Source organism: Aquarana catesbeiana, linkage group LG02 (genome assembly GCF_042186555.1).
Source record: "Aquarana catesbeiana isolate 2022-GZ linkage group LG02, ASM4218655v1, whole genome shotgun sequence".
NCBI classification, from domain to species: Eukaryota; Metazoa; Chordata; class Amphibia; order Anura; family Ranidae; genus Aquarana; species Aquarana catesbeiana.
The window spans coordinates 120,296,955-120,369,043 of NC_133325.1; the positions used below are offsets into that span (position 1 = coordinate 120,296,955).

The window sequence follows — 72,089 nt, forward strand, 5'->3', positions numbered from 1 at the left end:
TCAGGGTCCCCAGAGAGCCTCCTCCTTACATCAGAGTCCTCAGAGAGCCTCCCCCTTACATTAGGGTCCCCAGAGAGCCCCCCCTTACATCAGGGTCCCCAGAGAGCCCCCCCTTACATCAGGGTCCCCAGAGAGCCCCCCCCTTACATCAGGGTCCCCAGAGAGCCTTCCCCTTACATCAGGGTCCCCAGAGAGCCTCCTCCTTACATCAGAGTCCTCAGAGAGCCTCCCCCTTACATTAGGGTCCCCAGAGAGCCTCCCCCTTAAAATCAGGGTCCCGAGAGAGCCTCCCCCTTAAAATCAGGGTCCCGAGAGCCTCCCCCTTAAAATCAGGGTCCCGTGAGAGCCTCCCCTTAAAATCAGGGTCCCCAGAGAGCCTCCCCCTTAAAATTAGGGTCCCCAGAGAGCCCCCCCTTAAAATCAGGGTCCCCAGAGAGCCCCCCCTTACATTAGGGTCCCCAATGAGCCTCCCCCTTGCATCAGGGTCCCCAGAGAGCTCCCCCACTTACATCAGGGTCCCCAGAGAGCCTCCCCTCCCCTTGGGGACCCCTGCAGAGATTCGGGGCTATGGGCCCCAGATTTGGGGCTATAGCCCCAAAAGCCACCCCCTAGAGACGCCACTGCCACTAATACTGCTAAAAATCGTAGATCACCGCCATTACTAGTAAAAAACAAAAATGCCATAAACCTTTCCCATAGTTTGTAGACGCTATAACTTTTGCGCAAACCAATCAATATACGATTATTGCAATTTTTTTAACCAAAAATATGTAGAAGAATATATATTGGCCTAAACTGATGAAGAAATTTGTATTTTAAAAACATTTTTGGGGATATTATAGCAAAAAGTAAAACATTGTTTTTTTCAAAATTGTCGCCCTTTTTTGTGTATAGCGCAAAAAATTAAAAAAAACTGCAGAGGTGATCAAAAAGCACCAAAAGAAAGCTCTATTTGTGGGGAAAAAAGGACACAAATTTTGTTTGGGTACAGCATTGCATGACCGCGCAAATACCAGTTAAAGTGTTGCAGTGCCAAATTGTAAAAAGTGCTCTGGTCAGGAAGGGGGTAAAACCTTCAGGGGCTGAAGTGGTTAAGATCTATCTGACATGCTGGACTTAAGATTTCTTTAAAACAAAGTAACTGATGCCAGCTTGCAGTTGTTTTTCTTTTTTTTCTTCTTTAACTGTTTACCTTTCTTTAATAGTACATTAAACGTAAGGTATTATGCAATGTCTATTCCACTTATGATAGGCTTGTTGGCTATGCAGTCATTGCAGATCATTTTGCGACATGATTACATCTCCTGTTTTTTTTTTTTATGGACTGTATATGCCTACATGTTTGTACCATGTAATTGTGTTCTACTCAATAGAATTCTACTTTGTTGATTTAAAAAAAAAATACCCTGCTGATAGCACATCAGTGTTTTTAAGTTGGAAATCAGCAATTCCACCATATAGCACCCTGTACATGTTTCAATTATGAAACGAATGGCAGGCAGCATCTTTAGCACACAGTACTGAACAGGAGGTAACTGGGTGAGAGTGTTGATAGGGATTCCTGCACCTAACCTCACTTTCTACAAAGTTGTTTGCAATGGGAACCTCATAAACTGCTGTTGTAACAATGCCAACATTATATGGAGGAGATGATAAAAATATGAATGTTTATGCTATTTCGTTCAGTTGACAAACTGGCCCATCTACACCAGCACAAGCAGGTCCTCTAGTCATTCTTTTTCTGAAAACTGTATTAGCATGAATTTTTCCTGTAAAGTTTCAGTGATTGTTCAGACCATGTTGGAGACAGTATAGCTAGTATACACTTAGCCTGCCCTAGAGCTTCCTCCCAGCTGAGGGTATCTGGTATAGCTCCAGAATTCGCCTTCTGCACAAATAAACCTGGAACCTTGGTTCGAATTCTGGACAGGACATCTTCATGGAGATTGCATGTTCTCCCTTTGTAGTGAGGGAGGAAACCCACACAAGCAAAGACATGCAGGACGTTATTTGGCTCCTGTCTGAGCTGGCCCTAGTGTGTGTATGTATGCATATGACATAGGGACAATAGATTGTAAGCTCCTTGAGGGCAGGGACTAATGTGAACTAACAGTATAATAAATATTCTTGATTACACTAGGAACAAATACACACAAAGTAACCTTTTCTTTTATGAAAAATAAATTTATTACTTAACACCTTGCTTTAACAATGTTGAATTAATTTGTAATCAGAATACTTGTCATTCATGTAAAATAGTTTGATACAGTACATTTTATGTTACAGCTTCTGTCTTTCCTTGAAAATCCTAAGGCTTTCCTACCCCTTATTCTCCACTGTAACAGGAGCCACCCTAAAATAAGGTGCCGACCAAATAAAAACAAATAGTTACTGATTTGAAATCCACTACACCAAGCCAGCTTTATAAGAATATCTGAACAGATGCTTTTTCTGGTGAGCAGCAGCTATCATGCTGGTTATTTCGGCATTGATACAACTCCATAGCATGCTCACAATTCAGCAACACCAAAAAGAAAAAAAAAAAATTCAATCAGTTTTACGGGTTTGCTGCAGCAAACGGATTCAAATCAGTTTCAGATTTATTAACTATCAAATAGCAGCTTTAATACCAGTCAAGTTAAGAATAGAAGCAAAATTAATATTTAAAGAAGGTTTGGATAAAGGAACATGGCAGTAATAGTTACAGGTTTGCTGCACAGTGGTTGCATCCGCATGGTTCCCCATGGTGTGTGCATGGTTTAGTATATATTAAAGCTTCTGATAACACACACCAACATCTGTAATGTATAACTTGACCTGTTAAAAGCTTTGATAGATATCCCCCTTTTGCCTGTGAAAATAATACACACCCGACTCTTATAATAATGTCATTCTGAGATGTTGGTGCATGTGTGTTAAAATGGCAAAAAAATTGGACACTTCCCTAAAATATTTAAAGTGTAAGTTAGGCTTAAAAGGTTTTTCCAGTTTTGGATAGAGCACAGAAGGATTACAAACCCTTTGTGTTGTGTTTTCTACTGCTGTCTGGGGCTCCGTATTGCTGAAATGTACCAAAGAGGAAAAGGAGAGTAAAATCTGCAACAGGGACTCTGACAGGGGTTCTAGCATTCATGCTGCTGTCAAAGTGTTATTAAACCCAGGACCCTGCATTTACAATATCTGGTCTCCCACAGTACACAGAACATGGAAATGCAATTATTTTAGTAAATATAAACTGCTAAATACCTTTTCTCAGCAGTATATAGCAGTCTTGTGACTTCTATCAGTGTGTGGCCGAGCACTGGTTAAAGCTTGTAGGAGGAGTTTTCATTCTACTCTAACTGTCCTATGAGGCTGCAGGACCCCTGATCTGTCTGGACAGTGCTAATTGGCCCTGTGCTGATCACAAGCACCCTCTCAAGAAAAAAAAAAAAACAAAACTCTAGCAATACACACCAGAGTTTCTCCAAATGCTCTGTCTTATGAGGAGATGGATTGGGGACAGTGAAAGGAGGGTGGATCAAAGACAGGATCAAACAGCATTTTTACACAATGCTGAGGATTAACCCCATAGGTTTATACAGTGAGTATAACAAGCATGCTTTACTGCATATATACAGACTGATTTTACAATTGTGGGTTTAGTGACACTTTAAGAGTTCCCTTCTCACTTTGGTAAATTGTCAGTAGGACAGAAAGTGAGGGCTAAATCTTACAGAACACTGGACAGCATAAAACCATGTCAAGGGTTCTAACCTTTCCCCACTTTATCCAAAACTAAATAAAAAAAAACGGTCCGAATAAACACTTTAAATGTGAATTTTTAAATATATAAAAAGCTTGCCAAGATTTCTAGTTTGCATACATGGACACCAATGTTAGGAGCCAACCACTGATTTTATTAGACTACCTGAGGACTCTTTTTTTTTTTTTTATAAAAAAAAAAAAAAAATAATAATAATAATTTTAATGTATGTGGTTAACATATGTAATATTTGGAATATAAATTACTTTTTATATTTCCACATTTGTCCCTTTTTTTTTGTGTCTACATTCAGACCAGCCTGTTCAGCAAAATTGTGAGCAACAGGGGTGAGGGAAAATGACCCACTGTCTGGGGGCTTACAACTGTCACCTGTAATTCACATGGTATAAACCAGGGATATGCAATTAGCGGACCTCCAGCTGTTGCAGAACTACAAGTCCCATGAGGCATAGCAAGACTAACAGCCACAAGCATGACAGCCAGAGGCAGAGGCATGATGGGACTAGTAGTTTTGCAACAGCTGGAGGTCCACTAATTGCATATCCCTGGTATAAACTATCATTTAAAAAAAAAAACAAAAAAAAAAACATAAGAAAATCTGTTTCTGCAGCTGCTTAAGCACCCCAGCAATGTTTGGCCTCATGCACAGACGTTTGCAGGCATTTTATATGAAAATTTCTGGCACTTTCCCGCACCCAGGGAATTGCAGCTAGTGCGTACAGACTGCCATACAAGTGAACAGCTGTATGCGGCCATAGTCTTGTAAACGCTGATGCTTCTGTACATCAGGGGTTTACCTGCGCATGCTTGTGCAATGCATTTCCAAAACGTGAAAAATTCGCTTTTCTGAACACAGCCTTGTATTCACTTGTATGAAAGCTGTATGCACCAGATGTGGCTCCCTGGGTGAGGGAACATGCCAAAAAATTACTCTAAGCATATAAAATGCCTCCAAACATCTGTGTGCATGATTGTCCCAAACCCCGTCACTTTTACTGGACAGCTTGGTTTGTATGTAAAAAGGAGAATAAAAATATAAATCAAGACATGTGACAAACAAGCAATTCATGTGCTGAATAACAAACACATGCAATAACCACATACTTTTCTAAGAATACAATATTCATTTGAGATTTTTTTTAACGCAGTACCCAACAAAATTTTTATTTTTTTTTTTAAGGACAAGAGCTCCCACTCAACCATCTTTATTTTTTTGTAAAACATAATTCCATTGAAGATATTGAGGTCCCTTTGTGACAGCTATGACAACTTGGCGGAGCAGCCATTACTGCCAGAGGACTAGAAAAAGTTTAGGATGGTAGGTAAATCATCTTGCCAGCTTCCACTTAAAACTGCAATGGCACTGTTGAGCAGACTAAAGCTCTTAACAGCTCAAATTTTGGACAAACAGTGCCTGCATCCCATCAGCTTGCAATGAAGATTCTTCCATCCATACCCTAAGCAAGGATGGGGAAATTGATGCGGACTAAAAAGAGAAAGTCATGTATGGTCAGCTTCTTTCATACACACTAAAAAAAAAAAATGCACTCACCGGGAGATTACCTGAATGTAGCTCATCGTGCAGCTATCGCATCCAATTATCAACTGAATGGCAGACTCTGTGTCCATCTATATTAACCCTTAAAATCTTTGGGAGGACCATACAAGAAAGGTTTTATAACAGGGATAAAATGTAACAAATTTTCTGGTCAACAAAAATACGGATCGTGATATTTCTTTGCTATCACCTAAGCATTAAAATGAAAGAAGTAAAAAAAAAAGCTTATCTGACTAGGATTAGCCTTGAGCTTTGTGCAATGTTTATGAGCCATTACTTGAACATAGGGAAAAAAAAAAAAAATATCAAGGTATTATTGGTCAGATAATATGCTAATAGTCACCACATACAATAACGAAAAACAGTTTGTTCCAAGCATACTTCACAGCTTTAACTGTTAGCATCACTGAAAGAAATGCATTGGTCGCATTGAACCATTTTCAAGTATACTATGGAAGTAGCAAATTCACAATATGGACTGTGCTAGAACTTGCGCTCTCTTGAAACCTCCCCGTGGGATTCTACATTCTGAGAAATGTGTGACTTGGCTGCTGGACATTGTCAAGGTGTGGTTGTACAGTACATTCCAAAGCCAGGCTCCAGGCAGGCGGCTACAAGCTCAGTCCTGCAGCCCAAGCAACAGTGCATTTACGTTTTTCCTGGTACACACTCTAGTACCGATGTGTCTGATGGGAGTACTGTGGAGGCTGCTGGGAGGTAGTCGAATATCCCATGCTGCTCTGAGGTTGTGATGTGCTTGGTCCAGGGTTTGGATAGGCAGCATGTGGATTGGAACGCTGGAAAAAAAGAGAAAGAAAGAAAGAAAAAGATAAAACCGTGTTTGGTACTGAATATATGAAAAAAAAAATACACAAAAAGGTTCAATTTACAAGGTTTACACTATTCTGTTCAGCCAGGTGACCAACTTTGATAATTATCACACTTGTGTAGAAAAAAAAAAAAAAAAAAAATCAGCAATAATTGAGTGCTTGTTTAATACATAAAAATTTAGAGTCCAGAAAAAAAAAATCCACTGAATGTGAAAATGAAATGTTTTGAAACAGATTACAGCAAACATACATTTTATTGGCCAACCAATGGTTTTGTCAAGAATTTTATGTCATGGAGAGCCCTGACAAAGCAGTGATGGGAGTAAGTCACACATGTGCAAGTCACAAGCAAGTCTCAAGTCTTAACCTTCAAATCACAAGCAAGTCCCAAGTTACTGTGGCGAAAAGCAAGCAAGTCAAGTCGAGTCCCTGCTAGAAGTCAAGCAAGTCAAGTCAAGTCATTTATTTTGGTCAAGTCACAAATTAAGTCAAAATACTGATCTACCCCGAAGCCAGGACTCGGGGGAGCTTTCTTTTGTGGGGGGGGGCGGCTTTTGCCTAGGCCAAGACACAGAACTGGTGGTGCCAAGTCATTGCAAGTCATTGCAAGTCAAATAGCCCAAGTCAAAGTCAAGTCGCAAGTCATTAGTGACAAGTCAAAGTCAAGTCGAGTCATTTATTTAATTTTGTCAAGCAAGTCGCAAGTCCTCAAACAGGTGACTCGAGTCTGACTCGAGTCAAGTCATGTGACTCGAGTCCCCCACCTCTGTGACAAAGCATAGAGTTGGAATTTGAAGGCTCCTACCCCTGTGAATAATGAAAGCTACAATGAGAGCATGTAAAGACCACAGATCCATTTCTTTTTCAGTTGCCAGGTAAAGCATTGCAGTGCCATATCGCAAAAAATGCTCTGGACAGGAGGGGGTGAAACCTTTTAGGGCTGAAAAAGTTAATAGTCCCAAAAGACTTTATTTTGCACCGACATGCATTTTTACAACAATTTTTGAGCATTGTCACTTTTGTGCCTTAAAGTGATACTAAAGTCAGTTTTTCATGTAAAAATAACAAACGTGTCATACTTACCTGCTGTGTGCAGTGGTTTTGCACAGAGCAGCCCAGATCTTCCTCTTCTCGGGTCTGAAAGGTGAAGGCTTCTACCCCTCTGAATAATGAAAGCCACAATGAGAGCATGTAAGGACCATGGATCCCTTTCTTTTTGGATCCCTGACATAATCTGCATTTACACAACACTGGAAACACTGGAGCATTTCATCTTTTTGCCTGAGGGTTTTTTTTTGTCATGTAGTCATAATTCACCTGTCATGATAGGCATATCCTTGAAAACGGTTTTTAGGGTCTGGGCTCCACAGGGATGGACCATGGTGCTGGACCTGTAGAACACAACGCTGCTAGCTACAGATGTTGCACCAAGTGGGATGGACGCCCACATAGGATCTAGTTCACAAACCAACATTAACCACTTCAATACCAGGCACTTATACACCTTCCTGCCCAAGACAATATTCAGCTTTCAGCGCTGTCACAAATTGAATGACAATTGCGCGGTCATGCTACACTGTACCCAAACAAATTTTTTATCATTTTGTTCCCACAAGTAGAGCTTTCTTTAGGTGGTATTTGATCACCTCTGTTATTTTTTTTTTTAAGAGAGAATTTTTATTGTGCACAGAAAAAAGGAAACATACATTACATCAGATAGGGGTTACATCATTAATTTTAGAGCAGAAATCACACACCCATTACAACAGTGCAGATATCCATTTATCTTAAATGAGCCATTTGGGTCTCTGACCCTACTCTACTTTGCAATATATGTGCCTTTTTTCTTTTTTTTTTTATTAAAACAGTAAAGTGATAAAAATAGATATCTCATAACAATAAGATAACCCACCCCCCCAACCAGGCAGGGGTGTCCAACCAGTGGACACCCCCACCTGGTGCCCCGGAATATAGGGAAGGGGTCTGAAATAATGCCATTAACCCTCAGTCTAATCAGCGGATCTGTGTACAAGAGCCGTACCCAGGAAATGAAAACAGGGCCAAAGCCATAGGACTCCAATAGGTGGAACAAATATGACCACTCCACGAAGTCAAAGGCCTTCTTTGTATCTAAGGAGGCTACTATTCTAGTCCAGGAGTTGTCATGGGCAGTTTGAAGATTCACAAAGAGTCTCCTGATGTTCATCTGTGCGCACCTTCCCTGAATAAATCCCGTTAGATCCGTATCTACCAATTTTGGGATAACTGTTTGTAACCTGCCTGCAAGTATTTTGGCCAGGATTTTTGTGTCAACGTTCATCAGCGAGATCGGATGATAGGAGTCACATTCTCGGGGGTCCTTCCCCCCCTTAGGGATCAGGACAACCAAGGCCTCCCTCATAGATGGAGGCAATCTACCGTCCGATCTAGCCGCATTGAACACCTTAAGCAAGCGAGAAGCCAGACCATACCGAAAAGTGCAATACCATTCCGAGGGGAGGCCATCTAGACCAGGGGACTTCCTAGGGGGAAAAGAGGCAATCGCCTCCTCCACCTCCCCCACCCTAATTCCAGATTCCAAAGCAGTACTGTCGTCTTTCGTCAACTTAGGTAGATCAATGTCTCTCATGTAAGTCAGCAATTCCTCCGTCCCCAGAGGAGCACAAGACTTATATAGTTCTTCATAGAATTGAACAAAAGTTTTTAAGATATCGGCTGAGTCGCAGACTTCCAGGCTGTCACCTCTGCGATTTTTATTTTTTGCGCAACAAATAAAAAAAGCCAGAAAATTTTTTAAAAAAAAGGTTTTGTTTCTGTTAAAATTTTTTGTAAATAAGTACGTTTTCTTCAATGACAGGCACTGATATGGCTGCACTGACGGGCACTGATATGGCTGCACTGACGGGCGCTGATATGGCTGCACTGACGGGCGCTGATATGGCTACACTGACGGGCACTGATGGGTGGCACGGATGGGCACTGATTGGTGGCATTGCTGGGCATCACTGTTTTCATTGTGCCACAGAGGTGCCAGTCAGTGTCCATTTGTGGGCACTGATTGGCATATGATGGGCATCAATTTTCACATGTGGATGGCCATGGAGGATGTACCTGGCCATCCACATGTTAGGTGCTTCCCTGGTGGTCCTGGTGGCTTCCCTGGTGGTCCAGTGTGGGCATCCGAGGGGGGGCTGCGCTGATAAACAATCAGCGCAGCCGATTGGCTCTCCTCTACTCGTGTATGTCAGACGCGAGTGAGGAAAAGCCGATCAAAGGCTCTTTCTATTTACATCGTGATCAGCCGTGATTGGACATGGCTGATCACGTGGTAAAGAGCCTCCGTCGGAGGCTCTTTACCGAGATCGGTGTAGCGGTGTGTCAGACTGACGGCATATGACGCCCAGTCAGGATAACTGAACCACCGCCTGCCCGTCATTGTGCTATAGGCCGGGTGGGAAGTGGTTAAAAGGCTTTCCCTGCAGTGGGGTAAGGTACAGCACCCAAGGCTTTACGGATGTTGTGCGGATCCAGATGCAAAGCTTCTATTGTGGCTCTAAGACACAGTGAAGAGTTTATTGATAAACTGATTTAAAGTGGAACTTCGCATTCTCAATCAGCATTGACTATTTTTAATCCTCATGCTGCTAGCATTAGTAAATAGGAAAGTATCTCATATTTACTTGTTTTAAACTTTTTTCTCTTTACATTTCTTCAGTTACTTGGTTTCCAGACCTAGGTAAATGATGTCATACATCCCAGGAGTCTTCCAGAGGGGAGGAGGGGTTTTCTCAGCTAAAACACACCCTTCTGCCTACATGCCTGAGCTAAAGGCAGACGGATTCCTGGAAGTAAATGCTACATAAATCATCTGCCCTTTCTCAAGATAGCCATGGCCAAAAATGCTAGGGGAGTGGTTTTTCAAAGTGATTTCTCAGCAAAATAAAGCATGGAGGCATGGATGGATGGGAGAGTATGCTTTGTATGTTAAAAATAAATTAAATCGCATTTTTGGTTGGTGGCGCTCAGATGCAGTGTAGTTCTGCTTTCACAATCCGAAGTAAAATAATAAACTAGTCAAGAGCCATTTCTTCATAAGGGAGAAGAGGTCCCTCACCTTAGAACACTACCAAAAAAGTGAATGGGATAAGGTTATAGAGATGGTGCTTAGTGGGTGTGACCAGAAAGGTTTGCCAGTGCCCAAACACCCAAACAGGTACCAGGTCTGTAAATTATCAAGCCTTCTACTGTTCTTTGCGAATAAGATATTTTTTTAATTAGGACACATAGAAACAGAAATCTTCAAACACATGGAAGGTGGTTCCCTGGTCATATGAGACTAAAAATTAACTTTTTTGGCCACCTTGGGAAATGCTATGTTTTTTTTTTTCATATTTCAAAAATGAAGTACAACATTAACGGTAATCAGTCATAGCCTTGTAGCATATGACCAGAATATGTGCATCATGTCATATATCTGCATCATCTTATTAACAGCTCTCAAAAACTGCACTCGCCTGCTCACATTTTGCAAGTGGAATTTAGTGCATGTCGAGTGAGGAGCAGGAGCGGACCAGGCTGACAGTTTCCTGGCTGATCGCTTCTGGTAGAAGTGGTGCGGCCATCAGAGCAGCCCGGAGGAGGGGGGTGGGCTTGTAAAAAAGCCTGCACCACTTCTGCCAGAAGGTTTTAGCTGGGAAACTGTCAGCGAGGCTGGACCGGACTGCCCTGGGGCCGCTTTAAGCTAAGCTGAGGCTGCAGCGCTCCCCCCACTCTCTCTCTCCTCCTGCTCTTGTGTATCGCACACACAGCGGGCATCTCCCGCTGTGTGTCATGGAGCTGGGTCTGTTCGGCGGCACTGTGATAGTAGATGGAACACTGATTGAATCGGTGTTCCGCCTATCACACGAGCTGGTCCAGGGGGGGCGGGCCCTTGTTACAGCGCCGCCGAACACAGACCCAGCTCCGTGACACACAGCGGGAGATGCCCGCTGTGTGTGTGTGATCCGTCATCCATGGCAAGTCAGTATTCATGGGCACAGTGTGGCTGCATTCATGAGCACCGTAAGGCTGCATTGATGGGCATGAAAGGCTAGAAAAACAAAAAAAACAAAAAGAACTTTGATCCAGAAGAAAGGATCCCAAAACCCAGCCCCCCCCCTCACCCTGCCCGTAGCCCCAAACATTCCATAAGCTTTCACCCCGAACATTGAATAACAGTCACCCTAGAGGGGGGAAGTCTTCCTAGTCCAGCTGGACAGGAAGATTAAGGGTGAGTATGTGGTTTTCAGCAGAGCATTAAATGAACCGCATTGCTTGAAGATCAATCTATAGTAGCTCGACAGTACTTAAACAGTTAAGGATTTCTTAATCTGAAATAGCAGGAACTCCTCAGGACGTTTGCCTTCTGATCCTTCCGGGAATCCCAGGAATCTGAGATTATTCCGGCGGAGCCGGTCCTCAATATCTCCCAGTTTAGCCTCCTGGGACTTGTGGTCCGCCGCCACGTCCCTCACCTGCACCATCGGTGGATTGAGGTCATCCTTTACCTCTCTAATGCGCTGTTCAGCATTAGTGACCCCGTGTCTAATTTTGTGCACATCATCCTTCAGGAGAGCAAAGTCCACCCTTATGGTTTCAATCTGTGCGGATAGCGAAGCGTGGTAGCTCTTAATATTGTCCATTATCTGCGTTAGTGTCGGATCTCTTACCTGTGCACCGGAGCCACCCTCCCCTGGTTCAGGAGAGGGAGAGGGCAGGGGAATCGCCAATGAATCAGATGGGTCCAACCATTCCGTTTCCCACGCGGTCCACAGGCGGCCATCAGGGGCTGGTGAGCTACATTGTTCTTCTGCTGATCGTGCGCAATCTTGGCTTGCCTTGTGGGTGAACCGAGCGAGCCTCTAGCCGTATTTTACCATTTTCAGGTGCTTGACGTGTTCCCAAGTCAGGTCTGGTAGATGGGTAGCAAAATATCAAGCCTGGGGCTTAGCAGGATAGTTGAAGGATCTTAGCGTGGTCCGGAGCTCTAAGAAAAGGCTCCACACGCCCCCCCCCATGGAAATGCTATATGTAGTGGAACCCTATAACCTCCCATTACCCTAACAACACAGTTTCCATAATGAAGCATGGTGGTTACAGAATCGTGCTGTGGTAATACTTTTCATCGACAGAGACTGAAAAAATGCTTAGGATTAAAAGAGATGGAAAAGAGACTGGGACTGGGATGGAGGTTCACCTTTCAGCAGTAGAATGACCCCAAATATATTGCTAAAGCTAAACTGGGGTGGTTAAATAGGAAACACTTAATTATTTACATTGGCTCAGTGAAAGCCCAGTCCTCAATTTAACTGAGAACCTATGGCATAACTTGAAGATTGCTGTACAGCAACACAACCCATCTAACTTGGAGATGGAGCAGTTTTACCCTTAAGAATGAGCATTGGCTAGATGTGGCAAGCCAATAGTAATATACTGTACCCAGTGGCGTAATTAAAACCTTCAGGGCCCTACTGACAGGTCCCTTTCCTCTAAACCCTGTGGCGGAACAACGGGGTCCGGTCGCAAGTGGGTGGCTGCATATAAAGAAACCGATTTCTCCATTTCCCCCTGCTTCTCCTCCTCTCCCTCCCACAGGCATTCAGCGGCTGCAGGAGGAAAATGGAGGGATTGGTTCCTCTATGCCAGAGTTTCTCAATCTTTTTGCATTCAGGCACCCTTGAAGTATACCCCTAAGTGAATGGGGCTGCACTGCAACCACTCTGCAACTGTGCATGCAGTTGCAGCATAGTAATGCATTTAAGGGGTTAAAACAGGCGGTCAGGAGGCAGTGTTCAGGCAGTGTAAAATTCGGCAGTGCTTTACCTTACCTCTTCCTGCCGGGTACTACATTGTAGGGGGAGACGGATCGGGGAGCTAGGTTTCAGCCGCCCCTGTCGCTCCTCTTATCGAGGTATACAGGGGGCCCACTAGCGACCACTATACTTCCGCCACTGACTGTACTCCAAGAGACTTGCGGCTGTAATTGCAGCAAATGGTTGGTCTACAAAATGTAGATTTTTGGGGGAGGGGTGAATACTTATGCATGATAAAGATTCTTCTTCTGTTTTTTTTTTTTTTCTGGGCTTTACGATTTTTTTTAAAAGGTTATTGGTTATAGATTATGGTAACACAAAATCATAGGAATGCTGTATACATCACATGGTACAAACCCCGAAAAAAAAAAACATTTTAAGTCCAGATATTAATGCAATAAAACAGAGAAAAAAAATGGGGGTGGGGGATGGAGTTCTGCTGAATACTTTGGCAAGCCACTATATATGTGTTTCTGTATCTTGAAGGGTTGGGGTAACCACCACACGACCTCTCTGTGATTGATGCCCTAGATTATTGCGCCCTCGAGTTTTCAAAAAAGTATTAAATGCAAATTATAACTTTAATGGCAAACACACACTGCCATAACTCCCCTATGCACCCGCAGCATGTATGAAAAGCGAGTGAATGAATCTTCGGTCATTAAAAACGTGGTGTAACAGATTTGCTGTTCAGTGTCAGTTCAAAGTAGAGATATACTATTCATGCTGTTACTCCAATGTGATGTAAAGAATTAGATTGCAGTCCCAGTTTGCTAACTTGTACCTGATAATCTGAGGTCATGATGAGTCCACCTGAGGTAGTGGTAGGGGGGACAACTCTCTTCAGCGGCGGTCCTTGTGCGTGGCTGTTGTCTTGGTTTCCTGGGTGCCGGTCCCATTGGTATGATTATTGCCTTGCTGCTGCTGTTGTTTTTTCTTTATGGAGTAAAAAAAAACAAAAAAAACAATGTTATGAATGGAATAATGCAATATCGATAGTCTGCAGCTGTACAGCATTTGCAGAACTGCAAAACATTGACTGCAGCAGCTGACAAAAAGGGTAAGAAAGCTTTAAGAAGGTGGTGTGAAGGAAAGACAAATTATAAAAAAACAAGTCCCCTTTTTTTCAATTTGAACCAGCAAACGGACAAGGGAAATCTGGATTCTATAGACAATACTTTAACCCTCCCACATTTTTTTAAAATATGGATGATGGCTTAAAGTGTTACTAGACCCAGAACCCTGAATTCACTATATCTAGTCTCCCACAGTAACCATGGAAAATGCAATTATTTTAGTAAATATAAACTGCTAAACACCTTTTCTCAACACCAGTTAGAGCAGTCTTGTGAATGCTATCAGTATCTGGTTAAAGCTTGTAGCAGGAGTTTTCATTCTACTCTGACCATCCTATGAGGCTGCAGGACCACTGAGCCTCTGTCTGGACAGTGCTGATTGGCCCTGTGCTGATCACATGCACTCTCCCAAGAAAAAAAAAAAACTCAAGCGATACACACACCAAACTGAGCATGTGCAGAGTAACTCCAAAGGCTCGGTCTTATCAGGAGATGGATTGGGGACAGTGGAAGGGGAGGATCAGAGAAGACAGGATCACACAGCCTTTTTACACAATGTGGAGGATTAACCCCTTAGATTCCACATTGAGCATAGCAAGCATGTTTTACTACATCTACAGACCAATATTACTGTTGTGGGTTTAGTAACACTTTAAGCCTATCTCAATACAATGCAAAAAAGAGGCATACCTTGCTCATGCTGGGCCAGCTATGAGCCAAGGGAGAGTATTGGTAGGTTTCATTATAGACATGTAAATATTACAAGTATAGCCCCTGGACAAAAAGTTTAGCTAACAGATTCAGTTCCGCCTGATGTTAATGGATTGTGAATATTCTGTTTATAAACCCCAGGAGAGTAAAAAGTGTGAATTTTCTAATGAAGATTGCCCAAAAACACATGCAAGAAGGACTGTTTCATTATTATGATAAACTATTTACATATAAAAAGTAATCTGAAGCCACTGACTGGCACTGAGGAATACGCCACTTAATTTTAAGAATGCAATGCAAATATCTGGGATTTGTATACATGTAATGTATAAAAAAAGAAAAGAAAAAAAAAAAAAAAAAGGAGCAATGCGTGACACATACTTTGTCTCCCTTATCCTCTTCTGTCAAGAACTCCCGTTTAGGGTATGGTATCTGACAGCCTGCAAACACACTACAAAGAAAGCACTTGTTATAGCAGGTTTTCACTCATACAGAAAACATCACTAAAGTGTGCATACACTGGGGACAGTGGCTGACACTTCAGTACGTGGGCTGACTGGTGCTAAAAGTACACTTATAGCGTGCTGTCCAAAGGGAATAATGAAAGTACCACCAGAAGAATATCTTTCACTTCACGGTCAGAGCTTTTAGACACAGAAACGTGTGACCCATTTCAATCGATTGCAGAAGTGTGAACTGATCATTGTACACCATATCAGCCAAATAGTGCCTTAGAATGGCCCGACAAAAAATAAGGTTCAGATAATGCCCAACTAAACTACTAACTAGTAGATACAGAGTATAAATACATATGCATTATGTAAACTGTTTAACCTGGTATTTAACATGGTACTACTGTTTAACATGGTATTTGTGATTCTGTTCAGGTAGTCTTGTAATCCATACAATTATGCCACTCTGATGATGCAGACTAGGACCCAAATAATCTGGCTCTGCTTTCCTTTCGCTTCTCTGCCTCCAATATACTAAAAGGACAATTAAATCATCATTCTGCCAAATCCAATAAGCAGAACATAGTAGGCTGTAAAACTCCACTGGATGATCATATTGTCATCTCTCAGACTGAGTGTGACCGAGGTGTGTGAACACACAAGAGTGGCTGAAAATCTTACTAATCTTTTGGCACACTATACAATTTTCTGTAGATTTTTTTCCTTCAGATTTACCAAAACCATATAATATGAGGTCAAACCTTAAGAGTTTCAATCTGTATTTGTATCAGGCAGGCCCTTGCACTACATGGTTTTGGTAAATCTAAAAGGAAATCAGACAAAAGTTGTAGTGTGTATGGGGTCTAACACAGATTACATACACATTTAAACTGGTTAAATTATGCTCAGATTTAAAAAGTAATAAAGTAACAGGTTTGCTAGAACCCCTCATACCCAGTAGAAAATATGTCTCTTTCCTTGTCCACTTTTAAAGTAGAGGTAAATAGGGATGAGCTTTGAGTTCGAGTCGAACTCATGTTCGACTCGAACATTGGCTGTTCGCAAGTTCACCGAACAGCGAACAATTTGGGGTGTTCGCGGCAAATTCGAATGCCGCGGAACACCCTTTAAAAGTCTATGGGAGAAATCAAAAGTGCTAATTTTAAAGGCTAATATGCAAGTTATTGTCATAAAAAGTGTTTGGGGACCTGGGTCCTGCCCCAGGGGACATGGATCAATGCAAAAAAAAGTTTTAAAAACGGCCGTTTTTTCAGGAGCAGTGATTTTAATAATACTTAAAGTCAATCAATAAAAGTGTAATATCCCTTTAAATTTCGTACCTGGGGGGTGTCTATAGTGTGCCTGTAAAGGGGCGCATGTTTCCTGTGTTTAGAACAGTCTGACAGCAAAATGACATTTTGAAGGAAAAAACTCATTTAAAACTACCCGCGGCTATTGCATTGCCGACAATACACATAGAAGTTCATTGATAAAAACGGCATGGGAATTCCCCAAAGGGGAACCCCGAACCAAAATTAAAAAAAAAAAATGACGTGGGGGTCCCCCTAAATTCCATACCAGGCCCTTCAGGTCTGGTATGGATATTAAGGGGAACCCCGGCCAAAATTAAAAAAAAAAAAATGACGTGGGGTTCCCCCTAAATTCCATACCAGACCCTTCAGGTCTGGTATGGATTTTAAGGGGAACCCCGCGCCAAAAAAAAAAAAAAAACGGCGTGGGGTCCCCCCAAAAATCCATACCAGACCCTTATCCGAGCACGCAACCTGGCAGGCCGCAGGAAAAGAGGGGGGGACAAGAGTGCGGCCCCCCCTCCCTCCTGAACCGTACCAGGCCACATGCCCTCAACATTGGGAGGGTGCTTTGGGGTAGCCCCCCAAAACACCTTGTCCCCATGTTGATGAGGACAAGGGCCTCATCCCCACAACCCTGGCCGGTGGTTGTGGGGGTCTGCGGGCGGGGGGCTTATCGGAATCTGGAAGCCCCCTTTAACAAGGTGACCCCCAGATCCCGGCCCCCCCCCTGTGTGAAATGGTAAGAGGGTACATAAGTACCCCTACCATTTCACGAAAAAAGTGTCAAAAATGTTAAAAATGACAAGAGACAGTTTTTGACAATTCCTTTATTTAAATGCTTCTTCTTTCTTCTATCTTCCTTCATCTTCTGGTTCTTCTGGCTCTTCTGGTTCTTCTGGTTCTTCCTCCGGCGTTCTCGTCCAGCATCTCCTCCGCGGCGTCTTCTGTCTTCTTCTCCTCGGGCCGCTCCGCACCCATGGCATGGGGGGGAGGCTCCCGCTCTTCTCTTCTTCTCTTCTTCTCTTCTTCTTCATTTTCTTCTCCGGGCCGCTCCGCAATCCATGCTGGCATGGAGGGAGGCTCCCGCTGTGTGACGGCGCTCCTCGTCTGACAGTTCTTAAATAACGGGGGGGCGGGGCCACCCGGTGACCCCGCCCCCCCTCTGACGCACGGTGACTTGACGGGACTTCCCTGTGACGTCACGGGGAATGCCACAGGGAAGTCCCGTCAAGTCACCGTGCGTCAGAGGGGGGCGGGGTCACCGGGTGGCCCCGCCCCCCCGTTATTTAAGAACTGTCAGACGAGGAGCGCCGTCACACAGCGGGAGCCTCCCTCCATGCCAGCATGGATTGCGGAGCGGCCCGGAGAAGAAAATGAAGAAGAAGAGAAGAAGAGAAGAAAAGAAGAAAAGAAGAAAAGAAGAAGAGAAGAAGAGAAGAGCGGGAGCCTCCCCCCCATGCCATGGGTGCGGAGCGGCCCGAGGAGAAGAAGACAGAAGACGCCGCGGAGGAGATGCTGGACGAGAACGCCGGAGGAAGAACCAGAAGAACCAGAAGAGCCAGAAGAACCAGAAGATGAAGGAAGATAGAAGAAAGAAGAAGCATTTAAATAAAGGAATTGTCAAAAACTGTCTCTTGTCATTTTTAACATTTTTGACACTTTTTTCGTGAAATGGTAGGGGTACTTATGTACCCCCTTACCATTTCACACAGGGGGGGGGCCGGGATCTGGGGGTCACCTTGTTAAAGGGGGCTTCCAGATTCCGATAAGCCCCCCGCCCGCAGACCCCCACAACCACCGGCCAGGGTTGTGGGGATGAGGCCCTTGTCCTCATCAACATGGGGACAAGGTGTTTTGGGGGGCTACCCCAAAGCACCCTCCCAATGTTGAGGGCATGTGGCCTGGTACGGTTCAGGAGGGAGGGGGGGCCGCACTCTCGTCCCCCCCTCTTTTCCTGCGGCCTGCCAGGTTGCGTGCTCGGATAAGGGTCTGGTATGGATTTTTGGGGGGACCCCACGCCGTTTTTTTTTTTTTTTTTTGGCGCGGGGTTCCCCTTAAAATCCATACCAGACCTGAAGGGTCTGGTATGGAATTTAGGGGGAACCCCACGTCATTTTTTTTTTTAAATTTTGGCCGGGGTTCCCCTTAATATCCATACCAGACCTGAAGGGCCTGGTATGGAATTTAGGGGGACCCCCACGTCATTTTTTTTTTTTAATTTTGGTTCGGGGTTCCCCTTTGGGGAATTCCCATGCCGTTTTTATCAATGAACTTCTATGTGTATTGTCGGCAATGCAATAGCCGCGGGTAGTTTTAAATGAGTTTTTTCCTTCAAAATGTCATTTTGTGGTCAGACTGTTCTAAACACAGGAAACATGCGCCCCTTTACAGGCACACTATAGACACCCCCCAGGTACGAAATTTAAAGGGATATTACACTTTTATTGTTTGACTTTAAGCATTATTAAAATCACTGCTCCTGAAAAAACGGCCGTTTTTAAAACTTTTTTTTGCATTGATCCATGTCCCCTGGGGCAGGACCCAGGTCCCCAAACACTTTTTATGACAATAACTTGCATATAAGCCTTGAAAATTAGCACTTTTGATTATTCATGTTCGTGTCCCATAGACTTTAACGGTGTTCGCATGTTCAAACGAACTTTTTTCCTGTTCGCATGTTCTGGTGCGAACCGAACAGGGGGGTGTTCGGCTCATCCCTAGAGGTAAACAAATTTGCTAAAATCTCAAGTGTTAGCATTTTAATTGAACTACTTCAGCCCCGGAAAAATGTACCCCCTTCCTGACCAGAGCACTTTTTGCGATTCGGCACTGCTTCAATTTAACTGACAATTGCGCGGTTGTGCGACGTTGCACCCAAACAAAATTGACGTCCTTTTTTTCCCCACAAATAGAGCTTTCTTTTGGTGGTAATTGATCACCTCTGCAGTTTTTATTTTTTGCGCTATAAACAAAAAAAAAGAGCGACAATTTTGAAAAGAAAAACGCATTATTTTGTACTTTTTCCTATAATAAATATCCCCATTTTTTTTTTTAAAAAAAAAAGCTAATTTTTTTCTCAGTTTAGGCCGATATGTATTCTTTTACATATTTTTGGCAAAAAATAAATAAACAAATAAATCGCAATAAGCGTATATTGATTGGTTTGCGCAAAAGTTATAGCATCTACAAAACAGGGCATAGTTTTATGGCATTTTTATTATTTTTTTTTTTACTAGTAATGGAGGTGATCTGCGATTTTTATCATGACTGCGACATTATGGCGGACAATTTTGACACATTTTTGGGACCATTGGCAATAATACAGCGATCAATGCTATAAAAATGCACTGATTACTGTAAAAATGTCACGGGCAGTGAAGGGGTTAACACTAGGGGGCAATCTAGGGGTTAACCGTGTTCCCTGGCGCCTGCTCTCCCGACCCAGCGAGCCGACGTATAACTGCGGCGGTTGGTCAGGAAGCGGTTAATCCTAAAAGTGATTTTCAATCTATTTAAAAAGACAGTGTGTATATTATAATATTATATATACACACACACACACACACAGACACACACTATCTCACAAAACTGAGTACACCCCTCACATTTTTGTAAATATTTTATTATATCTTTTTCATGTGACAACACTGAAGAAATGACACTTTGCTACAATGTAAAGTAGTGAGTGTACAGCTTGTATAACAGTGTAAATTTGTTGTCCCCTCAAAATAACTCAACACACAGCCATTAATGTCTAAATCGCTGGCAACAAAAGTGAGTACACCCCTAAGTGAAAATGTCCAAATTGGGCCCAAAGTGTCAATATTTTGTGTGGCCACCATTATTTTCCAGCACTGCCTCAACCCTCTTGGGCATGGAGTTCACCAGAGCTTCACAGGTTGTCACTGGAGTCCTCTTCCACTCCTCCATGACGACATCACAACTGGTGGATGTTAGAGACCTTGCACTCCTCCACCTTCCATTTGAGGATGCCCCACAGATGCTCAATAGGGTTTAGGTCTGGAGACACGTTTGGCAAATCCATCACCTTTACCCTCAGCTTCTTTAGCAAGGCAGTGGTAGTCTTGGAGGTGTGTTTGGGGTCGTTATGTTGGAATACACTTCAGATGGGTGGGGCCACCTACATATCAGCGCCATGTTTCTGCACCCATCGGGTGACGTCTGTAGTAGCGGCGTCATCCATTTGGGTGTAGCACGTCATCACGGACGGCCAGGAGGTGACTGCGCATGTACACTCCTATTTGACGGCTGCCTTTGGAGTCGGCGTGTCTCGCCATCCTCACATGGCGTTCGGGGCGGAGCCTGCCCTGCCCCTCCGGGGATCCAAATTGGGAGGTGGACATGGCTGGCATTTCCCCTCTCACTATCTCACACTCTACAGTGGACTCTGCTGTTGCCAAGCCATTCATCCTGCAAAGGTACATATATCACCTTTACTCAAGCACTGATCTTGTGCTGGACATCAATTTTTTTTTTTTCACCAACACACTTTTCCCTTTTTCTAGGGATCGCATTCCTAGATATTGTTTGGTATTTTGCACACTTACCCTTGGTCTCTACGTCCGTTCCATTATTGGATCAGGTCAGTCTTTATATGCTTTTTATATATACAAATATACAACCTCTGTCTACTATTGACACATACAATTGTGTTATAGTGTATATGCTTTCGCATGTACAACTATACTATATCTTTGTCTACTCTGCTACTCCTGGGCATTCATGGACAAGCTGTAATTGTGGTATCAGGATGATGCGGGTGTCCTCCTGAGTGCACAAGATGCCTGCCATGCCGTCCTGACCCCTCCTCAACGCGTATCGATGCAGGGATTATGCATCTACTTCAGGGGGAAATAGTGACCACCATTGGTATACACCAGTATAGGCTTACTATAGAGCGGTGCACTGACGCCCCTAATCTGTGTAAGTACCCCTGAAGGGGATCTTTTTTGCTTTATTTAATAAACAGTTCAAACTGTACTTGCTCTATCGAGTTTTTCCTGTTTCATATTCCGGTTGGTGTATGCTGAGGAATCCAGGAGCCCAATACCATCATAGAGCCCAAAGGCGGTTCACATGCGTGTTTTGACTTAATCGCAAAGTCGCACGCTCCAAGGTGAGCATTTATTACCTAAGGGGGGCACCTGAGTGATGACGCCTTAGCACCACTTGAATCACAGCTTTTGGATTACACGGACCTTTATCAATACTGGATTAGTGACACAATTGGTCGCTACTTGCATGCACATGAGCACTTTGTTATATGATTTAAATCACTTATAGGATAGTTTTTCAGCACAGTCATTATTGACATGTTTTGACACTGTATGAAAGCACGGTCATTATTCAATTATTTGGACACTATATGAAAGCACAGAAGCACTTTGATATATTGCTGTTATTTTTTGGCTTGTAATACACAGTTATGCACTAGGCACTTAACTATATCCATAGTATGATATATGTGTATTAACATTTATAATTCACTGGTTCATTATTTATTTAATTTGAGATTTATTTACTGTGCACTTCTTATACATGCCTTTTAGCGCAGCGTATATATATTTATAATTGTTTTTGCACAATATATGTGACATGTGTAACGCTAGCAGCTTTAGGTATCTTATTTACGTTTTAGCATCTATTATTAGTATACAGGATTTATATAGCGCCAACAGTTTACGCAGCGCTTTACAATATAAAGCATCTAGGAATTGGTTGCTCACAGGATTGTCTATTTTTAACACTAACGAGTCACATGACACCGGGGAGGGAAAATGGCTAATTGGGCCCAGTTTGGACATTTTCACTTAGGGGTGTACTCACTTTTGTTGCCAGCGGTTTAGGCATTAATAGCTGTGTGTTGAGTTATTTTGAGGGGACAACAAATTTACACCGTTATACAAGCTGTACACTCACTACTTAACATTGTAGCAAGGTGTCATTTCTTCAGTGTTGTCACATGAAAAGATATAGGACACAATTTGGGTGACAATGCTTATTAAGATATTAGGGTTACTCATGTAAACAGGCTGATGAGAATACTTTTGCTAGGTAAATTGGTAACTCACTCTGATGTAGGAAGTGGATCTTCAAGGAAATACAGATCTTGCATAGCTTGCTCAGATGAAATTCTCTTTATTGGGTCCATTGTGAGGAGTTTCTGAAGCTTTATAAAACACGTTAGTTGCATTTCAATAAGGGTTAAAAATCTCATTAGACTTTAGGCTGAGTTTTATCCCTGAATTTAAAAATGTAAATATACCTTTGGCACAATTACACTTACATTGTGGCTCTCTCTGGCCCTTAGGTTGTGAAGACCAGTAAGACACAGGAAGGAGTTCACCCGCTGACCTCTAAGACACATACCCTGTATTTTCCCTTCCTCCCTCTGTGCACACATACAATGTCAAGGAACAACATTCTCACTGAATACGCAGCCTTAGATCTACCATCTATGTAGTGCAAAGGTATGTCTGATTGCATAGATGGTGTGTTCCCCTATTACATAGTTTGGTAAATCTAAATGAGATTGTATACTGTATGGCCACCTTTATGCACTGTGCTTTCGGTGCCATTATGTGTTAGTCACCCGAAACGCAGAAACAAAATACACATTTTGCCATGTGAAAAACCGAGTGACAAATTTGCAAAGGGCCACACGCCAAAATGTGCCATGAGCTACTTTGCCACGTCTAGAGCAGTCCACTGAAATCAATGAGCTGCCCTGTGTGTCACAAGAAAAACAAACCAAAAAAAACACATGCACTCCCACTATGCTAGGTGTGAATGGGACACACCTAATAGTGAAATTGGTGTGTTTACACAAGAATAATGAGGCTCCATTCACATCTGTGCATTTACAAACTGCACAGAAAATGTGTGCTTTGCCTCAATGGCACCCCCCCAAGCGCGGGTAGCAGGCATGGTTTGCTGTGCGACAAACGCACCAACAAGTGTGGTAAAAATGCACCACGTTCTGCTCCAAAAAATTCTGGAGCTTCTTTGGGGTGATGAGAGAAAGCGCTCCAAAATGCCCCCAAAAAAATGTGAGTTCACGCTATGCAGAGATGTGAACAGGTCTTGACAGCTAAGTGTCTCTAGCAACTCTCCCCTATGTACGTGTGTAAAGCTGGCCATACACAATCTGATTGTACAATCTCTGTAGATTTACCAGAACCTATGGAAAAGGACGACACACGTAAACAATCCATTCAATTTGTATCAAATCAGGCAGGCCCATGTACTACATAGGTGATGGTAGATCTGAAGGAGATTGTGCAATCAGATTTTATAGAAAGTGGGTGGAAGGTGACATAGTAATCAGGGAGGAGTGGAACACGCCACACTTTTCTGTGATTCAGTAAGGCAGTGCATGCTTTCAAAGCTTCCTGTATGCTGCTGATCTACAGGAAGTGATGGAATCAAAAAGCATTTTTAAAAATCCAAATAGACAGATGAAAAATGAACGCTTCTATAGTTAATTACAAAAATTTTATGAAAAGTGCAATTCTGCCTTAAAAGGTGAACTTATCCTTTAAGTTTAGGACAGCGGGAAAGAAGTTTTTATTGTGGCATGTCACCATTGGACTTATTTCTGCTTCCGTTTTTTTCAGCAAAGCAATGCTGACAGAAACATGTGGGGTCCTTTAGCAAGAATCTGACCTGAACCCAAATGACCTTAAAGTTATGCCATAAAAATCAGAACAAGAGGAAAAACTTACCAAGTGGAATGTTTTTGCTTTCTGGTTTTACTTTATGCTTTTCCATGTATTTAATAAGGCTGCAGTTGGTATACCTAAAAAAAAAAGGAAATCACGTTTATACTTTGAGAGTGGTCTAACAGCACAGTAAGGACTTTTTACACACAAATTGCACTATACAATATCTTATACATGTGATCTTTGGGTCTCATTCTCACTGAATACACTGGGGTGCATTTTACATCTGCAGCAAAATGTAAAAAATGTGGAAAATTATTTTTAATCTTTCCTGCTTCTACCACACCTTTTTATTAAAATCGCATTGTAAAAAATTTAGCTGCTCACAGCTTAAAATTTAAGAGAAATAAAGCAGGAAAAAAATACTAATACAACACATGCCAATGCCCACTTATGCATGTGATGCAATTTTTGATTTACAGAGAGAATATGCATTTGTGATGAGTGGTTCCAGTGCTCTTCCAAACACACTGAGCAAAGAGTGTGCAGCCAAACCAAAACGCTCAGCATGACCACTGAAGCATTCACCAGTATTCATGTCATGTATAACCAAGGTGCTCCGTGTATGTGTACCGGTACTGGTGCAGATGTAAGTTGTTACTGCTTACCTTTGCTCCTTGGGATTCTTGTGACTAAACCACCTTAAAACACAGGCATTATCTTCCCAAAATAGCCACACAAAAGCACCAATGAAACCACTAGAGCACTATATGAGAAAATGCAAATTAAAGTGGTTGTAAAGTCAGAAGCTTTTTGATCTTAATGCATTAAGATCTAAAATCTTCTGTGTGCAGCAGCTCCCCTCAGCCCCCCCTAATACTTACCTGAGCCAATCTCGATCCAGAGATGTTACAGGAGAGTTTTGGCTGCCCGGGTTTCCCCCTCCTCATTGGCTAAGACAGCAGAACAGTGTCATTGGCTCCCGCTGTTGTCAAAGTCAGTGAGTCAATGAGGAGAGGGAGAGGGTGGGGCAGAACCGCGGCTCAGTGTCTAAATGGACACCCAGAGCCACGGCTCAGCTGCCCCCATAGCAAGCTGCTTACTGTGGGGGCACTTGGCAGGAGGGAGGGGCCAGGAGCGCCGGCGAGAGACCAGAGAAGAGGAAGATCTGGGCTGCTCTATGCAAAACCACTGCACAGAGCAGGTAAGTATGACATGTTTGTTATTTACATGAAAAAACTGACTTTAGTATCACTTTAAGGCACAAAAGTGACAATGTTCAAAAATCGTAAAAATGCATGGCAGTGCAAAACAGTCTTTTAGGACTATTAACCATTTCAGCCCTAAAAGGTTTCACCCCCTCCTGACCAGAGAATTTTTGCCGATACGGCACTTCGATGCTATAACTGACAACTGAAAAAGAAAGGGATCTGTGGTCCTTACATGCTCTCATTGTGGCTTTCATTATTCAGAGCGGTAGAAACCTTCCAACTGTATGCTTTGTCAGGGGTCTCCATGACATGAAATTCATGACAAAACCATTGGTTGGCCAATAAAATGTATGTTTGCTGTAATCAGTTTCAAAACATTTCATTTTCACATTCTGAGGATTTTCTATGTTTTGTTTTTTTCTGGACGCTGAACATGTAATCATTAACCACTTCAGCCCCGGAAGGATTTACCCCCTTCCTAACCAGGTCATTTTTTGCGATACGGCACTGCCTTACTTTAACTGACAATTGCGCAGTCGTGCGACACTGTACCCAAACATTTCTTTTGGTGGTATTTGATCACCTCTGGTTTTTATTTTTTGAGCTATAAACAAAAAAGCGACAATTTTGAAAATACTTTTTACTGCTATAAAACATATCCAATAATAATAAAATTAAAAAAAAAAAAATCAAAATTTCAGCCAATATGTATTCTGCTACATGTTTTTGGTAAAAAAAAAATTCCCAATAAGCGAATATTGATTGGTTAGCGCAAAAGTTATCTAGTATACTAACTTTGGGATAGGTTTATTTTTTTTCATTTATATGTTTTACTAGTAATGGCGGCAAACAGCAATTTTTAGCTGAATTTAAATTCCTTTCCTTTAAGGAATATATTTCTCCCTTGGAGTAATAAGGTCTCAATATCCAATGTAGCATTTTTTCTACACATTACTTTTTGGCTCAACAAAATAACTTTTTATATTGCCTTTCTTCCCTCTCACTCTTCTCATGCTGGCTAAAAACAGGTGTAGTCACTAACCACTTGAATAATTGGTGGTATCAATTAAATATGTTAATTTTCTGTGACACCAACTTGATAGGCCAATTTTGTAGAGATGGGAGTTTGCATGTGTGTATGTGAGTATATATATATTTTGCCATATCTGTTTTAAAATAGCTACGACTAAGGCTATTGCTGAAACGCGTCAGCTTTATTGTTTTATTGTCACTCTGATGTACCAATAAACGTCACTTCAAGGATTACAGTTTTGTCGGCTCTCCTTATTACTGTTGCATTGGACTGTGTTGGGACACATCGAGCCTCGGCACCTGTGAGTGGGCCTGGTGTATGGATTAAGTTGTCCCTGCAGAGAGCGCTGTTACCTTTCTTCTTTTCCATGCAAAAGCTACATCAGCAGGAGATTGAATGTCCACCTGGAAAATGTTGAAAAAGCATGAACAAAAGACCAGGTTGTGGCCTCTCATAACTGGGCTACCAAGGCTTGGTGCCAAAATGCCCATGAAACACCCACCAATCTGGTGAAATGTGTGCATAAAAGTGCAGAAGATCTCTTTTTGAGAACGTAAGCTCCTGCAATCAGATTCCGTATCCATTGTGCAATTTTTTACTTTGAAGCAGGGTGACCCCTGCAAGGTCCAGGGAACAGGGCAAACAGGGAATCTATTTGTCTGATTGGAGCAGTAGCCTTAACCTCCCTGGCGGTATGATTATTTCAGATTTTAGGTGCTGAAAGCGGTACAATTATTTTGCACAGAAATTTGGCGTTTTATATTATAGGCCTGTAATTCTTAGGAATAATTCACTTAAATCTGTCCAAACCAGAGTCTAGTAGACATCCCGGGTATGATAAAGTTTGAAAAACGAAATAAAAAATTATAATATAATAAATAACTATAAATAATTATAACAAATAATAATATAATAATAATAAAAATTATTCAATAATGTAATCAAATCAAAAACACTGAAATTTGCTCAGTTGCAGAATTGTCACTTTCGTTACTTTTAGTGTTTGGTGACGGATTTCCCCACAAATCACTATCACTCAATTCTGCAAGTGATTCTAATTTATTATCGCTGTTTTCTAGCTGGTCTAAAGCCACTTTTGATGTAAAGGGACAGTTTTGGTTGCTATGGACAATCTCCAGTTTCCAGACAGAAAGAACAGTTTTTATAATATAAAACTGCATGCAGGACACTGGACAGACCACTAGGGACAAAGGGGATGTGTAATTATTTGATACAGTACTGTAATCTGTAAGATTACTGTATCTGTACTGTGTGTTTTTAACTTTTTGAATTTGGCGCCAAACTCAGTCCCCGTGCGTCGCAACGCTCGCAGGGAATGGAGCTCGGCACTGTGAATCGAGTGAGAAACGGCGGCTCGCAGGTCACAGCGGGGAGACATCGCAGGATCCAGGGGACAAGGTAAGTAACCTCTACAAGGATCCTGCGATGCGATCCCGAGTCTGGCTCGGGGTTACCGCTTTTGGTATTGAAAATCCACCCCGAGGCAGACTCGGGAATACCGCTAGGGGGTTTAAGGTATACTTTAATGGCTCAGGCAATGTAGCGAGATTTCCTGAGGATGTTTAGGAAAAGGGCAAAAGAAACAGAAAAGTGATGGCAGAAAAAAGACCAAGTAGTCCATAGAGTGTGCCCAACCTTTTCTTCTCATTTATTATTTTTATAAAAATATATATATTATTCATTGACAGATAGAAAGTTGTAGGACCTTGAATATTTGTTTCTCTGAAAGAGGATGAGACAGGTCTAGTTCCGATTGCCGTATATAAGGCGGGTAGAAAGGCATATCCATTTGGAATACAATCAGAAAATTGAGTGTGAAGGTGGGTCACAGTTAAAAACCAATTCCCCCTGTAGTTAGGTCCATTATAAAACATGTCGTTTGGGGAACGAATTGATAAAGTGGTTTAGCCTAAAATGTCTTAAATGGTATAAAGGTTGTATTGCTCCTTGAATGATAACTTCCCATAGGAGTTTCATTTCAGGGATGGCCTGGACCTGGTGCAAGAGTAAGGCCCCATTCACACTTGTAAATGGGGTCATTTGCGATTTGATGTGAGAGACCCAGACAGGGTTCTCTGCGATAAGCTGTGGGTGGAGACCCCATAGAAAACAATGAGAGGCTGACTGCTCTCACATCTATTTGTGCCTGCAAATGACAGACACAAACAGATATTCACAAGTAATCGCTACATAGGTGATGAAAAATGCAATTGAATATGTAGCCACATCCCTGCAACAGACATGAATGAAAACCACATTGTGTGGCATTCATGACAATCATCATGCCATAATCAAATAGAGGTGGATTTCTAGATGTTAACAGAGTCCTAGAACCCAGATTTAAGAAAACTGGTAAAGGTAAAGTGTTACTAAACGCAGGACCCTACATTCACTATATGTGGTCTCCCGCAATACTTAGAACATGGAGATGCAATCAATTTGGTAAATTTAAACTGCTAAATACTTTTTCTCATCAGCAATAAATAGCAGTCTTGTGACTTCAATCAGTTCCTGGTTAAAGCTTGTAGGAGGAGTTTTTGTTCTGCAATGAGCTGTCCTATCAGGATCCAGAACCCCTGACCCTCTGTCTGGACAGTGCTGATTGGCCCTTTGTTGATCACATGCACTCTTCTAAGAAAAAAATAACTCTCTAGCAATACACAACAAACTGAGCATGTGCAGCCTGACTCTATAGACTTTGGGGTTTATTTACTAAAGGCAAATCCACTTTGCACTACAAGTGCACTTGGAAGTAAAGTCGCTGTAGATCCGAGGAGGATATGCAAGGAAAATAAAAAAACATAATTTTAGCTTGCACATGATTGGATGATAAAATCAGCAGAGCTTCCACTCATTTCAAATCTACCCCTTAGATTTAGAGCAACTGCACTTCCAAGTGCACTTGCAGTGCAAAGTGGATTAACCTTTCGTAAATAACCGCCTTTGTCTTATTCGCACCTGTTTTGGAGTCAGTGGAAGAAGGGGAGGTTCTGTGCATACAGGATCAAACAGTCTTTTTTACACAATGCAGAGGATTAACCCCTTAGGTTTCACAGTGAGTATAACAAGCATGCTTTACTGCATATACAGACTAATTTTAGGGCCCTTTCACACTGGGGCGGCGTCGGCGGTAAAGTGGCGCTTTCCCGACGGTATTCGGCCGCTAGCGGGGGCGGTTTTACCCCCCGCTAGCGGCAGGGAAAGGGTTAAAAACCACCGTAAAGCGCCTCTGCAGAGGCGCTTTACCGGCGGTATAGCCACGCCGTCCCATTGATTTCAATATGCAGGAGCGGTATACACTCTGCTCCTTCACCGCTCCGAAGATGCTGCTAGAAGGACTTTTTTTACCGTCCTGCTAGCGCACCGCTCTAGTGTGAAAGACCTCGGGGCTTTTACACTGGAATTAAGGCAGCGGCACTTTCGGGTCGGTTTGCAGGCGCTATTATTAGCGCAATAGCGCCTGCAAACCGCCCCAGTGTGAAAGGACCCTTACTGTTATGGGTTTAGTAACACTTTAACACCAAGTTTATACTGTACTTAACAAAAATTCAACTAAACATAAAATGTAAAAGTCACTATAGCTGAATATAACCATATTCCAAACAGTTGTTACATATTAGTTGCAAACAACAAATAGATATAGCATCATGGTTAACCATTTTGGGTAAATATGAAAACCCAAACTAAATGATATTCTCTATTTAAATTCATAACATAAGCGTTCAGTTTGGATCTGTCAGTTTTTCAGATGGATCTATACCGAACCACAGAGTATGTCTATGGATGGGTGGATATAAACAAATTTACATCTGAGTCATTTTATGTCTGCAGAAAACAGATGTAAATTGATGTAAACTGAACTGAAGACAGATGTAATGGAAGTAAACTGAAATGAACTGAAGATGGACATACAAACTGATGAAGATTGATGTAACAAGAATATGTATTCATCATTTTTTTCCCAGCAAAAAAAGGTGACTGGACTGATGATATCTGTGTGAAAGGATCCTATATGCTCTATTTACACCCTACAGATTTCATTTAGGTTTTGGGATGGAGCACTCCTTAAAGATGTAGTAAAGTCCCTTTTCTTCACTTGTACCTACAGGTAAACTTACAATCAGGCTTATCTGTAGGTATTTAGGGTAATATGTGATAGGGGGCGCTATTATAAGGTGATAAACAATGTTTTTAACGTTTGTATAAATATTAATAAATAATAGACATTCGTGATTGAGCAAACATAATAAAGTACATAGTGATGATACAAAAAATACAATTCATCAAAAATAATAATAACAGTCCTCCAATAGTGATGATCGTAATGCTATCAGTGAAACGGATATTCCATCAATTCAAAGTCCATTTGGGGGTCATTTACTAAAGGCAAATCCACTTTGCACTACAAGTGCACTTGGAAGTGCAGTCGCTGTAGATTTTAGCTTGCACAAGATTGGATGATAAAATCAGCAGAGCTTCCTCTCATTTCAGATCTTCCGCTCAAATCTACAGCGACTGCACTTTCAAGCGCACTTGTAGTGCAAAGTGGATTTGCCTTTAGTAAATCAACCCCTATGTCTTTTAGTCATGTGACTCTTGTCACCAATGGCAAATCTTTATAAATAACACCCGATGAATGTGAGTAAAATGCCTACACACCAGACAGACAGAAGGGCTTCCTGATGACTTTATAAAACTAAATGTACGTTGAGGCGTATCCCAGTCATGTCACTTCTGTTTATCTTACCTCCGGTTTCTCATCACCATGACGGTGGAACGCACGCCGACTACCGAGCGGAGGCCGGGCATCTGCAGATCTTCTGTCTGGTAATTCATGCTGATATCCCCAGTGCCGGGAAAAGGCACCTTCAAATGTAAGCAGTCACTTTGGAATTTTTTTTTAAATAAACTTTAGTACGCAATGGTCCCGTTCATATTTATTTCCTAATGGGTTATCGTGGTGGAGAGGAGGATACAAATAAAAAGGTTTCCAGATACATCTCCATTGGTTTACCAGCAAGCTCATTGATCTACATAAACAGCCTGTTTTGACCTTCTTTTTAGTTAAAGAGGTCATGTCTGTCTGGTGTGTAAACATTTTACTCACACTCATCGGGTGTTATTTATAAAGATTCGCCATTGGTGACGGTGCATGGATTAGAGTCACATCATTAAAAGACATATGGACTTTGAATTGATGGAATATCCCTTTCACTGATAGCATCACTATCATCACTATTGGAGGACTATTATGATTATTTTTGATGAATTGTATTTTTTGTATCATCACTAAGCACTATGCACTTTATTATGTTTGCTCAATCACAAATGTTTATTATTAATTAATATTTCTACAAATGGTAAAAACATTGTTTAGCACCTTATAATAGCGCCCCCTATCACACATTACCCCAATTACTTAAAGTCAGCACTTTGCACTTTGAGGGGAGCAACTTAATTCATTATTTTGCATACTGTAGCACAAGGTTGTTTCACTTTTTTACCTGTAAGTAGAGCTGCACGATTCTGGCTAAAATGAGAATCACGATACTTTTTGCTTAGAAGATAGATCACGATTCTCTCAAGATTCTCGCAGTGTAACACCATCTTTCACATTAAAAAAAAAAAAAAAGGGCTAACTTTACTGTTTCTTTTTTTGTTTCATTCAAGTGTATTTTTTCCCAAAAAATTGCGTTTGAAAGACCGCTGGGCAAATACAGTGTGACATAAAATATTGCAGCAATTGACATTTTATTCCCTAGGGTCTCTGCTAAAATATATATAATATTTGGGGGTTCCAAGTAATTTTCTAGCAAAAAATATTGATTTTACCTTAAGAAACAAGTGTCAGAAAAAGATTTAGACTTTAAGTGGTTACATTTCCTGCATTTACAGTTGTTTAAAAACTTGGCAGACTGCCTGGATATTTTCCTTTACACACAGAAGTTTCCCTTTGATCTAAGAAGGAAGTTAGTTACAATGTTTCATGTTTTAAACTTGGCAGACTGCCCAATGTTTTCCTATGACAGCTGAGTGAGCAGATAAGTCTCTCCACTTGTTATATGAAAGAATCAGCAAACTCTGCAATAGAGATCATCAGAGGGGTTGAATCGAGATCACGATTTTTTAACGATTAATTGTGCAGCTCTACGTGTAAGTATAATGAATAGATATTCACATCAACAATAACCGATTATGTCACCTGCACATGCACAGTGATGCTCTGCATTCAGGGCACACAGTATGCAGTTGAATGCAGAGCGCTGTGTGCAGGAGTGACGCCATTGCGGCTCTGTCCATTCAAACGGCCGGAGCCTGTGAACCCAGAAGGAAGACAGGGTAAACATTAAAGCATGGGGGGGGATCTGTGACAGTGGTGAGCTGGAGGGCTCTGTGTGCAGGTAAGTGTGTAATAATGTGCTAGTATGCGGAACATACTATGGCTTAGACCTGCAGGGAACCCAATTTTTTGGGGCCGTTTACTACTGCTTTAACCTCATTAACTCTCCCACACACAGTCTGGCAATTTTTTTCTCTATAAATCTTTTTATTTTGAAATTTGTATAAAGTTTAGAGCAAAAAGTAGGTAGCACAACAGCCAGCCGCAGTCCGGCAATTTTCAAGAAATAGATTCACCATACAATCTTCGGATAAACTAGATGGCATTAAAATGCTGCAAGCGCACGCTTGAATTACTTCCCCCCCCCCCAAAAAAAAAATCACTATAGAATGACAAAAACAAATAATGGGGTATGGAGTAGGGGTTCAGTTTTAGCAGCTCCTGTGGATGTATTAATATGACAATTTTACTTGGTAGCATTCCTGAACCAAGCTCACAGGTTCTAAAAAAGTCTCTGTATTTCTACTTACAAGTTTTTCTTCAAAATCCTTCAGAGGAAGCCAAACATTGGTTCTTGTGCTTGTTACTGATCAGCCAGTTTCAAGTGGAGCGCAAATTCTAAAAGAGAGGAGAAAAAAAAATGTATTAGATAATTCACAAAAAAGAAGCACATGGGCATTTTGTGCCTAGGTAAGAATGGCATTTCTGTTCCCCTGTTTCCCCTCCCTCTTGGATTCTGCATGTGTGCTCATGTGTTGCAGGGCTTCAAGTCTTGACTGAGCCCTGTGGCACATCTGCACAGGTATGGCTTTCCCACACATCTGCACAAGACAGCAGTGTTTGCACATGTGCAGAAAATCTCCTGCGCAGATGTGCCCTTCTAATGCCGTGTACACACCATCGGATTTTCCGACAACAAATGTTGGATGTAAGCTTGTTGGTGGAAAGTCCGACCGTGTGTATGCTCCATCGAACATTTGTTGTTGGACTTTCCTCCAACAAATGTTGGCTAGCAGGTTCTCAAATTTTCCGCCAACAAAACGATCGTGTGTACACAAGTCCGTCACACAAAAGTTCACGCATGCTCGGAATCAAGCAGAAGGAGCCGCACTGGCTATTGAACTTCCTTTTTCTCGGCTCATCATACGTCTTGTACATCACCACGTTCCCACATTCGTAATTGTTGGCCAACATTTGTGTGACCGTGTGTATGCAAGACAATTTTAAGCCAACAACCTTCGAACAAAAATCCACGGTTTTATTTGCAGAAAGTCCGATCGTGTGTACGGGGCATATGACTTGAAGGCCAGGCAGAAGCCTTCGGCACACCAGTGTACATGCCATCTTAATAAACACGGTTGCACCGAATAGGGGGACTGAGCCACACAAGAGTTCTTCTTTAACTTGCCCAAGAATATTTTTATTTATTCTTTTTTTTTTCGATTCAGTACTTTTTTTATTCTTTTCATAGCAGTACAAGTTATACATTTCTCCATACATTTTATTCCAGATACATAATCTTGCTTCTAACATTCATCCGCCCCCCCCCCCCCCAAAAAAAAAACAAAAAAAACCTGCACAAAACAAAAACTAAAAAAAAAAAAAAAAAGGGGGCAAAACCCAACAACAACAAAAATAGATTTCCTCCCCCTACTGTATCTCTCCTCCCCCCCTCGACCCCAAAAGCCCCCCCCCGTCCTCCCATCCTCTACCCGAACCCAATATTGTCCCTCTCCCATATTGAAGGTAACTGATTTACAAAATACATTTTGAATTTGAAGAAGCAGAAATTCCCAGACTGTAATCTTTCAAGCTTCAATACCTAAAATATAACTATTTTTTATTTAGTGTAAAATATAACTATTTTTTATTTAGGATAGTGTAGAGAAGGATTAGAACACCTGGGTTTTTATTTCTGTTTCTTTGATATAGAATTGTCCTGTTTACCTTTAACTTTGAGCAACTTACAATGCAACTTAACCACTTCCCGCCCGCCGTACGCCAAATGACTTCCTCGGTTTTGAGCGGGGATATCTGAGTGATGTCTGTAGCTACAGACATCATCCAGATATAGTTTTTTAGAGCCAGCGAATCTGCGCAGCATAAGAACGATCATAGCGGCTGTTCCGCCACTTGATCGTTCTTACGGGAGGCGAGAGTTCCCCCCTCCCGCCGCCCTCCGGTGCTTGTACAGACTCACCACTACGATCGGTGAGTCAGTCACAGGATCCGCCAGCCCCGGATGTTTAGCATAGAGATTTCCGACGGACTAGATGATCGCCGGAGTCTCTAGGATCGTTCGGAGGCCGGGCGCGATGTTATGACGTCACGCCCGGCCTCTGTAGTCAAAAAACCGTCTGGGAAGCGGTGATCTTTTTTTTTTATTTCAGGCTTCTAAGCCTAGAGGTGAGATGTGGGGTCTTATTGACCCCACATCTCACTGTAAAGAGCACCTGTCATGCTTATTCCTATTAGGGATGCTTACATTCCTTGTAATAGAAACAAAAGTGATCAAAAAAATTTTTATGGAAAAAAAGTGTCAAGCTAAAATAAAAAAAGTAAAATTAACAATAGAAAAAAAATTTTTTTTTTAAAGTGCCCCAGTCCCCGTGAGCTCGCACGCAGAAGCGAATGCATACATAAGTCCCGCCCACATATGAAAACGGTGTTCAAACCACACATGTGAGGTGTCGCCGCGAACATTAGAGCGAGAGCAATAATTTTGGCCCTAGACCTCCTCTGTAACTCAAAACATGTAACCAGTAAAAATGTTTAAAGCGTCGCCTAAGGGGATTTTTAAATAGCGAAGTTTGGTGCCATTCCACGAGTGTGTGCAATTTTGAAGCGTGACATGTTGGGTATCTATTACTCTGCATTACTTCATACTTCACATTATGCAAAAACATTGGGCTAACTTTCTTGTTTTGTTTTTTTAAAACCCAAAACTGTTTTTTTTTCCAAATACTATGCTAGATAAAAAGTTGCAATGACCGCCATTGTATTCTCTTGGGTCTCTGCTAAAAAAACATATATAATGTTTGGGGGTTCTATGTAATTTTCTACCAAAAAAAATATGATTTTTACATGTCGGAGAGAAATGTCAGAATTGGCCTGATAGGCAAGTGGTTAAAGTTGCCTCCAGGACAGGCGACTTTGGCTGTGGCCAATCACAGAATAATCAGCTCTCTGGGAGGGAGAGGTTTGTCTGGGTAAACTATTTTCTTTTCCTGTAAAGTTGCTTGAATATAGATGGGAGATCAGACTTGGAGGTGACTTCCATTGAAATCTATGGGTACAAGTCGCCTAGAAGTCGACTTGAAGTAGTACAGGAACCTTTTCTGAAGTCGGAGCGACTTCAGTAGCGTACATTAAGATGGCTCTCATTAACTACAATGGAATTTCTATGTCAAGCGACTTGGGGCGACTTGAGGTCTGACAAGTCGGATCCCAAGTCGTAGCAGTGTGAACTGAGCCTGAGAGTAAAAAAAAAAAAAAAGAATCACAAATCAAAACAATTTTGTGTTGCCAAAAATGTTCCAATGGGGTCACTAGTTCTAGTGACCTGTTCTGGATCTGCTCCAAAAACATGCAGGACCCTTTTTTTTGTCCGCATTGGAATCGGATCGCATGGGTGTTCAGACCTATGTGATCCAATTCCACAGTTCACACTGCGTTCTGTGAACCGATTTGGGGATGTCATTAACTTTATATTGACACCTGCAGCGGTTCGCAGAGCACAGTGTGAACTGTCTGTGATTCTGATGGGGTGCGGGAACCGCACAGGAAACGCTGCGGTTCCTGCACCGCATGAGTGTGAACTGGGCCTGATAATCCGAGCAATTATATAAAAAAATGCAGCTATATACATAATATTTAATTATCTATATTGTTTGTCTATATTGTAGTTTCTACTTTGCCCAGTTATGAACATTCAAACTAGGCCCACGGTCAACTGTTCATTATGGAATGTTCAAATGAATGTTACTTACAAAGTTTATTTTTTTGCTGCCCTGGCTCAGTGGGGTTGATTTACTAAAGGCAAAAAGACTGTGCACTTTGCAAAGTGCAGTTGCTTCAGAGCTTAGTAAATGAAGTAAAGCTTCACTTTGCAAAAAATACCCAATTGTGTGCAAGGAAAATAAAAAAAAAAAAAACAGTATTTTTCCTTGCACATGATTGGATGGTGGAAGTCAGCAGAGCTTACCTTCATTTACTAAGCTCTGGAGCAACTGCTCTTGCAAAGTGCACAGTGTGGTTTTAGTAAATCAACCCCATATCAATAAAATAAAATAAAAAAGTATAAAAAGAAGAAGAATTTATTTTAAAGAAAACTGGTCATAAGAGAAATAAGATGGTTAACCTTGAGGTCATTTTAAAAATTGCTAGTTGCCTGGTCGTATCTGGTGTCAAAGCTTCAATATGTGGCTGTCAAACAATACAAACTGCAAAACCTACCACAAAGGAAAACTCTTTACACCCTGCAAATGATGTAAATCTGGGGCAGACAAATTATATAAAATTTACATGTAAGCACATTGAAACCTAGCTGCCAATGGCACCAACACCAATAAAAGTTCAAAAAAGTTAGCTACCAGCTGTAGAGTTTTAAGTGAATTCTTCAGCTGACTCCTCAAATATGTCTAGCCTTAGGGTCCATTCACACAGGGGCAACTTTGGATCCGACTTCAAGTTGCCCCAAGTCGCCCCTAGTCGTGCTAGATGAAAAAAATCAATGTAAGTGAATGGATCCGTCATAATGCACACTACTGCAGTCGCTCCGACTTCAGAAAAGGTTCCTCTACTACTTCAATCCGACTTCTAGGCGACTTGTACCCATTGATTTCAATGAAAGTTGCCTCCAAGTTGGATCCTCTGTCTTAACTGAAGCAACTTTCCAGGAACTAAAAATAGTTTTCTAGGAAAAACCCTCCCTCCCACAGAGCTGATTATTATGTGATTGGCCACTGGCAAAGTCCCCGTTCCTGGAGGCAACTTCAAGTTGCTTGTAAGTCGCCCCCAAGTCGTGCTGTGATTCATACTCAAGTCGTGTCCAAGTTGCCTCCCAAAGTCGCGCTGGAAGTCGTGTTGCCCCTGTGTGAATGGACCCTTAAAGTACAAAAAGCTGTAACGCCATATAAGATAATTGCACAGTAAGCCTCGGTTCACACCAGAGGCGGCACGACTTGCAGGTTGCCCCACCGAGGCGACCTGCACACGACTGCCTGGGCGACTTGCAAAACGACTTCTGTATAGAAGTCTATGCAAGTCGCCCCAAGTCGCCCCCAAAGTCGTACAGGAACCTTTTTCTAGGTCGGAGCGACGTACTGAACGGGACGCTACTTGTCAGGCGACCTAGGTCGCCTGACAAGTCGTCCTAGTGTGAACCGAGCCTAAGTACCATATTTGTTTTTTAGTCTGAACTACAAACCTGACCAGGTCAGTGCTATCCCCCTGTCTTGTAAAGTTATAAGTCTACCCAGGACAGCCGAATGGCCACTTATTTGGTCTGTTTGAGGTCACCTCACCTGAAAAAGTTAAGAAGCAAGGAGAGATAAGTCACTGTTCTTTACCAAGACATGCTGGATTCAAGCTTGGGAAAAGGAGGCTTCCATTTAATAGCATTTATAAATAGGAAAACTAAATCATATATGAATTCTCTTCCAATGGGAACCTGACATGAAGCAAAACAGCCACTAAGAATGCTTTAATGGATGCAGTTATTCTTCCAACTCAAGTGCAACACACTCAATTTGCAGCAGTGAAGTTAATCCTAATCAGACTCACGTTAAGTGAGCTTTCTGAGACCACAGCTTTGTGTCATGACATATTCCTCTTACTTATTCCAGTCACGAGGAGGCTGGATAATGCTATAAGTAAAAACAGAACCCCTTTTAAATCAGCACACTAAAAGAAATCTCATAGTTGTAAGTAACATGACGAAGAGTTATAATAAAATGCTTTGTAGATGCAGAACATTGCACACAGGTGCACACAAGATGCACTGATGACTAGCTGTTACCGTGGTGACGATAGGAAGAGTGGGCTCTAGAAATTATCACTTTGATTCATGGGCACACATCTGTTTTTATAATAGACAACATGGTAACACTTCACAATCACTTTAGTTTAAACATAACTGAACAAGCCAATAAAGGACACACATCTGCTAGGCATGTTAAATGTGGCAAATCTCTAGAGAAAAAGTTCCTCTACAGGAACACTTCCAGTCTAATGGGACACTGCAGGCTAATGCACAGTTTTGGGCATGAATAATGCAAAGAAACCACTTCACAAGAAAGTCAACAAGCACCAAATGAAAGCGGCAAATGTCAGTCTTCTAGGAGTAAGAAAGTTGTCATGGTACAGTCCACTGATCTTTAGGCCCGGTTCACACTGATGCGCTGTGATTTTGTTCCGTTTTTTGTCCTTTGTGAGGTGCGAATTTACCGTGATTTTACCACGAATTTCAGGAGTTGGACATAGCTGCGATTGATATTCTAGCCAATGGAATCATAATGTAAAAAAAAAAAAGGTGTTAACTTCCTGTGTACTTCCTGGTTTTTGTGGAGAGTAGTGTGGTGGAATTCGCACATATGTGAACCATCAATGCGATTCAAGAACGATTTACATTGATGTCTATGAAGACTAAATTCGGAACGCAACGCAGTAAACTCGCACAAGACCCTTTTTTTTATCACATCGCATTCGTAGAGGAATCGCAACGCATGTATGTGAACGACCGTCATTGAAAACAATGACTTTAGGGATGACATGCGAATTTAAAGTGTTTTTTGACGCATCGCATTCGTCATGAACTCGCATCAGTGTGAACCGGGCCTTAGAGGAATACACTCACAACTTTTGTCAACCGAGTTCCAATTCAGATCTTTGAAGGCTAAGCCTCGGTTCACACCAGAGGCGGCACGACTTGCAGGTCGCCTCACCGAGGCGACCTGCACTCGACTGCCCGGGCGACTTGCAAAATGACTTCTGTATAGAAGTCTATGCAAGTCGCCCCCGAAGTCGTACAGGAACCTTTTTCTAAGTCGGAGCGACTTGCGTCGCTCCCCTTAGAACGGTTCCATTGTACTGAACGGGACGCTACTTGTCAGGCAACCTAGGTCGCCTGACAAGTCGTCCCAGTGTGAACCGAGGCTTAATGTTCTGCCAAGCTACATACTACTGGCAACAATATGTTCAATTGCACATGTTAAATTGAAGAGCTAAGAAAAGAGTATTTATGAAGTGTATTATTTAAATAGCACAACAGGTACTTAAAGAGACTGACGACGCTACGGATAAGACACCAGACATACTGAGAATTGGGGGAATTGAGAGGAAAACCCCTCACTGAAGAGAATCGTCAGAATCTGCATGTCACTACACCGTGACACTATATATATTCCTGCCTAAATTGATGCCAGCAATTTCTCAGGTCAAACAACCTTTGGTGTCTTTCAACCGTGGCCCCTATTTAGGTGGATCTCCATGGGATCATCCTATACCTGGGGCACAGCCATCAACGACCTTGTCAGTCCGGTTCACTTTGTATTCATTGACTCTCTGTGGGTCTTTTTCTTTTACCTAAATGTATGAAGTCACAAGACACCGATGGATTTACTATATGATTGTAGTCTTCTCTGTATAAACCCCTGAAGAAAGGTGTTCAAGCCAGAAACGTTGGGTACACCAGAGACAAAATCACTATCTGCTTACATCGTACCGTACCTTATGCATATTATCCATGTGTCTTTGCGTAGACATTTTTACTGTATTGTAATTTATTTTGTAATAAAATGTATACTTTTTTAAATACTTGGTGTCCATGTCACCTTTAAAGTTCCATCCTGCCAAGGGGGTTATCTGTTTGTGCTTCCAGTCTAATGGGACACTGCAGGCTAATGCACAGTTTTGCGCATGAATAATACAAAGAAACCACTTCACAAGAAAGTCAACAAGCACCAAATGAAAGCGGAAATGTCTTCTAGGAGTAAGAAAGTTGTCATGGTACAGTCCACTGATCTTTAGAAGAATACATTCACAATATTTGTAAAAACCGAGTTGCTGTTCAGATTTTTGAAGACTAAATGTTCTGCCAAACTACAATCTACTGACAATAATATGTTCAATTGCACATGTTAAATGGAAGAGCTAAGAAAAGAGTATTGATGAAGTGTATTATTTAAATAGAACATCAGGTACTTAAAGAGACACTGAAGTGAAAAAAAGGACCTCAAAAGTCATCTCCAGTTAGTCAGCTCAGTTCTCCAATTCATAGCCAGAGATATTCCTAAGGCCCTGTTTGCATGGTATGCAAAAAACAACCAGACTTTCGCTTTCGAGTCTTATCCTTCCTGCTCCTAAACTGATGGCTATGATGGTCAATCTCACTGGCCAATAGCAAGGTTTAGGAATAAATACATTTTGCCAATTCAAAGAGGCATTAATCACAACTGTTCTTTACCCATGGAAAAATGATGTCAAACATACTGAAAAATAGAAGTGGGGTATACATATACTTTAAAACAAAAACAGTAGAAATAAAACCCAAAATTTAAAAAGACCCTAACATACTGGTACACGTGTCGATGACATCACTAGGCCTTCTTCCTGGCAAAACCAAGAATCATACTATACAAGATTGATGGCCTTCCAATTCCACCAGGTATCCAGAGTCCTCCATATACAAAAATAAACTGTAATACATTTTTATTACCAGTTTATGAGACTACAACAAACTGATCACTAATCTAACACTTATTAACCACTTGCTGACAGCCCTATAGTACTTTTACTGCTACAGGGGGGCAGCTGTGGGCAGAATTATGTATTTATACATGATTCTGTATGTCTGCCTGCAGGAGGTGCATGCGCCCCCAGCATTCTGCTGTGATGATTCACAACACAGGCTGATCTACAGGTCCCGAGGACTCGAAGTTCTCCGGCACCCACCGATTGCTGGTAAAATACGGAGAACTGAGCTATGCCTGTGTAAACAAGTTGATCATGTACTGGTGATAAAATACCACCAAAAGAAAGCTCTATTTGTAGGGGTGGAAATGACATAAATTGTATTTGGGTAAAGTGTTGCATGACCGCGCAACTGTCAGTTAAAGTAACGCAATCAAGAGAAAAGGAATCCGCTGCTCCAGGTGTGTGCAATACCTCAATTGGAACCAAGTAGGAGTGCTAGCCCAGGCCCGTCTCCTTGAAAACTTGAGAAAAAGAAGAAATGGCTGCACATCCAAAGGTTCCAAAACAAAATGCCTTTTATTGAAAACGACCAGGATACACCAGGTATTAGTCACGTAGACGCGTTTCACACATCTGACCTGTGCTTAATCACTACAAAGTAACGCAATGCCGTATCGCAAGTCTTCCGAAGGTCAAGTGGTTAAATCTTTTGTATCAAGACTGTGTATCCATTTACAATCCCCATACAAGTTTTATTGCACAAAACCACACATCTTACAAATAACCATAGTATCATTTACCCTTATTAAAATATGGTCACCCTTCATACATCTCTTGAGTTTGAAAAGACCCACATTAAAGTCTCTCAGAACAAAAAACTATACATGTAAATCGCAAACTGCAATCTTTGTGAGCAAAAACAAATTGAATAGTTCCCTAGTTCAGGACAGTAGGGGTTATACAAGTTTGGCAGTCAACTTTAAATCCTCCATAACCAAAACGTAGAGTGTCCAGCGTTGTATATCCAAATGGAGCAATTCTGTGATATATAATCATAAGTAGTGAGAATGAGGGAGTTGCGATGAATAAACCTTTGAATGGAAAGGGGAATCTCAGATTTCAACCTCAGAGTCAGGTCTAAGGCCAGCCATAGATGGTTTGAAATTCGGCCAGTTTAGCAGATTTGAACCATGTATGGGCAGGCTAAATGTACCAAGTTGATCAATTGATCAACTTGGGTACAGCAGGCCTGCTGGATTTAATATAGGATTATAGCTAGCGGCTAGTATAGCCGCTAGCCATAATCACTGTCTTGTCTGTCATACAATGGCTCGGCAGGAGGGATTCTCCTGTCAACTCTGCCTCTGTTGATGGGGGAACTGTGGTTGCAGAAAAGAAATTTGCTCCCTGTATGGCCTGCCTAAGACATTCTCCCTTTTATCCAGTGCTGAGGCAGAACTCTGAAAATTTTAATAAAACCATTCAATTATGATCGTGACATACTCATCATGGACAAATGTAGTATGCCAATGTCAACTTGGCGTACAGGAAGATAAAAAGGAGTTATTCAACATCATTGACTAGTCCTTTAAAAAGGAAATGATTGATAAGAAGGCAGTCAAGTTTTTTTTTTTTTTTAACCTGCTTCCAAAAGAGAAAAAAATATATACCCACCCGGGAGACATATCTCAGGGAGAGATTTCCTGACTGTACAAGTGAGTGAATATATTGATAAAATCCTTGACCCATTTATGCTGGCATTATGGACATATTATCATACAACATATCACAGGGACTCTACCCATCTTTTAGCTCATTTGAACAATTTTGTGGTCCCTATCCGTACCTTGTTAGTTACGCTGGATATATATGGTGTGTGCTACTGTCAAGAACAGGGTACAGTGATGGGCATGAAATGTGTCCCAGGCTCTGCAGATATTTATTTGGGAAAATGGGTACAGGAAAGAAAACTTGTCAACATACCCAATTAAGATTAAAGCTTGGTACAGGTAAATCAAAGATTTATTGATATCACAGTTTGTAAAGCTATTGAGTCCTTGGAATGAGACAAAAAGGGATCTCCATTACCAAAGTTTTTTTAGAATGCCAACTTAAACAAGTAGCTTGTAACATGCAAAGAATTTTCTCCTGGAATCATTAGAGAAGAGCATACTGGTGGGATAGTACCTGCGGTCTCACAGGAATTGCTCCTTATTGGCAGAATTTGAGGAAGAAGCAAAGGTTTTGAAAACTAGATTTTTGTGAAAGACATACACGAAAAGTTGGCTTAAGAAATCACACCATCAAGTGAAGAACAGCTCTAGGGAGGATCTTTTGTACAAAAAGTGCCCCAGGACCAATGAATGAAGCAAACATGTTATGTTTAAACTATACCAATGCCTCCTCCACAAGGTGAGAATTATTTGCAAGAAATACTGATATTACTGACCAATAATGATACTGAAAATAATTTTCTGACACCAAACCCCAATATAATCTTTAGGAAAGTTAAAATACAAATGTATTTTTATACATGGCCATTTCCAACATTATGAACCAAAAACTGGAATGGAAAAAAAGACTGGGGGGGGAGGAGGTAAATATGATCATTGTGACTTCATGTTTGGAAGGGGATGCTTTAAGACTGTCTACCAGAAGACTCCCTAAGTTCCACATTTCTGCTGACTGACACTCGGAGTTGTTTACATTTTGGTCTGTACCATTTATGTGGGAAATACCATTAGAACTGTGAAAATAAAGGTTTATGTGATCATATAAATATGATATTTGATGTATCCAGTGACAAGGCATTTGACATTTGAATGCATTGGCCATCTGGAATTTTTGAAAATCTAGGTCATACAAAAAGGCTGAAAGAGATCCATGTAATGCCGCGTACACACGATCGGCCTTTCCGACAGGAAATGTTGGATGTGAGCTTCTTGGCGGTAAGTCCGACCGTGTGTATGCTCCATCAGACATTTATTGTCAGACTTTCCGCCAACAAATGTTGGCTAGCATGTTCTCAAATTTTCTGCCAACAAATGTTTGTTGTCTGACTTTCTGATTGTGTGTACACAAGTCCGTCGGACAAAAGTCCAAAGTACAAACACGCATGCTCAGAATCAAGGACGAGTCGGAAGCGCTCAGTCTTGTAAAACTAGCGTAATGGAGATATCACGTACGTCTTGTACGGCACTACATTCGTAATTGTTGGCCAACATTTGTGTGACTGTGTGTATGCAAGACAAGTTAGAGCCAACACCCTTCGAACAAAAATCCACGGTTTTGTTGTGGGAAATTCCAATCGTGTGTATGGGGCATTAGAGTGATTCTGAAGAGATTATTGCAAATTAAAAAAGTAAATAGATCTTAGAACTGCAAGCAACTTGCCCACCGGAGATAAAATAGAGTTTTAGCTTGAGTTCATTCTTGTAGAATTTTACATATATGATACCAGGATTAGTGCAACAGGGTTGATTTACTAAAGGCCTCTCTCACTCCTGGAGGTTCAATCTCTTCCATCCAACAGCTTTCACCCTTTGATCATTGTTAAAGATACAGAAAGAGGGAGTGAGTATCGGCTATAATGATTGCCCGTTCCAGCTAAGGAGGCCATGGTTTCCCTTCTTGTCCACACAATAGTGTCCTTCAATAAGTCTATGTGCTTGCAATCTGCTATTACCGGGGGAGCATTGTCATCCAGAGGCAGGTTGTCTAGCTCTGAGTGCTGGGAATATGAAAGGAACAGGCTCCAAGATATTAATGTGATTGTAAAGTCTCGTTTTTTTTCTATAAAAATAACAAACATGTTATATTTACTTGCTCTGTACAGTGGCTTTGCACAGGGCAGCCCTGATCCTCCTCTTCTCAGGTCCTTCTCCGGCTCTCCTGGCCTCTCCCTCCTGTTGAGTGCCCCCACAGCAAGCAGCTTGCTATGGGGACGCTTGCTATGGGGACACCCGAGCTGAGTCACAGCTCCCTGTGTCCATTCAGACACGGAGCCACTTGGCTGACTTTGATTGACATCAGCGGGAGCCAATGGCACCACTGCTGTGTCTTAGCCAATCATGAGGGAGAGTCCCGGGCCGCCGAGGAATTTGTGGACATCGCTGGATAGAGATGGGGCTCAAGTACGTATTAGGGGATGCTAGGGAGGCTGCTGCATACAGAAGGCTTTTTATCTTAAAGCATAGAATGCATTAAGATAAAAAAACCTTCTGCCTTTACAACCACTTTAATGTCACCTTCTCTATGGTCTCAACTCTGCTGATTTCCAGGAAATCTTCTACGAATTCCACATATCATCCCTTCTGGAGTAAGTTTGAATGCTTTTCTTCTAGTTGTTTAAACTTCCAGTGTTCCCTTACCATCTTTATTTTTTTTTTCAGGTGGACCTTTACAGTGGTTTGGGTTACAAAACACTCAATGTACACAGCTCAGTACTGACAATTACTCTGGGTTACTCTGCATCCCCAATAATTATCTCCTCATGGGTTGCAGACTATATAGATCGCCTACACAAAGGAAGGTCTACCTGTTCCAGAGGAAATAAAGAAAACTCAACCAAAGCGATGAAAGCATGGTCTAAAGCAGCCTTGCTCAACCTTTTCAACACAAAGGAAAGAAATAACTTTCCATTTTTAGGGAACTCCTGCTAAAAATTATTATATATCTACTTATGATACATTAGTGTGATGGACAGTGCGCAGAATGCTCCTTACACGTGTGGTCATTGGAAAGAATCCTCCTCTTACAAATAGCTAAAAAGATCAGTAGGGTCAGTGGGAACTTATCTGAGAGGCTCAGAAATTGCTCATTACTCAAGGAACCTCTAGCAACCTCTGGAGGAACCCTAGTTGAGAAACCCTGGTCAAAGAGACAACTACTGGGACATTTTTTACCTTTATAAAGGGAAAGCATTAAGGTAAAAATATGTTGTCTTTAGAGCCTCTTTAATAGTTTGGGTTTACATATACATTAATTTAGGGCACGAAAAACCCCAGGCGCCAGGTCACCATGGTGACAAGAAGTTTAGTCCTGGCGCCTGGGCTGCCTCCCGAATACTCCCCACACCCCACGTGCGCCCCTCCCTGCTATGTATCCTGGGCTCCGCTTGCCCATCTGTGGGCCCAGGACCAGCATAGCAGGTGCTGCCGTGTAGAGGGGAGGGCCATCAAGGCCAGGAAAGAATGTAATGCAGTGCGATGTGCATTCCATTCCATTACATTCAATGGAGCACAGGGGAGACATGCAGGGTATTTTAGACCCTGCCTGTCTCATTAAGTTAACCTCCCTGGCGGTTTTCCTGAGTGTGGCTCGGGGTTAAATTTCAGTACCATTATCCGTAACCCCGAGCCACACTCGGGATTGCATTGCATCCTGGTGCTTTATACTTACCTTGTCCTTAGGATCCCGCTGTGTCCGAGGGCTCTGTCCTCCGCCCGATGCCTCACTGTGCCGGGCTCCGTTCCCTGCGAGCATTGCAACGCATGGGGGCGGAGCCTGTCGGCAAATTCAAAAAAATTGAAAAATCATAATACATACAGTACACTGTAATCTTAATGATTACATTACTGTATAAAATTATTTCACATCCCTTTTGTCCCTAGTGCTTTGTCCAGTGCCCTGCATGCAGTTTTATATGATATATACAGTTTTTTCTGCATGGAAACTAGAGATTGTCCATAGCAACCAAAAAGTGGCCCTTTACATCAAAAGTGGTTTTAGACCAGCTAGAAAACAGCAATAGTAAATTAGAATCACTTGCAGATTTTAACGATAGTGAATCGTGGGGAAATTCTTTTTTTTATTATTATATTATTATTTTTTATAATTATTTATATTTATTTGTTATATTATAATTTCTGATTTTGTGTTTCAAACTTTATCATACCCGGGATATCTACTAGACTCTTGTTTGGACAGATTTAAGTGTGTTATTGCTAAGAATTACAGGCCTACAATATAAAACGCCAAATTTTTGTGCAAAATAATTGTACCGCTTTGAGATGCAAAAATGTGACATAATCGTAGCGCCAGGAGGGCTACAGAGAACCCGTCACCAAAAAAAAAAAAAATCATCACATAAGGGACTTTTTGTCCCCTATGTGAAGTTAAACAAAAAAGTTAAGTAAAAAAAAAAAGTTACACCCCAGCACATAACCCCCCCCCAAAAAAATTGAGGCCCCCACCCCCACATATATACACATGTACAAATGTAAATGCACTCGGCAGGGCGCCTAAACCTGAAAACATCAATTGCAATGCATGTTATGTATCGATACGCACACCGGAATGAGAGCAATAATTCTAGCACCAGACTTCCTTCGTAATGCTAAACTGATTGAAACATCGCCTATGGAAAATATAGGGTATTGACATGTTTAAGCTTTGACATGTTGGGTATCTATTTACTCGGTGCAACCTTGGCTATTATATTTTACCACAAAATTGGGTAAATTATTGCATTTTGTGCACCCTAAAATTAATTTTAATGTGTTTTTTTACTAAAATGTTGTGTTTCCTAAAAAAAATTGGAACTACCACTATTCTATTCTCTAGGGTGTCTGCTTTCATAGAATATAGAATGTTTGGGAGTTTTATGTAATCTTCAGGCCTAAAATATTTTTTTAAATGTGTGCAAAAAAGCAAAAACTGCTCTGGCTGTGAAAAGGGTTAAAGGATGAGTTCACCTTCGGGAACATGTTACATGTTCTACCCGTAAGATTTTCTTACAATATCCGAACTGTCATAAAGGTGGAATTCCACGCACTATTATTTATAAGAAAAAAAAATAAAAAGGCTTAGTACAAATATTGAATTACTTAGAACAGGGGTGTCCAAACTTTTTTCAAAGAGGGCCAGATTTGATGAAGTGAATATGCGTGAGGGCCGACCATTTTGACTGACATTCTTTGAACCATTAAAATTAAATGCAACTTAACTAATACACTGCCCAACAAGAATTCTCTTGCCTTTGTAGCTGTGTGTGGTGAAGAGTCTAAGGATGAGCTTGGGCGTGTTATTTATCCGCGTATAACACACACCTTCACTTTAAGAGGGAAGTATCAGGAGAAAACTTCAATTTTAAATAAAGAACTGTGAAGCAAAATAAGGGTCAGTGCCCATTAATGCAGCCTAATCAGTGCCCATCTACAGCCTCACCATTGCCATGAATGCAGCCTCTCCATTGCCATGAATGAAGCCTCTGAATGCAGCCTCACCATTGCCATCAGTGCAGCCTCGGAGGGGACAGGGAGGGGTGGGATGAGCGCCAACAGATTGCATACAGGGGGATTTCCTCGGCGGCCTCTTTAATACAAAGTCCCGCCTCCTATGATAGACAGAACAGTCATCCAATGCCAGCCCAGGAGACGGGACTTCCTATTACAGAGGCTGTCGAGTAAACAGGAGATTCTCCTGTAGGGGTGCAACCTCCGCGGATCGGCACACCCGCGATCCGTGGAGCGCTCGGCGGCCTCGGCCATAGGAAAGGCGGCCATCTTGGTACACCCGGCGGCGGCTGCTGTATCGTCAGGAAGTGACGTTTCGTCGCCGCCATTTTGCTACACCCCACACTCCCTTGCACAGTACTGTAATGATAGAGTGAGAAGGGGGCAAGCGGACATCTTGTTACACCCACCGGAGTTTTAGATTTAAAAGCTATTTTCCACACAAAACGGAGCTTATATGCATAAATACAGTATTTGTAGATCGGACGGACTGTTTAGATGTTAAATTTTAAAAGCAGCAGCAAACCTGCTGACCTTACATGGTTGCTAATGTGACAGAACACCTCTGATTTTCACATTTAACATTAAATTCTGTCACTGCACTCATCCCGCCTCCTCCCTGTCCCCTCTGAGGAACGATAAATACAGTATATATCAGTACAGTATATATCTTTTGTGGCCTCCCAACAAATCATTGGAGGTCACAAAAGATATATATATCCAAATTTCCAGTGGGGCCTTATGAAACCGGAATACTTTGGACATGCCTGACTTAGAATAACTAGATTATTCTAAAGATTCTATCTAGAGGATAAAAATATAGCAATCCATCTATGGAACAGGTTGAATGATAAGAAGCTGACACCAGTAAGAACATTTTACCAAAGCTCTGCTATTGTTTAACAGCTGTAACAGTGACAACCACTTGCCCACTGGGCACTTAAACCCCCTTCCTAACCAGATCAATTTTCAGCTTTCAGTACTGTCACATTTTGAATGACAATTAGATTCTGTTATAAAATTTTGCAAATTAGTAATTTTTCTTCATAAATTTTGGCCAAAATTTATACTGCTACATTTCTTTGGTAAAAATAACCCAAATCGGTGTATATTATTTGGTCTTTGTGAAAGTTATAGAGTCCACAAGCTATGGTGCCAATCTCTGAAAATTGATCACATCTGATGTACTGAAGGCCTATTTCTTGAGACCCTAACAAGCCAGGAAAGTACAAATACCCCCCCCCCCCAAAATGACCCCTTTTTGGAAAGTAGACAATCCAATATATTTAGTAAGAGGCATGGTGAGTTTTTTAAAGTTGTCATTGTTTCCCACAATTCTTTGCAAAATAACAATTTTTTTTCCGCACAGAATTGTCATATTATCAGGTTATTTCTCACACAGCATATGCATACCACAAGTTACACCCCAAAACACATTCTACTACTCCTCCCGAGTACAGCGATACCACATGTGTGAGACTTTTACACAACCTGGCCACACAGAGAGGCCCAACATGCAGGGAGCACCATCAGGCATTCTAGGGACATCAATTACACATTACATTTTTTGACTACATCTTACACTTTTGAAGGCCCTGGAGCACCAGGATAATGGAAATGTCCACAAAATGTCCCCATTTTGAAAAATAAACACCCCAACATATATTCTTTGAGGCATAATGAGTCTTTTGAACATTATGGAAAACGTGGAAAGAAAATGAAAACGCATTTTTTTTAACACAAAATTGTATTTATAAGATATTTCCAACACATAGTATGTACATAGCAAAAATTACACCCCAAAATACATTCTGCTACTCCACCTGAGTATGGCGATACCACATGTGTGAGACTTTTACACAGCCTGGCCACATAGCGAGGCTCAACATGCAGGGAGCACCATCAGGGACATACATTTCAAATCTAATTTGGCTACCTTTTACACTTTTGTGAGACACTGATGGGCACTGTAGTGGCAAGGGTGCGGCATGGATGAGAACTGAAGTGGCATGGATGTGGCACAGATGAGCACTGATGTGGCACGGATGAGAACTGATGAGCCATGGATGGAGAACGGATGGAGCATGGATGAGCATGGATGGCGCATGGATGGCGCATGGATGAGCCAGGGATGGAGCACGGGTTGAGCATGGATGAATATGGATGAGCCAAGGATAGATGGAGCATGAATGGAGCATGGATGGAGCATGGATGAATATGGATGGAGTATGGATGGGCCAGGGATGGATGGAGAATGAATGAGCCAGGGATGGATGGAGCATGGATGAGCCAGGGGTGGATGGAGTGTGGATGGAGTATGGATGGGCACGGATGGAGCATGGATGAGCCAGGGATGGATGGATGTTACATAGATGGGCACAGATCAGCACTGAGGGCACTCCAAAGACAGCCCACAGCGCTGCTTCCCCCCGGCTCCCCCCTCTCCTCGCACACTGTAGCGATCACTGCCGGAAGAGGGGAGGAGCTGCACCGGACAAGCTCCGGTTTGTTGACAAGTGATCGCTGTCATTGGACGGAGCGATCGCGTGGTAAAATGCGTTACCCCGTTCCGTGACGTGCCGGGTCCAGAGGACCCGACGGTCACAGACATTCCAGGGTGCGTGCCCCATGGGGCGCGCGGGAGCGTGATTCTGGGAGGACGTCCATGGACGCCCTCCCAGAATAATCCGACCGCGATGTAGCCGTCTTTCGGCTATGGCCCGGTCGGCATGTGGTTTTACAGCAAGACATCCAGCACAATGAGCCAAACACATGGTACGTGTAAATAAGAAGTAAAACCTGACAGCCCAAGTCTCAGCTTAATTGGTGCATGACAACGAAATACACGCTGAGCTCTGCACACAATCCAGCAGATGAATGGTGACACTTCAGAATTAAAGACAGCAACTCATTTATTCCACATATTACTATTATACAATGTCACATGCTTATCTAACTGGCTTTATTTAAAGCTGCCAAAGCACATTAGGATCTGAACACATGATTCTCACAGCACAGGAAAAATTAAGAAGAAATATGATCAGATTTAACTCCTAAGGGCTTGTTTAGACTAGCTGTAGCTCTCTAAAGAGCAATCTGCAGTGGATCACTTTTCAGAGGGAGTTTCAACAGGCAGTGAGGTAGTGTTATGTCTCCTCCTCGCCGCCTGTTTTAAGCCTATAACAGCGCAGCTCCATTCTCATTAAAGTGGTTGTATACTCTGCAAAAACAAAAAAACCTGCAAGACAAAGACATAATGAGCTAGTATGTATCGCATACTAGCTCATTAAAAAATACTTACCTTAGAACTATGCTGTTGCAGCGGTCCCCATACATCACTGTGAGTGGCGACATGTCTCCGGAATGTTGCTTCCGGGTTCGTGGGCTCCGGCGTGTGATTGGCCGGAGCCGCAGGGAACGCTCGCAGGGAACGCTCGCAGGGAACGGAGCTCGGCACTGTGATTCATCGAGCGGAGACACGGCTCGCACACACAGCAGGGAGACATCGCAGGATCCTGGGGACAGGGTAAGTAACTGTACCTGGATCCTGCGATGCAATCCCGAGTGTGGCTTGGGGTTACCGCTTTTGGTACTGAAAATTCACCCCTACCCACACTCGGAAATACTGGAGGTGGAAAACCTCAACACTTTACAACCCCTTTAATGAAGATATTCCGTCACTCTAACAGTTTAGTGCCATTTTCATTTTTTGACCTTGTTGCTGGGTACTAGCTCTGATGATTGATTCTACATTCAGAGGCCTACTTACCGCTGTCTGTAGTTCATATGGGAGGGTGACAAGACTACGGTAGCAAAGTACCATAGATAATGTAAAAAGTGGCAGTTATACATTAGGTTCCCCCATCATACTGCCCCATACAGTATATCAGCTGCCCCATCAGAGTGCCCCCTTACATATGGTGTCCCCATCAGAGTGCCCCCTTACATATGGTGTCCCCATCAGAGTGGCCCCATACATCAGGTTTCCCCATCATTGTGCCCAGTCCGGATCTGGACCACGGTCCGCCATTTAGTGAAGGGTGATGTAGATTAAAGTGGTGGCAGGTTAATTTTTTTTAATCTAACACAATAATTGCACTACTGTTTATTAAATCTATATTTTTAATAAAAAAATAAACTTTTGTTTTAAATATATTTCTTTTAAAATATAAAAGATGAGGTTGCACTAAAGAGATCAAATACCAAATATGTCAAGCTTCAAAATTGTCCATTGGCAACACACGTAAAGCCTTTAGCGTTCATCAGTTCAGAGTGATCAGTGAACGAAGGCCCTAAAATGATTGCCATTAATCAAATGTGCACAGCAATGCCTAATGGGTGTCGTTTTCATATGCATGTGTACCTTACTCACACATTTGAATTTGGATGTACGTGTATGTGGGGGTAAAATTTTTAGTTTTTTTTGTTTAAAAAAATTTAAACTTTAATAGTTAAAATTGAAGTAATAAAACTATAAGCCCTTTTGAAATTGTTTGCAAAGCACAGAACGCGAGTTCCAGGGGGCACTAGTTTTATAAATGTCATCAATGTTTGCAAAAAAAAGGTTGATTTCTCTCCACACATAAGGCTGAATCCACCATATATTCAGTACCTAATTATAACGATTGTTACTTGCCAAAGTTACCATTATTTTCAGCAGTGACACCAGATAGGCTCAGTTCACTGATCTATGATGCATGTAATATTTGCTATAATGATCGTTATGTTATAATCAACTCTTGTTGGTTTTTATTGCTCAAAATGGTTGTTTTGGCTGAAAATAGCAATCATTATGGAAATTATACTTACATGCATTATAGATTAAAGCAGAACTAGACCCTCCAATCCTTTACAGCCAAAGAAACTGCCATCTTAGCCTCAGTTTGGTCTGCAGTTGCCATGGTGCTGCACACGTGATCAATTCGTTTTTGAAAGCACACACAACCTTTAACAGTTATGTTACTGCTTAGGTAAGCAGTAAAAATCGATGGCTTTAGTTCTGTTTAATAAATGGACCCACTGAGCCTATATAGAAATGTGGTGTATTTAGACCCTAATTTTTAAATTGAACCCCTTCCCGCCAACCATACACACATATGCAGCCTCAGGGAAGTGGGTCCTTATTCATGGGGGCCGTGTAAATGCATATCTGTCTTTGTGCTAGGAGTGCACCACACAGCACACTCCCAGCATAGAGCTCTCCGGGAGCCCCCCGAATCCCATACTGATGATTGGGACACAGGACTCCCGCTTCCCGATCACCTGATCACTGTGATAGCCTCTGATTTGCTACCTCAGTGATCAATCACTGTGAAGCCCGCCCACGTGTTTTCTTTCTCTCTGATTGGAGAGGGAGATACATTGTATCTTTCTCTCCTTACAAGGAGAAAGATGTAAAACAAAGGCTCAGTATATTTTGGGTAGTTTTTTTTTTTTTTTTGTAAAAAAGCCTTTTTTTTAATTAGTATCAGTATCGGTGTGTTTTAGGTAGGATAAAAAAAAAAAAAAAAAAAAAAAAAAGCAAAATGCGTTCCATTGTATTTGGCCTGTGCTACGGGTACAAATCAACAGCTAATATGCACATATGTGGTTCATCTGTGATCGTCGGGAGCAGGAGAATAATGATTTTTGGTGGTAAATTATTGTATTAGCAGAAAATATATAGCTAAACTTAAAAAAAAAAATTTTTTTTTTTTTTTACTATCTTGGGCCGGTATTCCTTTGCTAATAAAAAAAAAAAATCAGGAGATATCTGTTACCATTTACCACCAGAAGAAAGCCCAATCAGTCCTGAAAAAAAACAAGGTATAATTTACCTGGATACACAAAGCAGTTGCAATGATATGTACAGTTTTACTACAGTAATACATGTCAAAGCTGCAGAATTGTGTTCAGGCATGAAGGAGTTAAATTTTTGAATGATGTCAGTTGGTGATGTCATCATGTTGTCATGGCGATATGGAGATATTATAGCAGGCTGCAGGAGATCTCTGGTCAGTCCTTGTGTGACAGTGGAGGAGAGTAGACACACAAAGAGCCAGCTCGCGAGCATAGTCCAGATTTCTCTTCGAATTTTGGATTTTTGCATAGCTTAGCTATATATTTGGATTTTTTCTATATTTCCCTCAATCTTTAACATTGTTTAAAGAGCACAGGAGGGAAATGAGTGGGTTTAGTGGTGAAACCCAGCCTTTAGGGCTTGTAGACCAGATCTCACAGCCCTCTTATGTACTATTAAGACCAGTACTACATAACCACCCAGACATGGATATGCAATGGTCTCCTTCTGATATTGATGTTGGTTTCTATGCATTTCCATGGGAACAGTATGACCCAGCGAACGACAGCAACTGGGACATGCTATCTGAACTTGTGAATTTCCACGAGTCTCAGTTTACCCAGGCCAATCAAGAAACAGCTTATTGGTTTGGGAGCAACATCTGCAACCTGGTAGGAGATCAGAACATCCCAGATGTGGAAGATAATACCACCCAATCTCCACAGCCAAGCCCAGCAAAAACAGCGCTGGAGCTACCTCCTACCCAATATGATTGTTCACCGGCACAGTTTGCCCCAGTGAACAATGAAGATCTCTGGGATGATATTTCTGAGCTTGTGAATGGCTATGAGTCAACTAGCCAGCCAACTAGCTCAGAAAAGGAGCAGGTCCCAGCTGATTGGATGCATAGATCCTTCTTAGACCTGCTAGGAGATAACAACATTAGCAATGTGGAAGTTGGAAGCAACAACCCATCTCCACAGCCCGGCCCAGCAAACCATCAGCCAACAGCAAACCCAGTGCTGGAGCCACTTGTGAATTTCCACGAGTCTCAGTTTGCCCAGGCCAATCAAGAAACAGCTTATTGGTTTGAGAGCAACATCTGCAACCTGGTAGGAGATCAGAACATCCCAGATGTGGAAGATAATACCACCCAATCTCCACAGCCAAGCCCAGCAAAAACAGCGCTGGAGCTACCTCCTACCCAATATGATTGTTCACCGGCACAGTTTGCCACAGTGAACATTGAAGATCTCTGGGATGATATTTCTGAGCTTGTGAATGGCTATGAGTCAACTAGCCAGCCAACTAGCTCAGAAAAGGAGCAGGTCCCAGCTGATTGGATGCATAGATCCTTCTTAGACCTGCTACTAGATAAGGACATTAGCAATGTGGAAGTTGGAAGCAACAACCCATCTCCACAGCCCGGCCCAGCAAACCATCAGCCAACAGCAAACCCAGTGCTGGAGCCACTTTCTACTGGACATCAGAATCTACCAGCAGATATCAACAATGTCCAACACATACCTCTGAGTATTTCTCCATCACAAGCAGGTAAAAATCAGGATTTATTATGACAGTAAATTTAGCAAGTGACATGCAGAGTTTCCTAGGTAAATGCAGGCTAACTCCAGGACCTGCCAGTCCCTACTGCCATTCACCGTCATTCACAACATAAGACCTAAGTCTAGCCAATAGTGCCCAGGCTAGATAGGAAATGATATAGAAAAATCTTTTTTTTTCCTGTTTTATTGCTGGGCGCTACCGTTTGTTGATATTAATAGTGTCACATTAAAAAAGGTGAAATGGTAGGTTCATAGGGAAGCCCAAAATGCTTTTTAAAAAAAAATTAAAAATTAAATTTAAAAATAAAATAAACATAAAAATAAAAGTAAAAATGAAAATAAAAATGCAATGTCAATTAGGCATTAGGGCCTGTTCACACATGTGCATAGTAAAACTTGATATGCATTTTTTTTAAAACACATATTGCATTTTTAACATGTTTTTGATGCACTGCATTTTTTTGAACCATGGCATTTTTTTAGTGCAGTGCATTTTTGGTGCGCTACCATAGACTTCATTGGAAGGTGTGTTTTTGGTGTGCTGTTCAAACCGGACACTAAAGATGCTGCAATCAGGACATTTCAAACAAAAGTGCAGCCCATTGGGTCACAAAACACACAGCACAGATTTAAACACTTACCGTATATACTCGAGTATAAGTCGAGTTTTTCAGCACTTTTTTTGTGCTGAAAGTGCCCCCCTCGACTTATACTTGAGTCAAGCACTTTTCTGCAGCAAAAAATGTCATTTTTCGAACCGAATTTGGGGCCCCGTATCTCAGGACCACTTTGTGCTAGGAACCCCAAATTTGGTCTGGAAACCCAGTGGAACTAGCACCATAAAATATCCAAAGCTGGGGTTCCTAGCACTAAGTGGCCCTGAGATACGGGCCCCCAAAATCGGTTAGGAAAATGTCATTCTCTGCTGCAGAAAAGTGCTTGACATTTTCTGAACCGAATTTGGGGCCCCGTATCTCAGGGCCACTTGGTGCTAGGAACCCCATATTTGGTGTGCAAACCCAGTGAAACTGGTACCACCACATATCCAAAGCTGGGGTTCCTAGGACCAAGTGGCCCCAAGATACGGGGCCCCAAACCCGGTTCGGAAAATGTCATTCTCTGCTGCAGAAAAGTGCTTGACATTTTCTGAACTGATTTTTGGGGCCCTGTATCTCGGGGACACTTGGTGCTAGAAACCCCAGCTTTGGATATTTTATGGTGCTAGTTCCACTGGGTTTGCACACCAAATTTGGGGTTCCTAACGCTAAGTGGCCCAAGATACGGGGCCCCAAATTCGGTCAACTGTGTCCATCCGCAGCAATGTTATTTCGGGACCCTTTGGGTTCAGAGACCCCAAATTTTGCCTGCAGCTAGGGGGCATCTAGGAACCCTTAACTACCGAGTTTGAAGTTGGGGGGACCTATGGCTGCAAATGGGCACAGTGAGGCTGCAAATGGGCATTGTTGACCCTCTTTTCCACTTACATTAGCTGTGCATTTCTCCATTGTCCATTTTTTTGTGGTAAATTAGGGCCTCGACTTATACTTGAGTATATACTATACGGTAAATAAGATTTAAAGGGGACTATTCTTCTTTTCTTTCTTTTTTTTTAAATATTAACAATTTTTATCATTTTTTCTTAAGAAATGAGAAAGAAAGAGCATTTCATAGGGCATTCGCCATGAGTAATATAAGACCCGGGTATAGCAACGAATCAATATTATAAAGCATACAATCAGAACAACTGTATAATAGAGGCACAGGTCTTCCCAGCTATAGATGCAGTAACAAACTGTATCTATAGCTAATAGCTAGCCCCCAGGACAGGGACAAGATGGCATCAATTTCTTTAGAGATGAAGCGTCTCCTTCTAGAATGAAGGGGACAATTTTTATGGGCTTTTGACGCACTGGGAAGGTGAATTTTAGCACAGGTGTGAACATGGCCTTAGTTTTTGCTGCTCAGGCACAGTACATTATTATCAACAGAACAGTACCTGCTGATCTTGTCCTTGTAATGTCCTGTGCAATGAATGAATATATCAAACAATGGTGTCAGCCTCCCCAGTTATCTTCTATGAACTGCATAAGAATGCCTCCTTATGTAATGGAGATGAGGTGGAGGGGGGAAGTCTGTAGGACAGCCTAGGGTGGCAATCCATGCCCCCTCCATATATACAGGAGGAGTGTTGTCACCCTCAGGACAGGAAGTGTGTTACTGGTGGGATCAGAAGGTGAAAATAAAAGAAAGAAAGGCCAGAGAAAAGGAACTAATGCAGTCACTACATCTAAAGACTGATAGGATGCAAAATATGTTTTTTTATTTTTAGCTTTAGATAGACTTTAAGTATTAATATCTTTATAAGATAGTCTGTAAGTGACTACCCCAGGTATAACCCCGTTCTTCTCTTTTCTAGGACTATCTGATGTGGCTTTCTCCAAGAACAAGAAAGGAAAAGTGAAACGCCCAATGAATGCCTACATGATTTGGGCCCGAATTCACCGTCCAGTTCTGAACAAAGCCAATCCTGACACCAAATTTGCCGTCATAAGTTCCATGCTTGGTGAGGAATGGAGCAAAATGTCCGAGGAGCAGAAACAGCCCTATTATGATGAGGCGGAGCGGATTAGAAAACAACACGCCGAAGAGTTTCCAAGTAAGTGGTCCAGACACAATTCTCAGGGTCCTAAGCCCCTCATTACAGGATTCATATTCCTATGGATGAAATCTACTTTACTATTAGTACAGAAAAGTCAGTTCATTTATCTGATGGATTGGCCCTTGCATGACATATTACATATCTAAACCCCAGAATGGAATATGTCATCCTTATAATAGCACAGTACAGTGTTACCACCTTTGTACAATCATTTTTATGTCTCACTATGACATTTGTACATTTCCCTCTGTGATGAACTAACAAGAAAAAGCATCTTAAAGCAAATCTTCATCTAAAACACATTTTACTACTTTTAGCATAGCAGGACAGGGCCTGTTCACCTGAGGGGTGTTTAGGGGTTCCATGTGGGGTGATCACCCCCTTCATTGGCAGAGGTATAAGGCTGCTTACACTGGTGGCTGGGCTCAGTAAAAACACACAGCTGAGCTGCAAATGCACCAGCTATGGGTGTACACATAATGGTGGTGCCGGTTTTTAGGGGCTAAAACATGTGGTGGGGAAGCAACAAAATGCCTTACCTCCTGTCAAACACCCCCTAAAATGAGATCCACTGTGAATCGCCCTTCAGAGGGCAAAACTCATGTAAACGAGCCCCAACAGTTGCTACTAGAGTTTTAGTTGAGCCTCAGGAGTCATCAGATAAGTCCTCAATATATATGTATTGAGAATCCAATGCTTCGATATAGTTTTATGTGCTCTGCACCCTCTAAATATATATGGAGACGTCTCTTCTGCTGGTGACACAAAAGGCTTAGCTGAAAGGCAGAGTTCAGTCATGTGTAAGGTGGAATAAAATTCCCAATGTGGAATCCAAACCTGCTTCATTTCACACAAAACAGAAAATAAAGTGTTTTCTAAATACGTCTCCTTTAAAGTGAATGTAAAGGCTCAAGGTATTTCACCTTAATGCATTCTAAGCATGAAGGTAAAAACCTTCTTTGTGCAGCAGCCCCCTCTAAAACTTACCTGAGCCCGATCTTCCTCCAGTGCTCTGCACGAGGGCCTTGGCTCTCTGGGGACCATCCCTCCTCATTGGCTGAGATAGCAGCAGGAGTGATTGGCTCGCGCTGCTGTCAATCATAACCAGTGAGCCAATGAGGAGAGAGAGATACGGGGCCGAGCCGTGGTTGTGTGTGTGAATAGACACGCAGAGCAGCGGCTCGGGAGTGAGCCTGCCTGGGTGCCCCATAGAAAGCTGCTTGCTGTGGGGGCACTCAGCAGGAGGGAGAGGCCAGGAGCGCCATCAGGGCACCCGAGAAGAGGAGGATTGGAGCTACTCTGTGCAAAACCACTACACAGAGCAGGCAAGTATAACTAACATGTTTATTATTTTAATGTAAAAAAATCCAAAGCTTTAATATCACTTTAAATATTTCCATACATGCAGCAAGTAAAGCTGTAGATGGAGCCATTTTACTACCAATCTACAGATTGCTACCTACATGTACGTTCCAATGTGCATTGTACAATAATGGCAAATCTATAGATCTTCACATCTGCAGATATAGGTATTACCCGACATGAGTATTGGATAATCCCAATTCATCTGTACAAAGTACAATGCAAACCCAATCTGTAGGGTGTTCTGATTGTATCTGACTGATAATAGATGATTCTGCTTTTCCACACCAGTGTTTTCTCCATCTGTATTATACACGATAATAATCATTTGCCTCTTTCTTTAGATTGGGAATATCGACCTGATATCAAGAAAAGGAAGGTATCCTATTCAGCACATGACACCATGCCAAGCTCTTCCAGGGATCCACCAGTGACCTCAGCCTATTCAACGCCACAAAATTGGTCATCACATTCAGGAATTGTTCCTCAACCCAACCCACCAACAGGTAAGTCATAAGTGTGTACTGAGTGAATGGAGCCTGACACTACACAATTGTATCATACTATACCAGCAATTAAAGAGAACCTATCCTAGTTCAAAGTGCCTAGGATAACAATGCTGAAGTGCAGACAATCTGCGATAGCAGCAGTTGTGTTGATCTTTAAATTGGTTCCTTAACCAGGCTTTAGCTGGCCATACATTATACTTACATTCTAACTAAGCCTAAACCTACTTCCACCCCCAATCTAAGATTATTCTTTCTACCCTGTAAAAGAAAAGAGGTCTATACTTACCTATTCTGAAGTCCCCCCGGTCCAGTCACATGATCGGGTCCCAGCATGGGCTTCAGTGTAGAGGAGAGGCAGAGACAATGGCTGCAGAGCCTGCATGATGACGTCACCCATAGGCTTACTATGGGGCATCCATTGTCAGCTGTCCCTCCTCTACAAAGAAGCCAGCGATGGGACCCGATCATGTGACCAGACCAGAGCGGCTTTGGAATAAGTAAGTATAGACATCTTTTCCTTTACAGGGTAGATAGAATAGTCTTATAAGACGCTGTACTAATGATCTGACATCAGTACAGTGATCTCCCCCCCGCTGAGCTGTTGTGTTCTGACAGGGGGACCCCCCCCCCGCCAGAACACTCATATTAGCGCTCTCTGCCATGAGCTGAGAGCGCTGATTGGGAGTCCATCGGCTGTTGGTTTTCCAGAATGCACGTCCAACAGACCGTCATACACATGGGCCAAATGTTGGACTTTTTTTTTTTAACTAGCTGATGTCTCCCGACATTCGGCCAGTGTGTACCCGGCTTAAAGGGGTTGTAAACCCTCATGGTCTTTCACCTCAATGCATTCTATGCATTAGGGTGAAAAACCTTCTGTAGTGCTGCAGCCCCCCCGTTTTACTTACCTGAACGCTGTCATCCTTTGTCCGGGAACGTGCACACCAGATGTAGCTGGTGTCTCGTGTCCTGATTGGATAGATTGATAGCAGCGCAGCCATTGGCTCCCGCTGATGTCAATCAAATCCAAAGACACGGCGCCAGGGGGCGGGGCCGAGTCCTGTATTTTGTGTGAATGGACACAGATGCGGGACTTGGGAGCGCACCCGCATGGGTGTCTATCAAGGAGAGCACTTCTCCAACGTGGACACTCGATGCAGGAAGGAGCCACCAGCGCCACTGAGGGACCCCAGAAGAGGAGGACCGGGGCCACTCTGTGCAAAACAAACTGCACAGTGGAGGTAAGTATGACATGTTTGTTATTTTAATAAAAAAAAAAAACGAGGGTTTTTAACCCCTTTAAAGTTAGAAATTGACTGGAATTTCACTTTAAGGCTGGGTTCACACTGGAGAACACAGTGGTTCACAGCAAGAGTCCTGTGCATCGACATTCACCATTTCAGGTCTGATTTCAGCACAAATTTTTGTCTGAATTTGGACCTGAAACGGACCAAAAGACACACAGGGTCCTGTGCAAATTCGCACTGGAGCCGCTGCGGAGATGAGTGAACCGGCACCATAGAGAGCCGGTCACAATCGCCTGCTATGCGAATTGGATGCAGGGAAACCTGCATCCAATCCGCAATACTGTGAACCCAGCCTAAAGGCCAGCCTTGGGCATTTTTTTTTGGGCAGATAGGGGTGTACACATCCTGGTGGTGTCAGTTTCTAGGGGCCTAAACAGGTGGTGGGGAGGCAACCAAATGCCTCCTCACCTCCTATCAAACATCCTCTGAAAAGTGATTTACTGAGGATTGCACTACAGTGGGCAAAACCCATTTAAAAAAGCACTAAAATTTGCTGCTGACTTTTAAGCTGTGCATTGTACAATAATGGCAAATTTATAGATCACATCTGCAGATATAGGTATTACCCGAGATAATTCATAGTCATGAGTATTGGATAATCCCAATTCATCTGTACAAAGTACAATGCAAACCCAATCTGTAGGGTGTTCTGATTGTGTCTGACTGATAATAGATGATTCTGCTTTTCCACACCAGTGTTTTCACCATCTGTATTATACACGATAATAATCATTTGCCTTTTTGTTTAGATTGGGAATATCGACCTGATATCAAGAAAAGGAAGACCTCCTCTTTGGCACATGACACCATGCCAAGCTCTTCCAGGGATCCACCAGTGACCTCAGCCTATTCAACACCACAAAATTGGTCATCACATTCAGGAATGGTTCCTCAACCCAACCCACCAACAGGTAAGTCTTAAATGTGTACTGAGTGAATGGAGCCTGACACTACACAATTGTATCATACTATACCAGCAATTAAAGAGAACCTATCCTAGTTCAAAGTGCCTAGGATAACAATGCTGAAGTGCAGACAATCTGCGATAGCTGCAGTTGTGTTGATCTTTAAATTGGTTCCTTAACCACCTCCCTACTGGCCCCTGTATATACACATCCTGGTAGGGAGGTGGTTATACCGGGATCATGGTTGAGGCTACAACCACGACACACTTTAATGCCCCGTACATACGAGCGGAATTTCCGACAGAAAAAGTCAGACGGGAGCTTTTCATCGTATATTCCGAACGTGTGTATGCCCCATCGTACTTTTTACGTCGAAAATTCTGACGGACCTAGAAAAAGAACATATTCTATATTTTTCCGACTGAACCAATTCCTATCGGGAAAACCGCTCGTCTGTATGCTATTCCGACATACCAAAAACGACGCATGCTCTGAAGCAAGTACGAGACGGAAGCTATTGACTACTGGCTATTAAACTTCTGTTTTCTAGTCCCGTCCTACGTGTTGTACATCACCGCATTCTTGACGGTCGGAATTTGGTGTGATTGTGTGTAGGCAAGACAGCTTGAGCGGAATTCCGTCGGGAAAACCAGTCGTGTGTACAGGGCATAAGGGCTCATTTTAGCGTGACAAAAGTGCACAGGTGTGAACAGGGCCTTAGTTTTTGCTGCTCAGGCACAGTACATTTTTATCAACAGAACAGTACCTGCTGATCTTGTCCTTGTAATGTCCTGTGCAATGAATGAATATATCAAACAATGGTGTCAGCCTCCCCAGTTATCTTCTATGAACTGCATAAGAATGCCTCCTTATGTAATGGAGATGAGGTGGAGGGGGGAAGTCTGTAGGACAGCCTAGGGTGGCAATCCATGCCCCCTCCATATATACAGGAGGAGTGTTGTCACCCTCAGGACAGGAAGTGTGTTACTGGTGGGATCAGAAGGTGAAAATAAAAGAAAGAAAGGCCAGAGAAAAGGAACTAATGCAGTCACTACATCTAAAGACTGATAGGATGCAAAATATATGTTTTTTTTATTTTTAGCTTTAGATAGACTTTATTTATTAATATCTTTATAAGACAGTCTGTAAGTGACTACCCCAGGTATAACCCCGTTCTTCTCTTTTCTAGGACTATCTGATGTGGCTTTCTCCGAGAACAAGAAAGGAAAAGTGAAACGCCCAATGAATGCCTACATGATCTGGGCCCGAATTCACCGTCCACTTCTGAACAAAGCCAATCCTGACACCAAATTTGCCGTCATAAGTTCCATGCTTGGTGAGGAATGGAGCAAAATGTCCGAGGAGCAGAAACAGCCCTATTATGATGAGGCGGAGCAGATTAAAAGAAAACACGCCGAAGAGTTTCCAAGTAAGTGGTCCAGACACAATTCTCAGGGTCCTAAGCCCCTCATTACAGGATTCATATTCCTATGGATGAAATCTACTTTACTATTAGTACAGAAAAGTCAGTTCATTTATCTGATGGATTGGCCCTTGCATGACATATTACATATCTAAACCCCAGAATGGAATATGTCATCCTTATAATAGCACAGTACAGTGTTACCACCTTTGTACAATCATTTTTATGTCTCACTATGACATTTGTACATTTCCCTCTGTGATGAACTAACAAGAAAAAGCATCTTAAAGCAAATCTTCATCTAAAACACATTTTACTACTTTTAGCATAGCAGGACAGGGCCTGTTCACCTGAGGGGTGTTTAGGGGTTCCATGTGGGGTGACCACCCCCTTCATTGGCAGAGGTATAAGGCTGCTTACACTGGTGGCTGGGCTCAGTAAAAACACACAGCTGAGCTGCAAATGCACCAGCTATGGGTGTACACATAATGGTGGTGCCGGTTTTTAGGGGCTAAAACATGTGGTGGGGAAGCAACAAAATACCTCACCTCCTGTCAAACACCCCCTGAAAAGTGATCCACTGTGTATCACCCTTCAGAGAGCAAAACTCATGTAAATGGGCCCCAACAGTTGCTACTAGAGTTTTAGTTGAGCCTCAGGTGTCATCAGATAAGTCCTCAATATATATGTATTGAGAATCCAATGCTTCGATATAGTTTTATGTGCTCTGCACCCTCTAAATATATATGGAGACGTCTCTTCTGCTGGTGACACAAAAGGCTTAGCTGAAAGGCAGAGTTCAGTCATGTGTAAGGTGGAATAAAATTCCCAATGTGGAATCCAAACCTGCTTCATTTCACACAAAACAGAAAATAAAGTATTTTCTAGGTACGTCTCCTTTAAAGTGGTTGTAAGAGCTCAAGGTATTTCACCTTAATGCATTCTAAGCATGAAGGTAAAAACCTTCTCTGTGCAGCAGCCCCCCTAAGAGCCCTTTCACACTGGGGCGGTTTGCAGGCGCTATTGCGCTAATAATAGCGCCTACAAACCGACTGGAAAGTGCTGCTGCTTTGTCTCCAGTGTGAAAGTCCCGAGGACTTTCACACTGGAGCTGTGCGCTGGCAGGACGGGAAAAAAAGTCCTGCTAGCAGCATCTTTGAAGCGGTGAAGGAGCGGAGTATATACTGCTCCTGCCCATTGAAATCAATGGGACAGCGCGGCTATACCGCCAGCAAAGCACCTCTGCAGAGGCGCTTTGCAGTGGTTTTTAACCCTTTCTCGTCCGCTAGTGGGGGGTAAAACCGCCCCGCTAGCGGACGAATACAGACGGTAAAAAGCGCCGCTTACAATAGCGGCGCTTTACCGTCGACGCCGTCCCCGCCCCAGTGTGAAAGGGCCCTAATACTTACCTGAGCCTGATCTTCCTCCAGTGCTTTGCACGAGGGCCTTGGCACTCTGGGGACCATCCCTCCTCATTAGCTGAGATAGCAGCAGGAGTCATTGGCTCCCGCTGCTGTCAATCATAACCAGTGAGCCAATGAGGAGAGAGAGAGGCGGGGCCGAGCCGTGGCTGTGTGTGTGAATAGACACGCAGAGCAGCGGCTCGGGAGTGAGCCTGCCTGGGTGCCCCATAGCAAGCTGCTTTCTGTGGGGGCACTCGGCAGGAGTAAGGGGCCAGGAGCGCCATCGGGGCACCCGAGAAGGAGGATTGGAGCTACTCTGTGCAAAACCACTACACAGAGCAGGCAAGTATAACTAACATGTTTATTATTTTAATGTAAAAAAATCCAAAGCTTTAATATCACTTTAAATATTTCCATACATGCAGCAAGTAAGGCTGTAGATGGAGCCATTTTACTACCAATCTGCAGATTGCTACCTACATGTACGTTCCAATGTGCATTGTACAATAATGCCAAATCTATAGATCTTCACATCTGCAGATATAGGTATTACCCGACATAATTCATAGTCAAGAGTATTGGATAATCCCAATTCATCTGTACAAAGTACAATGCAAACCCAATCTGTAGGGTGTTCTGATTGTATCTGACTGATAATAGATGATTCTGCTTTTCCACACCAGTGTTTTCTCCATCTGTATTATACACGATAATAATCATTTGCCTCTTTGTTTAGATTGGGAATATCGACCTGATATCAAGAAAAAGAAGATATCCTATTCAGCACATGACACCATGCCAAGCTCTTCCAGGGATCCACCAGTGACCTCAGCCTATTCAACGCCACAAAATTGGTCATCACATTAAGGGATGGTTCCTCAACCCAACCCACCAACAGGTAAGTCATAAGTGTGTACTGAGTGAATGGAGCCTGACACTACACAATTGTATCATACTATACCAGCAATTAAAGAGAACCTATCCTAGTTCAAAGTGCCTAGGATAACAATGCTGAAGTGCAAACAATCTGCAATAGCTGCAGTTGTGTTGATCTTTAAATTGGTTCCTTAACCAGGCTTTAGCTGGCCATACATTATACTTACATTCTAACTAAGCCTAAACCTACTTCCACCCCCAATCTAAGATTATTCTTTCTACCCTGTAAAAGAAAAGAGGTCTATACTTACCTATTCTGAAGTCGCCCCGGTCCGGTCACATGATCGGGTCCCAGCATGGGCTTCAGTGTAGAGGAGAGGCAGAGACAATGGCTGCAGAGCCTGCATGATGACGTCACCCATAGGCTTACTATGGGGCATCCATTGTCAGCTGTCCCTCCTCTACAAAGAAGCCAGTTGTGGGAACTGTGTGTTTCCCAGAACACGGGGGGGGGGGGGGGGGCATTTGCAGCTAGCTATTCCCAGAAGTGGGCGCAGATACCTGTATTATACAGGTATCTGCACCCCCCTCCCCCCTGAAAGGTGCCAATTGAGGCACTGGAGGGGGGGAGGAATCCGATGAGCGGAAGTTCCACTTTAGGGTGGAACTCCGCTTTAACTCAGAATACTGAGAACATACTATAAAATTAGGGGGGTGGGCATGGCCATGTTTGTTGAGGGATGTCACCCTGATGCCCTATATTTATAGGGTATTTGTTCTGCCCACTGCTGGAGAAGATTGGGAGAAAAAGAAAAGTCTGCATGTCACGCCAGACGACTTCAGAAAAAGTATACTTAAAAAAAAAAAACACTGACAGCTTTTGGGGAGCCAGGATGGAAGGGGGCACACCCGGAGGGAAAGCCTGAAGTTAGACTTTAAAGAGAAACTTTATTTTTACTAGAAATTAATAGAATAATCAATCCCAGCATAGATCACACCTCTGTACCATGTTGCTGTGTTGTCTGCAGATCCCCTGATATTCTGGGTTTAGCTGTGGCTTTGTACCATGTGACAGTCTCTATATCTTGCTGATAGATTCTGTCACTTCCACAGCCACTTCCTGCAGCAACTAGAGCCTATAACACTCCCCTCTGTAGTCTTTCACTCTTCAAATGATGTAACTTCCGTCACAGCTCTGATGGTGGGTGGGATTGAATACATCTTAATTAGCATAACTAACTGCACAGAAAACGCATAAGTGTTCAAAGACTAAATGATTCTAGTGCGATTTCTAGCAGGCTATAGTGTATTTTTAGAGCTGATTTCCAGAGAGAGAGAATCGTAGCTGTATCCAAATCACATTGGAATTATACCTGAACCCGCATGAAGCGGGACTGGACATTATCCTTGAAATTGCACTAAAAACCTCAGTCAAATCGCACCACATAAGTGTGAACCTAGGCTAAGGGTTTGTTCACACAAGCAGTGTTGAACAACATAGTTTAAATACAGGCACAAGGAAAATAGCCTTGTTTCCTATAGTTTTAGTTCACACCAATGCCCTCCGTTGGTTTGCGCTGAAAAAAATAGGACATGGTGGATTATTTTCTTCAATGTATATTAATAGCATACAGTACAAAAAAGAGAAAGGGATAACAAAATGTACTGGAACACCTGAAAACAATGCATTCCAGTGCAACTTAAAAACACATGCCAGCATGCACGGGTACAACCATAACTTACACTGTTTTTTAATATTTTGCAGGCACACCCAGACATCCCAGCAGATGCCGTCATTCCTTAGCTCCATAGGAGCAAGAAGCATTCAAGTTTTGTACCCCGTTATGCAGAGACTTTTTATAGAAACCAGCAACGTCAAGCCTGTTTGTCAGAAGAGTTAGTAGACCGGAAAGCGGGCACATCAGGCTGGAAAGCGGGCATCGAGACATCAGGCTGAAAGGCAAACACCGGGACATCAGGCTGAAAGGCAAACACCGAGACATCAGGCTGAAAGGCAAACACCGAGACATCAGGCTGAAAGGCATACACCGAGACATCAGGCTGAAAGGCAGACACCGAGACATCAGGCTGAAAGGCATACACCGAGACATCAGGCTGAAAGGCAGAACCGAGACATCAGGCTGAAAGGCATACACCGAGACATCAGGCTGAAAGGCAGACACCGAGACATCAGGCTGAAAGGCAGGCACCGAGACATCAGGCTGAAAGGCAGACACCGGGACATCAGGCTGAAAGGCATACACCGAGACATCAGGCTGAAAGGCAGACACCGAGACATCAGGCTGAAAGGCAGACACCGAGACATCAGGCTGAAAGGCAGACACCGAGACATCAGGCTGAAAGGCAGACACCGAGACATCAGGCTGAAAGGCAGAACCGAGACATCAGGCTGAAAGGCAGACACCGGGACATCAGGCTGAAAGGCAGACACCGAGACATCAGGCTGAAAGGCAGAACCGAGACATCAGGCTGAAAGGCAGACACCGAGACATCAGGCTGAAAGGCAGACACCGAGACATCAGGCTGAAAGGCAGACACCGAGACATCAGGCTGAAAGGCAGACACCGAGACATCAGGCTGAAAGGCAGACACCGAGATATCAGGCTGAAAGGCAGACACCGAGACAACCATGTGAGCCGTCCGACTCAGGAGCATTTGTAACGCCATGGCGAACTGATCCATGCAGTGATCCAGTTCATCCAATCTGGAAAAAATATTAAAAACAAGTGGATTGACTGCATCTTCTGAATTCATGGCCTTCGCCTACTGTCAGAAATTATGAAATCAGGCCGAGACAGAAGTACACTTAAATCACACTTGTACTCGGAGTCAATCTGTGGATAGTGTAGGAAAGGAACAAAGAGCAACAGAGAACATAGACCTGAAGTGTGACTGGGTTACGTGGTCAGTATGCCTAAAAGGGGGCAAAAACAAACCCAGTAGGATGAAAGCTTTAACAGCCAGACTTATTACCCACTGAATAAACGTACAATCTGCCAAATTGACAACCGCTTGTGGCATCTCAGAAGTGGCTCTGGGACATACCCAGAGAAACAAGATGACCTCCACCTACCCAAATAAGGGCCGGGGCCCCCAGCACGAATTCACAGAAGCTGCTCCTATCTTGAATGAATGCCAAAGTAGGCCTTAGGGTCCAGACCCCGACAGATACGACACGAAAATATGACCCAAGGCGAGAAGTCTGTTGAGCACAGCAGGAGGGCTACTCTTCAGGATCCCTGAGGACAGCTTAATAGAGTGCGTAGAAAATAAAGAAAGGCCTGTCGGGGTCTACCAACAAGATGAAATGCTGAGTCCCAGCCAGATACGCCCTGATAGTGCTGAAGGCTGATATGAGTTGAAAGAGGCAAAAGCAAGTAGGAACTGGATGTTAACCATCAGGACTGGGAAATTTTGACTGGAAAACATCCCAAGCAGTGTCATGAGCCTTCCTGGTAATCAAAATAAAGACTTAACGATCAAGGCTGTTGAGACAGCCCAAATAGAAACCCCAATCCAACACAAATGCTGGAACCGAAGAGAAGGCGTGACGCCAGCATCTGCGTCCGAGACCTGAGACTACTGGTACTGGCCTAGGCACTGAGAAGGTTCCGGAATCCACTAACGCCCCTGAGCCTGTAGAAGCTGCTGGAGCTGCCATAGGCAAAAACATGGGAAAAACAACAAATTGCATAAGAAAGCGTAAATTTCATGAGAAACTGTAACCTACATGAGAAAAAACTGCATGGAAAAAACAATAAAACTGCATGGAAAAAACAATAAAACTGCATGGAAAAACCCTAAAACTGCATGAGAAATCGTAAACACGAGAAATCGTAATTAACATGAGAAAACGTAAATTGCATGAGAAATCGTAAATTGCACGAGAACATAAATAGCATGAGAACATAAATAGCATGAGAACGTAAATAGCATGAGAACGTAAATAGCATGAGAAACCGTAAAATTGCACGAGAAACCGTAATTGACATGAGAAATCGTAACTGACATGAGAAACTGTAAAATTGTATGAGAAATAGTAACCTGCATGAAGAATCGTAAATTGCCTGAGAACATAAATTGCATGAGAAAAAACAAATATGAGAAAAGCGTAAAAACGCATGAGAATGTAAATTGCATGAGAGAGTAAATTGCATGATAAACCGTAAATCGCACGAAAAAAGCGAAAAAACGTCATAAGAAAGCGTAAAATTGCATGAGACACCGTAACTACATAAGAAAGTCGTAAAATTGCACGAGAAAGCCCTAAAACTGCATGGAAAAAAAAGTAAAATTGCATGACAAAACCGTAAAATTGCATGAGAAATCGTAAATTGCCTGAGAACGTAACTTGCATGAGAAACATAAATTGCACGAGAAAACCGTAAAATTGCATAAGAAAGTAAATTGCATCAGAAACCGTAAATCGCATGAAAAAAGCGAAAAATTTCATAAGAAAGCGTAAAATTGCATGAGAAACTATATGAGAAAGCCGAAAATTGCATGAGAAACTATATGAGAAAGCGTAAAATTGCATGGGAAACTATATAAGAAAGCCGAAAATTGCATGAGAAAACTGTAAAATTGCATGAGAAAACTGTAAAATTGCATGAGAAAACTGTAAAATTGCATGAGGAAACCGTAAACTTTGCATGAGAAATCGCAAATTACCTGAGAACGTAAATTGCATGAGAAAATCGTAAACGTAAATTGGATGAGAACGTAAAATTGCATGAGAACTGTAATTTGCCAAGTACACTCGAAGAACATAATGCGATGACAGGCGACGAGCAAGTGCCATGTCTACAGTCTGAATAACCCCTGAAGACCCACACTGTTGACCACGTGGAGCTCAGGAGGGGGGAGGGGGGGGGACCCACTATGTGGAGCTCAGGAGGGGGGAGGGGGGGGGGACCCACTATGTGGAGCTCAGGAGGGGGGAGGGGGGGGGACCCACTATGTGGAGCTCAGGAGGGGGGAGGGGGGGGGACCCACTATGTGGAGCTCAGGAGGGGGGAGGGGGGGGGGGAGACCCACCGTGAGGAGCTAAGGAGGGAGGAGGCCCTGCCCAAACATAACTATGCTGCAACCTAACCAAGGCATCCCTGAACCTGCCAACAGATATATTTCTGATACATACAGTACACCATAACAAAACAACAAAGATGATGTTTTCCTATTTCCATTCTCCGTAATCAGTGGTAACAGTGGTTGTCCAGTAAGCTTAAAGAGCACCGTGTGGTAAAGACTATAAACTGTGGTGAACAGCATGGCTTAAAGAGTGTCAACTGATTTGTACTGATGAAAAAATGTTATCTGAAAGCGCAGTGGGTGGAATATCCTGTGCTTCCACTCTTTAACACAGCTTCCACCCACCGCCGCTGCCTACCGCCGTCATCGCTAGTGGTTGGTTGCTAGGACTGTCCAGTGTCAAAACAACCAATCGCACGCTAGCCCCATCCCTAGGAGAGATCTGATGAAAAATGGCGGGAAGACGAACTTCCCTC

General features: G+C 42.5%; 1 pseudogene; it reads right to left on the bottom strand.

Annotated features, from left to right (window-relative positions):
* Positions 1-2,163: 2,163 nt before the first annotated feature.
* On the bottom strand, positions 2,164-31,340 carry LOC141126546 (cyclin-dependent kinase 8-like; annotated as a pseudogene).
* Positions 31,341-72,089: the final 40,749 nt, after the last annotated feature.